The 51607-nt window shown below is 43.2% G+C and overlaps 1 protein-coding gene across 2 annotated transcripts; it reads right to left on the bottom strand.

Moving 5' to 3' along the window:
• Positions 1 to 8586: 8586 nt before the first annotated feature.
• On the bottom strand, positions 8587 to 26293 carry POU2F3 (POU class 2 homeobox 3). 2 transcript variants are annotated; one of them, XM_063310898.1, is made up of 10 exons: positions 26053 to 26293; positions 24713 to 24815; positions 17930 to 18012; positions 16282 to 16464; positions 14685 to 14826; positions 12958 to 13094; positions 12257 to 12418; positions 10910 to 10967; positions 10134 to 10266; positions 8587 to 9359 (listed from the first exon to the last, which is right to left on the bottom strand). In XM_063310898.1, exons 1-10 carry the CDS (start codon positions 26185 to 26187, stop codon positions 9320 to 9322), a joined length of 1176 nt encoding a protein of 391 aa, XP_063166968.1. In that variant the 5' UTR covers positions 26188 to 26293; the 3' UTR covers positions 8587 to 9319. The 2 variants fall into 2 exon arrangements, with proteins under 2 accessions (XP_063166968.1, XP_063166969.1); XM_063310899.1 differs by having other exon boundaries at positions 24713 to 24788.
• Positions 26294 to 51607: the final 25314 nt, after the last annotated feature.

The following is a 51607-nucleotide window of genomic DNA, read 5'->3' as shown; positions in this document are numbered from 1 at the left end:
GTCATGACAACTGGATTTCTTTCATTTTGGTAGAAACATTTCACTGCTTGTCCAACGTCACACAACTTGTCCCCCATTTTCATGCTGCTCTTTCATCAGTCCCCAGGAAGATTAAGACCACCAGGAAGGCCACTCTTAACAATCCACTTGGGGATGAACAAAGGATTTAGGAGTAGGACATCCCAAAGACAATCCACACCTCCATGGCACAATTAACAGCCATTCAGGTGTAGGGACAATTCAGCCACCCTGGAAGACATATATGGGGTCCCCTCACCAACCTTTGCCCAGACTGAAGAAGCTGCTTGGACAAGCAGTGAAACATTTCAACCAAAAAGAAAGAAATCCAGTTGCCATGACTCAACCTACAGACAATTCCACCTGGATGACTGAGAATCTTCATTGTCACAGGACTTAGTTTCTACTACCCTGGTCATCCTTCTATGAAATGGAGCCTGTTCATCTGAATCTTTCTTAAAGTCAGATGCCCAGAACTGGACACAATATTTGACCAATGAAGAAAAAAGTGGAGCTATTACTAGGAGTGTCAATAGGGTACGGTTAAAAAAAAATCAAGATGGCAGCCACCATGTGATGCACATAAAAAAACAGGTGGAGCTTCGATTACACTGTTGCAGTGGCCATTTTGACTTTGTTGCACATAACCTATGGGCACTCCTGGCTATTACTTCCCATAATTTGAAAACTGTCCCTTGATGCAGCCAGAAACTGTATTTCCTCTTGGGCAGCCCCATCACATCATCGGACTCATACTGAGTTTTGATCAACTGCTCTACCCTAACCCTATTTTCACAAATTCAGAAATTCTAGCAGGAGGGCCTTGTGTATCCTTGACCAGAGAATGATATGCTCCCATCCAGAATCCTTTTTGATTGACATGCAGCTTTGAGAAGGGGGCACACGAGCATCTTGGGAAGAAGGGAATCTAGCCAGCCCATCAGCTAGATCAACCTTGGCAATCCACAGGGTGAAGGCCATTCCAACAGACCATCCTCATACCCGCTGATGGTCCTCTTGCTCTCATAGCCCTTCCATCAAAGACTCAGTTTCCCAAAGGGTTAGCATTTCATCTATGCCTAGAAGGCCAACTTTTCTGGTTGGCGGAAAGAAGTTGCTGATTCTCATTTTAGGCCTTGCTAACCCGAAACAACAGCTTGGAATGGAAGAAGATGCACATACCATTCCAATAATGTACTAGCGTGGTTTGTCATGTCTGCTGCCCACTCCACCTAGAGATGCTGCGAGTGGATTGAGCCACTTCACTCACATGGTACAGAAGATGAGCAGAAGTGTGGAGGAGAATCGACTTCATTTCCTTCATTCCTTGTAATCCAGCATTACATTCAGGGAAGGAGGAAAAAGCACTGTTTGCTCTTGCGGTTTTCCCTCCACAAAAATTCCCCGGGAGTGGGGTGGGGAAACAACAACAAGGGAAAGAAGGGGAAGCAAGTCCCTCCTGAAAAGACTGAATCTCCCTTTTTCCATGAGAACTTGAAATTTGGTCTAGATCTAGGGAATACCTCCAGGAATTAGCACGCAAGAAGGTTTTTTCTCTTCTATTCCGAAAACAAATTGTTTTTCCCCGCCCTCCCCAATAAAACATTTTGGAAGGGAGGTAAAGGATCAGGAAGAACATTTCTGACCAAGCAAGCCATACTTTTAGGATCTCATGAAATGCTGGAGGAAACGGTGGAGAATAGTGAGATATATTTGTATATATTTGGATGCCTGCTACTCCTCACTGTTACTTTGGTGGTATCTCTGCTCCAAACTCTCCCCCCACAGGAAAGAAAGAAAAAACCCACCTTCAAGTCCTTCAAGAAGAGTTTATTTATTGCATTTATTTCCCCTTCCCTCCTGCTTATACCCAAGAGAGTCAAGGCCTGCCAACCTTCAGTGTCTTCTTCGCTCCTTCCTCCCATTCAGGGCCAAGCTGATGTTTTTGTAGGGGCTGCCATGTATTTTCTATAAAGCTATCTCCAAAATCTTCTACCCTTTGGACTACAAATCACAACCTTCCCAGCCAGGGTAGTCATGGCAAGGAGTCAATTGCTGGAGAGAGATTCATCTCCTCCCAACCAACAGAAGTGTAGCTCAATCTCACGGCTTCTCCCACACCCCACACCCTATTTTTTGGTAACCTCCACAACAGCAAAACTTAAAACAAAGAAAGCAAGCTGAGCTTCTCAAGCTGCTGGACGTCATATTGAGTATTAGATATAATCACACTTAATTATTGTTATCTTTATATTAATAATACCATACGTAATACCTGCATTTGTGTAGTGCTGATAATGAACACACATGCTGCTCAATTTGAATATACCCATGGCCTTTATATCATAATAATAATAATAAAAAAAATTTGTAAGCTTGTTGGGAAATTATGTCCTGTTGATTAACTGGGATACATTGGATTCAAATGACCAGGATTGCATCTAGCTAGAAGGCGCAATCCTTCTGGAACGGGTAAACATTCCAGTGTGACCTACATTTTTGAACAGCATGTCAATTCGTAATAATGAGAGCGCAGGAATGTTGAGAGCATAGGAATGTCCTGAATTATCTTTCTAAAAAAACATCTGATTCCACCTCAAGCATCAGGATATCCTTTGTCAGAGTGTAATGGTTAAACTAGGTCTAATCGCTGAGATTAGTTGGAGCTGTAGACCCCACGTTGTCCTGTAAATGGAGCAAGATCCTCTCTCACCCATCACCTCCTGCAGGAACATGAACTCTTCCCACTAAGTTATCACGAGTTCATGGGGTTGTTGCTGCTGGAAAGAAGGTTAATCCTATTTGAAGCTACGTTGATAAGAACCTTCATCTCCAAGACGCAAGAAATAAAAACTCCGTCTTATTCTGGACTTGTCAGAATTCCTCTAGAGCAGGATTCCTTTTCTGAGTGACAAATTTTAGGTAGGGAAAGATTTCAGACTGGTGTTAATTCATGATATAACAACCAACTACTATACTGAAGGTCAAAAGAATTGTATTTGTTTGGCCTGGAAAAGAGAAGCAACCAGATCTGGAGGTGGGGACGGTGAGACCATTCACTGGTTTCATTTTCATGCAGTGTATAACCCTGATTAATTGAATCATGGACTGGGTCGGCTAACTGGAGCTAAAATTCATGGTCTTTGATTTGTTGTGGACCCTCAACCATCATTCTTTGCATGTTGTGGAAATCAGGTCATGGGATGAAAGGGCTTACCACTTTCCCTATTGTAATAATGGTGGTTTGTTAATCCAGATTTAATGTGTTGCAGAACCCTGGCTGTGGTTTACTCAATAACCACTTTTCTGGATTTGCATGGTCCAATGAGCCTCCAATGAGTCACATGGGCTAGGTTTACACAGTACACTAGGCTCAAGTGTGGTTGGTTAACGCACACTTCAGTGTGTCATGAGAACATAGCCAGCAATCTGAGATTAAGCTTCACGCTACATACTAGACCAAAACCAGACATTTTGCATCAGAGCTGGGTAGGGCACATTGCACTGGACTCTTCTTATCCATCAGTTCTTTTACTCTTGAATGTCCAAAGTCCATTTCATCTTCTCCCTTCCCCTTCTTTGCCTGGAATCATACAATGTTTCACCAAACCTAGTGGCTACATCCCAAAATGTATTGTGTGTTAAGCTTTGTTGTTGTTTGAGGTGGGGCAGAGGGTGTTGGGCGAACTCAACCCACTTGGCTAATGTATGGACTAGCTGTCAAAACCAGACAGTGGGTGTATCTAGTGACTGGTTTAGCATGTTTGAATGAAGCCCATCTCTCTCTTTCTCCCCCCTCTAATTCAACTGGGTTTCAACCTTGGCAACTTTAAGAGGTGTGGACTTCAACCCCCAGAATTCCCCAGCCAGCCATGCAGGCTGGGAAATTCTGGGAGCTGTAGTCCACACCTCTTAAAGTTGCCAGGGTTGAGAAACACTGCTCTAAGCCATGGCTAGACTCACGTTCATTCCTGTTCCAAGCTACACATATGTATACTGCCAAAACTAGCTCAGAGACTTCCGGTGATCGAGGCAACATGATGCCATGCTAGAGGTATGTACAGCTCATGTCCTGGTTCACTTGGTACATGTCACCTGCCTCCTCCTCCTTCCTCAAGTCTTAGGCAGCTGTGTGGGAGGGAAACAGTTTGCAGAGGGTGGATTCAGTTTAGATGAATTTTAACTCCTTCTCTCCCACTTTGGGGTTTCAAAACACAGGCAAACTTCTGCACTGTGGACACCGGGAGTGAGTGCAGAGATGTGACCCCAGAAGAAACTGATTGCTCTAGGGCACCTTTGCAATTTGTTCTAAGTAAAATGGAAAACAGGTTTGGACCAGAGCAATAGTATATAAAATAGGAGGAGGAAGGAGCACTAGTACGTTTGCCACCTTGAGTTATTATAAAAATAATAAAGGCGGGATAAAAAAATAAAATAAATAAAATAAAATAAAATAAAATAAAATAAAATAAAATAAAATAAAATAAAATAAAATAAAATAAAATACAATAAAATACAATAAAATAAAATAAAATAGAAATTCAGCTAGCCCCAGCCCTTTTTCTTACCGTTGTTCCTGAGTGGTTATATTCTTTTCCCTCCTTTTTTAATCTATTGAATTCATTGTTCTGCTCACTGGAACACATAAAGAAATACTGAAATGATTCTTTGGTTTTATATTTGAATGTGATTTACTGCTTTGAATCAAAAATATTGATTCATCTGAGCAATACTTAGCAATCTGGAACCCTTTCTGCATCTGGGGCTCAAAGAAATTGCCCTCTTGTGAAGCTTGTCCTGCCTGGGCTGGGAGAATCCCCATAATTGCTTAGAAAGCAGAAAAGGTTAGAGTTTTCCAAACCTCTTCATTGCCCTCTTGTGGTTGCTGGGCTTTTTCCAGCCCAAATACGCACCCCTCTCCGTTGTCTACCCTCCTCAAAAAAAAACAAAGACTCCAGTTGGGGTGTTGAGAAAACAGTCCAAGGAATTCTTTCAATGCAAGTGCAGAAATTTATTAATCTGCTCACATTAAAATTAAACTTATTGGTAGCACTGAATTGAGATCTCTTGCAAAGCTTTCTCCTCAATCAGGAGAAGGCCACCTGTGGTTCATAGATAGCCCCCACCCATCCCAGCACCCTGAGATCATGCCACCAGATGTTGGCAGCCAAGTGGTCACATTTCAGTGGCCTAATTTTTCACGTATACCAAATAGCTCCCAAATGACATGATACGGGCCAAGTCAGTGGCTGCTGCTGATTCAACACGCCCTTAACCGCAGAAACCAGGGGCTGAATCTCAGCTCCTGACTGTGACTATGCAAAATGTTAGCAAGTTTATTTCTTTATTTATTTTTCAAATTTTGCTACCACCCATCTCCCCCAAAAGAGGGACAGAATTCTTGGAAGGACCTTTCTTGTGTAGGATGAGGTGTGATTTTCCAAGGTTTTGTTTGTGGCATAAGACTAAGAGAAATCAAGGTGTTAAACCCTGAGCCCCATAGCAGGACAGCCAGTTTGATCTAGTGATGGAGATGCTTGACTAAGACCCAGGAAATCTGGGTTCTGCTCCTCCTTATGCACAAAGGGAAGGACACACTTCTGAAAACCGGTTACTAAGCAAACTGCATGGACATGTCCCTGTATTTGTCAGCGGTCAAGTCTGACGTGAAGGCCAAAAAACGAAAAGAAAAAAAAGGTGTAACGTACTTATTTAATTTTTCCACCCCACCAATTTTCAGCCCTACCTTCTCCATGATGCCATTACGGCTGGTGTTCAAACTCTGAAAAATAAGTCTTTGAAAAGTTTTTAATCTTAGTCTCAAAGGTTACAGACAGTCCTCGCTTAACAACCATTCATAAAAATGATAGTTTGGACTTATGACGGTGCTGAAAAAACTGACTTTAGACCCATCCTCACACTTACAACCATTGCTGTGTCCCTGTGGTCATGTGATCACAATTCAGCTGTTTGGCAACCGGTTCCCATTTACGACCATCACAGCATCCCATGGTCACGTGATCGCCATTTTTGACCTTCCCAGACAGCTTCAGGCAAGCAAAATCAATGGGGAACTGCATGATTTGCTTAACAACCAGGGGGTTCACTTAACACCTGCAGTGATTCACTTAATGACCACTGCAAAAAAGGTAATAAAATCGGGTTGGATTCCTTTAATGACTGTTTTGCTTAGCAACCGAAATTCTGGTCCCAATTGTGGTCGTTAAGCAAGGACTACCTCTAATTTGCCCCAGCTAAGGTTTAGCTTCTGATTAGGAGGAACTCCTGATCACCACTGAGCTAAGCTCGGCCATGGTAACAGGTCCTAAGTTAGGTATATATATAAAAAAACAGACCTGCCCGGATGCCCTCCGCCTTGCATTTCTGCCCTAAGTAAGCTCCTGGGATTAATGAAACTGAAACAACGCACACACATACAGACATAAAATCTTCAAAATTTTCATTCCTGAGTTACATAAACCCCCAAAGAGAGAGAAATGGAGGTTAGAGGAAATGGCGTGAGGAAAGAGAAGCTATGCAAATTGACCCCCCACCCCCCCAGTGTGATTGCGATCTTAAAAACCCTTTTATGCTACTGTGCTGGGACAGGATGGGAGCGGGGAGCTGCATGGGCTAAATGATAATAGTTAATGTAACAAGCCAGAAAGTGCAGTGCATCGAATGATTTCTCATTTGGGGAGGGGGCGGGAGGCCTTTGACTTAAGGAAAAGTTTCGTCTTGTGACGCATTCACTGCCACCAAACAGATCTGCAGCTGAAAGGGCAATTTTTAAAGGGAAAAAAAAAAAACTAGTCTGGAAATCCCCTGAATATTTTCTTGTTCCTGCAGAAGGTGATTCGGGATTTCTGTTTTATTCTCAGGATTCCCAGGAATTTTTTTTACTTTTTTTCTTGGTGGGGTTTCTCAGCTTGTTGTTAGAGGTCACAGAAGGGCTTCTGCGGGCCCAGGTATTCTCTGCTGACCTCTTTCCAAGCCCATGATCCTTCCCTGGCTGAATTTCCTGGTCTGAAAAACAGCCAATGAGAGGGACCTGGACTTAAGTTCTTCCCTTGGGATTTAGTCCCAACATGAAGCCAGGGAGCAGTGGCGTCCACGTGAGAGGTCAAAGAAGTCAAGATGGCGGCTGCAGCAGCACAATTGCAGCTGTGCCTCTTTGTATGTATGTGTCCCTACAGAGGGATGGGTGGTGGTTGACTGTTCTGGCACAATGGCCATCTTCTCTATTTATCCCAGGGAGGGTGCAGAGCGCTGGTCAAAGATCTGTGTGCTGAAAGGCAGGACATTCACACACACACACACACACACAAATGCACACACTAGCAAACAAGGGTGCAAGAACACCCCACTCTGCCTAGGAGATTGTACACAAAATTCTTTTCTCCTTTGGAAGAAATCCTGAAAGCATGCTGCAAATGAAACTGAATGGCTACAGGGGTGGGGTGGGGAGAATGCAGAATTTTTCAGCCCACCCTCATTTCCCTCCCCCATAAAGAGCTAATAGGCCTCAAAGAAAAACATAGCATAAGAATTGTCCAACTCAGGTTTACTTCTTCAAAATAAGCAAAACATTCTGTGCCAGGGCTGGGTACCATCTTTCCCCCTTGCTGCCGCCTTGCAGATTGAGCCAAGACCCCTGCCAGCTTCCAACTTTCCAGAAACCGATGCCAGGATATTTCAAAGGTGTGAAGTTAGAGAAGGCTTGCCTATATAGTGTAGCAACCTCCTGCTGGGGGGTGGCACATGCATGAAGTTTTAATGAACAGCAGCTCCAGGAGACATGACGATAAGCAGCTGCTTAAGACTTTTCCTGTGGCTATTTTTAAAAAATTCATGTTCCCTCCCTCCTTCCTCTTCCCCCCACCTTCCTGCAGCTTCCCCACATCTTTTCCAGTCTTCATGATCTCACTTTGGATTCTCGAGCAGCACCTTACTCTAAAGGAAAGCAACTTGTATCCCAGGGAAATCCTCCAGATACCCCCTGGCTGGCTTCCCCATTCTTCTTCCCCACCTTCCCCTCTGCTCCATAGCACTGCACGCTTGGAAAGTGGGACAGAGAGGAGTGCCCCGAATGAAGCCAGACCCTGGAGAATAAAGCTGTTTGGTTCCTGTCCCTGATGAAGGGAGCGTGAAATTGACTGGACCAGCTGGCACATCTTTTATGGTCCAGTCAATGGCATCTCCTCCCAGAAATGTTGTACTAAAAGAAAAAAAAAAGACAGCTATGCACAGGAAGGAAGGAGGTTGTCTACATGATTAGATAAATGGATAAGCATCCATCCCTTCCCATACTTAAAACAAATATTTTTAAAGCTTTTAAAAATAGCTTCAAAAGTGCTCAGGATACGGAGCTTATGGAGAGGAAGTATGTCACTTACTCAGGGCAATTGTCCTGGTCGACCCCTGATGCCAATTCTAAGTTTTCCAGATTGAATTTGAATCCCTGTGCATGAAAAACTGCATAACCAGTTTGTTGAGAAGCAAGGTAGAAGACATCAGGTTTGTGTAAGGCATATACACACGGAGCACAGCTTATTCTACAATACCCCCCCCCCATTAGAAAAGCGAATGCTTTGAGGCTAAAATCTCCACATTTCTGCACTGCAGGAATTCGAGATGCGCCGGGTCAATCCACCATCCCTTTTGAACCATTAAATGCACATCAGTTTGACAGCCATATTACTTGTCAGCCTCACTAGGCTGCAGATTCTCACCCTGATGTGTCTGTGGAACAAAAATCTGCCATGCACCTTGAACCCCCCTCCCCTCTTCCTAAAAAATGCACTTCAAAATGTTGAGTAGGCAACGTTAGATGCACCTCTTCACTGACAAAGCGCCGTCACTTTGTTCTGGAAGAGGGCAGTTAAGAGGACCATCCACATTCAATCCTTAAATGAAATAATTTGGGCAGCCTTGGCTCAGAGTAGAAAATCCTCAAGGGCATATTTAGACCTAGACGTGGAAGCTTTTCTGCAGATGCATCCCAAGAAAGATGCTCTTGAGGCTGGCAAGCTGGTGGGCTTACAGAGAACACACATACACCACACAGCCCTCTCAGGTAGAGAGGGACCCCTTGTAGCTTAAGTCTCTTTGACAGTTCAGTTTACATCAGTCGACTGGAGGTTTGCCCTTGCCAAAAGTCGTCAGTGCCAATGTGCGAAACATTTGCTCAAGGAAACGCTTCCTGGGGAAGTGGTCCACCGAAGGATGTGAAGGCTCCCCCACTTTTTTTTTTAAACAGAGGAAAGACAGGTCATTGTGGATGCTCTTCCAAAATTATGCTTTAATGGAGGTAAGTAGGCTGGTTCCATCGGTACCATGATCTGAAACACACAAAGGCAACACATTCGATTATTTTCTCTGAACGGTGGGTGCCTTCACGGGGCAGGGCCGGGACAAGATGGGAGAGGGGCCTAGTTGGCTATGATGCCTGGTGCTGAATGGCCAGACATCTCCCTTTCAAGAAAAATGTTGTTATCACTCAACTGCAGTGGAACAAATTCAGATCGGGGGTGTACAATTCGTGCCCTCCTATTTATTTATTTATTTGCCTCAACCATTGTCTCCTACTTTTCATTTGAGGAAATATCAAAATTCTTCTCCCAGACTCTGCCAATTTCCCAAGGGGGAAAAAGCAAGAGGATGATTTTGAAGGGTAGCTAGCATTTTAGTGCTGGTCTATAGCCATCATAAGCCTTAACTAAATGAACTAATCAGTAATGGAAGATTCTTGCATTCTTACAAGGATTGTTATCAATTCGGAATAACACTGCACTGGATGTTACACTGGACCAGTGTTTCCCAACCTTGGGAACTTGACGATGGGTGGACTTCAACTCCCAGAATTCTCCAGCCAGCTATGGTCAAATGAAGTCCAGTTATGGACTATGCTGGCTGGAGAATTCTGGGAGTTGAAGTCCACCCATCGTCAAGTTCCCATAGCTGAGAAACACTGCACTGGACATAATCCCTGGGACCAACTGGCCAGTTCCTTCCTCATCCCTATTGTCCATGTGTCTCCTGGTCTTACACACAGAACTCTCTTGTCCCACAGAATAACACAAACAGCAAGGTTCATCCTCTCCCTGCAGCCTTACCCAGAGGAGTTGAAACTGGATGAATTGATGGCTACTTTAGAGGTGTTTTGAGGCATGCCAGGAGTGTTGGTGTGAAGTCCTGTGCCAGGGGATGAGGACCGGCTGGCATGGCCAGGTGAGCAAGAAGAAGACACTAGGAAATAGAGAAGAACATTATGAATAGGCAGGAAGCACAATAGAGGGAGGACTGTGTGTGCATCAGTAGGTATCCGTAACTTCAAGATCTTTTAATGATCTCTCTCTCTCTCTCTCTCACACACACACTTTTTTTGCATGTTGAAAGTACATTTGCCACATTAGTGTCCTCATAATAGCTGAAGTCCTGCTGCCAGAGACGGTTGCAAGAGGCTGTTTTAAATTCACAGAGGCATCTGTGGGCAGAGTCAAAAAAAGTCAAGGAGGAGGTTGCAACTGTGTCATTGAAGCCCTGCCTCTTTTTTACCTGTGTTGTGTGTTTAAAAAAATAGTCAAGGCTTTGACCACACAGTCACAGCTGTCATCTTGAGTTTTTGGCCTTTGCCCTGTTTGGACACCCCTGCATTTGACCCTACATCAGCGAGGACTTTCCTTGGTCAGTCTCAGGATCTGTGGCTGCCAAGGAGTTTAGGGATGCAGTTCTCCAAGCACAAAATGCTTGAAGAATCCCAGGTCCCCTTTTCTTTTGTTGAAGCAGTATACAAATGTTTTGAAAATAAAGATATAAAATGAAGCCAGGTTTACAATAATGCGAGAGAGCACAAAGAAAAAAAAATAGACCCATTCTTGGTGGAACTTACCTGCACCATGCATGGAACTGTGGGCAGAAAGGGGACCCAAAGATCCTGAAGTAGAAACCTGCAGAAGAGATGGAGTTAAATCTGGAGGGTTTGATCTACAAAGGAAAGGTTGCCAGGTCCCTCCTGCACATGTGGCGCTTGAGAAGAAGCATGACCTCCTTGTCATCTAATGCCAACCAGAAACTTGCAGCCCAGATATGACCGCTCTAGAGTAGACATTTGAACAACATGCTGTGTGTTTATTTATTTATTCATTCATTCACTGATGTGATTTGCTTCCTCAACGTTCTGTATTGCTGATACTGCAGCTGGCTTAGATGGCTAACACCCAAACTCCTAGAAGGAGGCAGGCAGGAAGCAGCAGGTATGAGTCACTGGAAGGTGCAGGTGACTCAGGACCCCAGAGTTGGGAAAAGGTTCCATTCCTTCTAGTGACTCAGAGCCAACATGGAGCCCTCCTTGCCGGCAACCCTGTTGAGGAATCTGGCTGGGGAAATTCTATTACACCTGGAGCATTGGGGTGGGGTGGGGGGCACGGACAGGGGGAACTCCCTTCCATTCTATCCAGGGATTCGCTTTGTCATAGTTTCTCTTGGGTGCCAAGCCTTTCCTTAAAAGCACCCTCTTCGCTGCTGCACAGCCTTGTAAAAAGAAATGATGCAGGCAGGAAGAGCTCCTGGTTGGCGGGCTTGCTACACGCGTACCCCTGCCCATAGATGTGGCTGAATCAAAGCCCCCAGCATTTGTCCTGAAGGCTGCTGGGAATTGTAGTGCAGCGGCATTGGTGGGGGATCCAAGCTTTCCACCTGTTCTGCAAGGAAAATTTAGAGGTGTACATTTGCTTTGTTATAGATGAGGATTGCAGGGAAGGAATTATGGAGGCCTTCTTTATTTGGGTTCACTGACCAGGACTGGAAGCAAGAACCTTCTGGTATGCAGCACACTGGGACTTTCCACCTGTATGAACCATGTCCAAGGAACACTCACTCTCCTCCTTAACCTCATGACGGGGTTCATCACCCTTCACCTCCATGTGCTAAGGGCCCTGCTTCTTGGCTGTATTGACATCCATGGTGATAATTTCACTTGGCGACCATACACACATTCATTCTGCATTGCTGTAATTGTTTTTAATTGCTTTATGTTTTTATGACTGTACACTGCCCAGAGTCACTTGTTGAGGTGGGCGGCTATAGAAAGCAAATAAGTAATAAACTCCCAGCTTCTGATGAGACAGGCTGAAGCTATCCTGAGCTGGTCTCTGGTCTTGGACTTCCTTCCTTCCTTCCTCCCTCCCTCCCTCCCCCCTCCCCCTAGAGAAAAAGGGGCCCAGCCCGCCCTACTTACCAGTCTGGAGTTGTAGAGGGGTGATTTTATGGGAGAGGGCATCGGACAGCTGATACGTTTTTCCTTCTGCCTTCGGTTGCAGAACCAGACTCGGACCACTTCCTTTTCCATGGACAACTGTTCTGCAATCAGGGCTATTTCCTCTGAGCTGGGCTTGGGGTTCTGCTGAGAGAAAGCCCACAATAAGCCCTGTTGGAAGGATCGACAGGAGCGGCCGTCCCTGCTTGGTGTGCTTCGGTGCGGGGGAGATTGGAAAAGGAAGGACGGCCTTGAGTTGAGTCCAACTCCGAGGGTCCTTTCCTGGGCAGTTTTATAGAAGCAGCTTTACCACTGCTGACTTCTGGAATGTTTTGACAACTTCCCTCTCTAGCCGAGAGCTAGAGGAGTTGAGCAATGAAAGGCAAAAGAAAAAAGGAAAGTGGGATTGTCTTTCCTACAGCTCCAAGCTTCTCCTCCAGCAACCTGTTGGTTCTTCTGGCTGGAAATAGTTCTGAATTAGGTTGGAAGAAGGAGCCAGATCTGTCCCTGCCTGGCTAATTCCCTAGCTCCTGGCCTGTCTTTCCTCTTTTATGCCTTTTTGTTTGCCCCTGCTGAAAAACAGGCTGCCAAAAGTTGTCAATTTTCATCTAGTATTCTTTGATTTTAGCATCACTACCAGGACATCTGCCTACACCACTCCAGGAGTGGACAGCCGTGCTTACGTCTTGGAACCGCTTCTCCAGTGTGGAGCGGATGTTGGTCTCAATGCTGGTTCGTTTCTTCCTCTTGCGCCCAAACATCTCGTTCACGGAGGGGTAAGAACTTGGGCTGCTCACAGAAGAGTCCAAGGGGGATGATTCTGTGGGGACGGGAGAGAAGAGGCAAGCCAAAATCACTTGCAAGAAGGGAAAGGGTTCTGGTAAAAGGTCACAGCAGCGAACAGTTGGGGTAGATATATTCAATAGGGCAGAAAGGCCAATTCTGAATCCTGCATTCTGTTCACAAACTGGTACTTCTCAGAAACCAAAAGCAAGACATGAAGGCAATTACAGGTAGTCCTCAACTTACGACCATTTGTTTAACAATGGTCCAAAGTTATGATGGTCTTGGAATGGGTGCTTTATGGCCTGTAAAACATTTCCATTGCACCACCCACTGCAGATATATGATTGCATTTCTGGCACTTGGCAACTGGCTTGCATTTACGATGGGTTGCAGTGTCCCACAGTCACATGATCTTGTTTTGTGACTTTTTTGCTGTTTTCCAGCAAAAAATGCCCATTGGGGAAGTTGGTTTTGCTTAACAATCACTGTAAAAATGGTCACAAAATCAGGTCGGGTCACGTGGTGACTTGACTTATGACCACAATGATGGAAATTCTGGTCCCAATTGTGATCGTAAGTCCAGGACTACCTGTATCTTCTTTGGCTCTCCAACCAACGTCGTGAAGAAACAGAACCATATTTAATGGAAATATCTCCCTGAATCCTTTGCAGAGTGGATGTATTTTCTGAAGGCAGAATCCAAAACAACCTAAAGTAAAGTCCCTTAATTCTTCCAATATCTATAAGGGAGCTTTCCAGATGGAATGGCTACTTCGGATGAGATGTTGTCTAAAAATAATAATAATAATAATAATAATAATAATAATAATAATAATAATAAATGCTCTTCTCTTGCCCTATTAGCTTGACTTGACAGTGTCTATCAACTTGACGTGATGGTGTCGATTGTTTCTGTAGTTCCAACATTATTTAACTTAGGCTGTGGGTAATATAAGACCCGGTTGCTTTTTCTGCCTCTGTTACAAAAAATTGGAGGGTTCTGATTTGTGCCAGAGAACAAATTTGAATATCCGCTGCCTTTTCAGAAGAAGGTAGAAATATTACCCTCCCTTCCCCTTTCATGTATGTCATGCTTCAACAACCAGAACTTTTCTGCAAATTCACTTGATTTAACTTTACTGGAAAAAAGTACCGTCATTCCATCTGAATGTTACAAATGTCAAATTTAAGTCTGTCATTGTGTTTTCCTGGATCGATCAACATGGCATTTCAACAAGGGTTCTAATGAATGCGAAAGCAGGCATATTACGTGATTTTCATCATGGTATTGGTTTATTCTGTATTTTGGGAGTTCAACACACTCTACTGACCCCTAGTGGCTAAAAGTGGTCATCACAGTAATGTGGTCCATTTGGGCTTATAAACATGTAGAAACAACTCATTGTACATCACAAAGCTTTGAGAATATTTAAGTGCATTAAATGCACATGCATTCTTAAGGTAGTTCTGGCAAATGGAAACTAAAACATTCAAAAGGAAACAACTTACGGCATTGGGAATTCCCTCCCCACTGCCAAAAAAAGAAAATCCGAAAATGTCCAATGAACGAAGAGTTACAAAAGGGAGGGGGAAGAACATTGTTGATTCTTGAATGTAATTGTACCTGCATCGCTCAGCCATTTCTCCAGGAGTGGTTTTAACTTGCACATGTTCTTGAAGCTCAGGTTGAGAGCTTCAAAGCGGGAAATGGTGGTCTGGCTGAAGTCATTCCCGTAGAGCTTCCCCATAGCCAGACCTACATCGCCCTATGGGGAGCAGAAGATGGTCAGAAAAGGGGCTAAGGCACCTGGGGGAGGGAGATCATTGAGTTATGGACTTGTTCAATCAATATCTGACTTTGCCTCTGGGAACTTGAGGTCCCCTAATAGGTCCCCTCTTTTCCCCTCTTTTTCCTCGTAGGAACCCCCTTGTGGGGTAGGATGGACTTAGGCAGGGAAGTCAACTGGATCACTTTGAGCCAGTCCCTCTCTTCCAGTCCTAGACTAAAACGTTCTATCTGCTGGACCAGTGTGATAATAGAAAGATAAAGTAGACAGACAAACAGACAGACAGATTATTGGTTGATTAGTCTTAGGACCATATCAAACAAAAGAAAACAAAGGTAAAATACAAGGTCTATTTCCAGGATAAAAGAGGTAAAAGAAAATACAATAATAAAATACTATGTGCTAAACACAAAGAATCAATGCTTAGATAAATACATTGCTTTTACATGATGCTATCTATCTACTGGACCAGTGTAGCAGATTATGGTCCATCGCCTCCAGCGAAGAGGCCTCCTTCTTGCACTGGATTGATTTGGACTGATCACAACAACAGTAACAGTGTGTGTGTGAGTGCATGTGTTTATGTTCTGGCCCGCTCTTTCTTGGAATAACATTGTGGCTGGTGTATATATGTGTGTGTGTGTGTGTGTGTGTAATCTGTATACATATGCACATACATCCATATATATGCACACACACATAGACATGTCTTTATGGAGGTGGGAAGGAATACCTAGGATCGATTCCATCTGGAATTGGCAATCTCGAATTGACCAAATGGGGCTGGACATTGCCTAGGATTTTTGTCTGTGCTTACAGTGTTCTGTCTCCTCTTCCTTTTGCAGGAGAATTGCCTTAAATTCAGGGCCATCTTCTTTTCGAGTAAATTAAACATTAGTTATACAGTAACACATAGTTGTAATGGAATTATGTAATATAATTAATTATGGCTTGCTACTTACATTAGCTATTATAATAAAACCACAGACTGGCTTTGTGAGGAGCATGCAGGTACAAATTGGAAAAATAAGTAAATAAGTGAAAAACTAATTAAAATTTACAAATTATGTATTAGTTATAACAACAGATCTTCATCTGTTAATCCCCAAGTAGTTTACAAGCAGAAAGGAAGGAAGGAAAGGAGGGAGGGAGGGAGGGAATGTGCAATGCTCAATTCAGGCAGAGTCAAAGGCTTGGGACATCTACAGAGGGGGTCCAAAAAGTCAAGATGGTGGCTGTGCCTCTGTGATTGAAGCTTTGGCCATCTTTCCCATGCCATGCACAAGCGTGTTTTACTGCTATTTCATTTCCTCCTCTTAGCATACAACTTAAAGGCTTCCCAGTGGTGCCACTGCACTGCAGCTAGGCCTAGAAGGGCCCTTCCCTGTGAGTGAAGGTCCGTGAACTGTCCAGCCGGCATGAGACCCCTCTCACCTGTGTAAACCCCAGTTTGATGCGCCTCTGCTTAAAAGTCTTGGCAAATTTTTCCAGCTCTTCCAAATCATTTGCTTCATCTGTTGCCATGGAAGATGGCAAATGTTTGGCAACTTGTAAGTGCTGAGGGGCCTCAAGGTGAGGCTCCAACAATGTCCCAGGGTGTCCAGGACGTCCCACTGCCTGTTAAAACACAAGCCATTGTGGAATTGTCATTATATTGCAGCAACAACTCATCCTTCTTCAACCCTTGCCAACCTGTTCCAGAATTCCCAGCCACATGTGCCCAGACACATCTGGGAGAGCACACCATCAGGAGAACATCATGGGATCTATAGCTGCAGGTCAAACCACAGACACATTAAGTTTCTGATGCTCCCACAAACCAGCTAATACTTTTCATGGATGGTGTCATCACAGAAGTTCAGCAAGGTTGGACCTCATTAGCACTAGGATGGGTGTCTATCAGGAAACCCCAGGCAGTAGGATAGACCGGGAAGCTGAAAAACATCCCAGCAAGTGTAACCCATTTCCATAGTATTGCCAAGAAAACTCCTTTAATGTGTCCCTGCAGTCACCAGGTACTGAACCCAAATTAAGGAGGCCTCCCTTTGAGTTCCACGATCCTAATCTTTGTGGGCATTTTAATGAGCTATTGTGCCCTGTGAAATTTCAGAAGCAGACACTGAGACAGACAGAGAGAGGGAGACAGAGACAACGCACTTAAACTGTGAATAGGAAGGTGGCTACGTCAAACTAGGCTTGGCAACAGGATTATGAACCTGCAAGGTAAAAGATTTCATCAAGTGCAATTATTGTAGCATTTGGGAAACACTTAGAGAAAACCTTCCAATAAAATTCTTGGAAGAGAAACACCCACTGATTAACCCATTGGCCTGGGATTCCCAAGCTATATAAACAAGTTAGCATTTGGTTTCCCCAAAGACTCTCAGATTTCTCCTCTGTGCATTTTCAAGTGGAATTCCCTCCAGAAATATTTTCCCCTGATACAAATGTTTGAAGCATTGCTGAATATTTTGTATTGGGAATTCATTTACCTGTTGGATGTCAACAGTTGGTCCTTCATATTTTTGAGGACTTGATGCCTGGCCTGCACTGGTCGTTGAGATAGCTTTGCTAATAATGGACATCAGTTATATGCAAGGGATTTAATATAGAATAGCCTGGATGAAGTGGCATGCAGTGATTTTCATGTTAGACAGTATTGACAATGACGTGCAGGAATGTATGGCATTTGACAGCATAAGAGGTTGTAGGCTTTCCATTTCTTAGAATGAGATAACCTTCATAACACATGAACTGTGAGCAGGGCTTCCACAGGTAAGGTTGAAAAAAGTCAAGACCAGGTTGTCTCAATCTGGGCAACTTTAAGATGTGTGGACTTCAATGCCCAGAATTCTCCAGCCAGCACAGCATAGCTGGCTGGAGAATTCTGAGAGCTGAAGTCCACACATCTTGCAGCCCTGGTGATCAAAGCCCACAAGGTCCTCCCTTGGTTGGGGTTACGTTTGAAATTCCAGGGACCAATATGGACCTCTTCAAAATATGGGCTTGAACTCCAGATTGAGTTTGGCGTAACAGAGTTTAACCAAATGACCATAACAGCAACTCTATTAATGGGAATTACCTGAGATGCTAAGCTGTGTCCAGGCTGCGGGAGCAGAAGTCCACTTTGCTGTTGAGGAAAGGAGAGAAGATTTGACTGCAGAGCTGAAAGAGAGTGAGGAAAATTCAGTCAGATCCTTCAGTTCCACCCAAAGAGCCTCATTCCACAAAGCCCAAATGCAGGCCGTTGACCAGTGTCTCAAATTTGACAGTCAGAAGAGGCACCCCAGCTCTTCCCCCATTATTCCATTTGTGTGGCAATGAGTCTCATCTTGCCCTTTCCCCAGTGCAATATTTCACATCTTTATTAGTCATCTAGGAAGAGATGCACGTGCAGATTAACCCTTCTCCCCTGAGATAACTAACATGTCATAAGTAGGAACTGCTTGAAGCAAAAAGCCGAGTGAAGCAGCCAGTTGCAATTCTCAGAGCTGGAAGTCAAAGTGCATGAACAGCGAATCACTCTTGACACCTGAGCATTCCATCTCATTTTTTAAAAAATGCAGAAGTAAAGTTCGCTGGGTCTAGTGGGCTTATTCCTAAGAAAATGACCTAGGATTGTAGCTTTATAATTAACCACCTTGATCTCAGAGATTGCTACTTTTAACCTGGCACACACACCTCCCTCTCCCAGCATGTTGCATTACAACTCCCATCACTCCCAGCCAGGTTGGGGCAAGCTAAGTCAATGCAACCATCCCTGTCTCACAGCGCATGGCTGCAACAATAAAACAAATTGCTCTAGGCAACCTGGTGACAAAGGTGACGCAACAGCTTGAATTGCCTGCCACCAAACAGACAAATTGGCTGGTGTCTTTCTTCCTTATGAGGCCTCTGTTAGTGTTGGGGATTGTTGCACAGGGTGAAAACAGGTTGGGCATTTTTATTAAAAAAGGAAATCACAGCAGAACCTTCACCTGCTGCCTGGGCCTCCTGGTTGCACAACGGGTGTGACAGCTCAAGGGGGTGGTGGCAGACCCACACTTCAGCTGTGTTTCAGCTGGCACCAGTGTTCATGGTCTTCCACCCAACTCAGCTTCTTCACTGACTATATACTGTATCTACCTATCTCTTTTACAAGTCACAATATATCTTTCATTGCCAGTTGTCATTATCATATTATTGTTGCTGTTATTAAAATAGTTCTTGCAATCTCATTGACATTATAACATTGACCTTAAATTATGTATTTGCCAGCATGTATATCCTATGATTAATCAAAGTATTTGCCTGCAAGATATGTAGGCCTGGTTCATCCTGTGATTTAACAATAGTTTATTGAATGAGCCCCAGCTGGCCGGGTTCATCCAGTTCAATAAGCCTTAAACTCTGTTTTATATACCACGATGCTTGGGTTTGCGCAAGCCAGGAGGCCTTCTGATGACTCTGCATGACTTGTAAACAGGGCTATTTTGGCAGCTTGCTTGTAGATGAGAGTTGGATTTTCACACATGTAAGCCATAAGATGGTTCACTGGTTTGTGGCTTTACCATGTAGTGTGAACTCTGCTACTGTGGTTGTAAGCCATGGTTTATGGTTCAACATATTGTGTAAATTAATTGTAGCTTATTCAATAAGCCATAGTTAAACAACCCTAGGGTAGCATATTGGTTGAATGGAGACAAGAAAGAGGCTCAGCTTTTAGAAGGTCAGAACCTGCTTTAATTTAATTTAATTTAATTTAATTTAATTTAATTTAATTTAATTTAATTTAATTTAATTTAATTTAATTTAATTTAATTTAATTAAGAATTGGGGAAAGGGGTTGGAGGACTGGAGGAAGCCATTGATTTCTGCTTCAAATATGGCTTTTTGCGGGGGGGGGGGTGTGCAATGAAAGCAATTGTCCCAGGCTCCACCCCAGATCTGATTCAGTATTTGAAATGATCAGATGGACCAATACTTTTCATTCAAGACACCACAATGAATAAACTAAAATAAACCTCTAAGAGTTTTTAAAGCGTTTTGGAGTTTATATACCAGCTCCTATCAACGAGGCCAGTGCTTCTCAACCTTGACAGTTTTAGGATGGGTGGACTTCAACTCCCAGAATTCCCCAGCCAGAAGTCCACCCATCTTAAAGTTGATAAGGTAGAGAAACACCAAACTAGATGACCGACTACGAAGGACAAAGACTAAAGGAAAATTAAATTACACTGAAATCAGACAGAGGGAGAACAAAGCCCGCAAAGACTTCAAAAGAACATTTGAGCATCCTCAGGAGAGATCAAAAAAGCCAAGAAGGTGGCCTTGACCATAAAACTGAAGCCCTGCCTCTTTTTTACCTGTGACTCAGGGCTTTAGCTGCATGGTCAAGGCCACCTTCTTGGCTTTTTTGCCCTCCCCTGCAGAAATCCCTGTCCTTAAGCCTCTTGGAGTCTTGAAAGAGTGCTGAATCCAGGAACTGCTCAGTGTCTGCCACTGAAAGCTGAGTCACCAGGAGTTACCTTTGGGTTGCAACTCAATACTTGGGTAATCCTGCTCTTGCACCTCCTCTAGTGAAACCCTTGCTTTGCTCCTGACGTCATGTCTCCAGAGGAAAGGAAGCAAAACAGAACTGTTGAAACTACCATGGGGCAGGAGCTGGTTAGAGTTTCATGTGCCTGGAAAGTTGCAAATCAGGGGCATGCTTGTCAGCACAATTAGACTCACAAGCCCTGAGTGGCTCTGGAAGGCTTGGAGACTGCTCCACTGCGTCTAATAATTTTACAACATTTGAGCCAGATAGGATCTAAATGAGCCAGACATAAAAATTAGCCTGATGGCTTTGCTTCCTAGCTGTAGGGTGGCTGGTTAGACCTATTTGGGCAAGTCTCTTCCTGTGGGGTGGGGAAGGTTTGTATAGGAAAAGACGAGTGGTGATATAATCCATCCCCAAAGAAGAAGATTGACAGGTGGCTCAAGGAACCATGACTCTGTGGCTCCAGGGATTACAGCAGACTGGCTCTGAACTTTGACTCTGAAACCATTTGCTTTTCTAAGTCATTGTAGTTACAAGAAAGCAGGAGAAGCAGAAGGGCACTGAGCTGGCCATTCCAGGGTAGGGGAAATGAGCTCTTTGATGGCTGACCCAAATCCTTGGTCCTGGTGGCTGGATTGCTGGAGATCTTGGCCTCTGAAATGCCAGATTCATTTATAATAAGATCATGTGCATCCATAACCTCAGTGGATGAGCAAGTACAGCTGTTGTGTTATCAAAATCTGGTTGGATGAGGGTACAATGTAGTCCTCATGGAAATAAGACCTCCTGGACTTGAGGTCCTTCAGTAATCTTGACATCAAGGCTGGGTAGAAGGTGGTGTACCTGTGACCAAGGACTCTGCTTCTGAGGCAATAGTATGTTCAGGATTTTCTTTTTGGGGGGGGTGGGGGGTGGGGGGGGGCTGGAACAAGCTGGAGAACCTGCTGGTATAATAGCTGTCTTGCTATCCAGGAGAGTCCCTGCCTATGTTCCTGGACTTGATCTTGGGCCTGGTTTTGGAATTATCCCATTATTTTTATGCTGAAGGCTTTTAATCTCCATGCCTTGGTGTCTACAAAGACTCAGGAGTTCATGGCCTTCATGGTCACCATTGGTTTGCTCAGATAATTTCTGGCCTCACCCATACAGTCAATTGTATTGGACCTTGTTTTCATCTTCCCATATCAGCTTGAAAGGTGCTGTTTCAAGGTAATCTGATATGGAGAATGTTACATCTAGCCCGTGGTGTGATCATTTCCTGATTCAGATGAAATTACCACCAGCTATGAACTCTGTAGAGTGAATGGACCTATTAGAGTGATCCACTCTAGGAACCTCATGGATTCAGGGGGATTTCAGAGGTTGCTGGGAAAGTCCTGAACTATTGGACAGGCAATTCTGTTGATTGCCTGGTTGCCAGACCTTCTCTGTAAGCCTAACCTGATTGTTTCTTTGGTTTCCAGAAGAGCTTGAAAAAGCATCAGCAGCCATGCTTGGAGTCTTGGTAGAGGAAAGCAAAAATTGAACCTGATCAAGCATGGGAACATGCTCAAGTTCAAACCTATATCATAGTGGTATAGGATGTAAAATACCAGTACGACTGTTCTGTTATTATGTTAATGAATTTTTGGCCAGTCACCTTGTTTAGGGTGGACCCCCTTTTGGGGAGGAACAAGCAAGTGAAACTCCTGTTGTGACCTGTTTGTCCAGAACTTTGTCAACCAAGTCACTCAGATTCCTCAGAGCTTTGACTCTTCATGGGTAAAGTGTGATGTGGCCGGAGTGACATGTTGCCATATTAGCTAGGACCCCTTTTGGTCTGCTGGTTCTGAGGAACTAGATAGGGTGCTCTCTAGCATGATCTCAGCCACTTGTGGAAGGGAGCCATGATCTTCCTGGCTCCTTTGTGGAGTTGGAGAAGCATGATGGGCTGGATTTTGGAGGTTGTCAAAGCCTCATTACAGGAAGGAGGGGTGATACCTGCAGCCTTGAAAGATGCTATACAATACCCCATCCTCCAAAGGCCCTCCCTGGAACCAGTCATATTAATCAACTAATACACCCTTCTCCTCCTCTTCTACCTCCACCACCCTGTGGTTCTTAACATCTACATGAAGCCACCAGGAGGCTTCAGTTGATTCAGGGTGATGCATCAATATGCAGATGATACTCAGTGCCACCCCAGACCAATCTGGCAATGCTGTCAAAGTCCTGTCCCAGTGCCTGGAAGCTTTTGAGGTCTGGAAGGGACAACACCGGCTAAAACTGAACCCAAGCAAGGTGAAATTAGCTTGTTCATCTTGGTTCTCTGTTAGACCCAGTGTTGTCTCTTGTGAAGAAAGCATCACCCATGAGGGACCAGGTCAATGACAGAAGGTTTTTCCCAGACTCACTGCTACTACTGGGAGAGCAAGTGGAGGCCATGGCTAGGATGGCCTTTGCTTGACTGCAGTTGGTGTGCCAGCATCAACCTTACTTAGAGATCATACAATAGTAATTCATGCCTTCATTACTGCTTGATTGAATGACAGCAATACACTCTATCTGGAGCTGCCTTGGAAGACCCCTTGGAATCTATAATTGGTATAAAATGAAGCCAGCCAGGAAGATATTACACCTGGGTTATGGCCGCCACATTGGCTGCTAATATGTTTTGGATAAATTTCAAAGTGCTGATTTCCACCTGAAAAGGTCTATATGACTTGGCACCAAGGCACTTGCATTGTGTTCTTTGATCCAAGGAGGATCCAAGGAAGATTCACATGTTCATCTTCAGCAATCCAGTGTTCAGAAATGAAGGGATGCATGCCTGAATTTTGCAAGGAGGAAAGACTGAATCTTTTGGAGAAGAGCTCTCTGATTATACATACCATCTTTGCTATATCTATTAATAAAAAAACTGGCAAGATCTATCTATCTATCTATCTATCTATCTATCTATCTACCTACCTACCTACCTACCTACCTAACTAACTAACTAACTAACTAACTAACTACCTACTCTATAGGACAGGTCAACATTACCTTCTATGTATTGCAGAAAGGTGGGGAGTCAGGAAGGTAGAATCCACATGGAGAAAAAGTAATCTACTTATGCCAATTGACAAGTTCAAAGCAAGGGTCAAATTTGTACCAGGGAATCTCTCATTCAGAGCATAGACACTTTGGAGGCTTTGAAATGTACAGTGGCATCATTTCTCCATCTCTTAAACTTTCTGCATCAAAGGCTACTGCTCTTCATTCAAATCAAAGATGGGTCCCTTGAGATTTACCTTGCTAATAAGGCAAACTTGTTTATATCTACTCAGAGTTCTGATTTAGCTTCATGGAACTTACTCCTAGGCAGCTGTTATTTCAGCCTTCTTCAACTTGGCATCTTCTAGTTGTGTTGGACTTCAGCTCCCATGAGCCCCACTCAGCATGGGGCATGAAAGTTGAAAATCAACTTAACTAGAAGGCATCCAGCTATGGAAGTATGTGTCATATGATTTCAACCTTCGGGAATTGAGCCAATGTTGGACACAATGGCTGTCTTCGCACAACACACTTCATCTGGGGTCTGAATTAACCCAATTTCTGGAATTGTAGAACACACTGATCCATAAACTAGCCAAAAAGACTGGTTCTCAACACACATGAACCAATCTTAGCATGTTGTTGGCATGCAGCTGCTAGTTTTTTAATTGATCCTCTTCAGCATGTCTTTCACCACTACGGCATTTGCTACTGAAGTTTTAAACTCAGCCACATCAGCCATGCAGGTAAGAGACAAGGACAGAGTCTGAGGAATCCATACCGATTCTCAGCTCCTGGTGATTTACTTTACAGAAGGCAAACAACCCCTTAGCAACTCAAAACTCCCCTAAAAATTCACAAAATGGGAAAAGCTACAGAATGATGGCCATGCTGAATACTTGAATGGCCAAATCAACCATCCATTTGTTGTAGTTCAAGAACATCTGGAGACCCACAGGTTCTCCAGCATTACTTATAGCAATCTTGCTGGAGAAATCCAATCCTACAATCTTAGATATTGCAAAAGATGGGATCCAGACTTGAGCCCTCACCTATTTATGAGCTCCTGATTCACAGCTGACTGAGTCCTGGAAATTTAACCTGGGTAGCAAGAACACCGAATAATCACCGTCAACAGCAAAACAGTGGTTGAAATAGGAGAAGTGGATGCCTGGAGGAAAGATTGGTCTCTTAGACCTCAGAGAAGGGAGAAGGAGCAAAAAGCAGTAGTTCCTGGCTTGGAGAACTGGTGGTCTGTCTCAGGAGAAGGGAACAACATCTACACAGACATTATAGAAACCAAACAGCCTTTAGGGATGTTCACGTTACCTTGTTGTCCTGCTGGGCCCTGAGAAAGCAGGAATAGGGGGACAGACTGCATAGGCCCTGGAACTTGCACGAGTTGCTGCAAAGTATGAAGAGAGTTCACATTCTGAAGGAGAAGAAGACAAGGTCAAATACTAGGACACCCTTCCACAGCCAGCCCATCGCTGGGCTACCTGTCCCTCTCCAGATGGCATCCTCCTGCTTTCTGATTTGTCCTCTTCCTCTTTTCTAAATAATAAGAGACCTGCAAATGCATGGCCATTGCCAGCTTTCTCTTGGCTTGAGAAGGAACATTGGAAGCCCAGGCCATACAGCCCTCATCGTACTAAACTATTGTTTGTTTAACCAAGGTCTTTATTTGGATAACCGCCCCGCGCAACCCCTGACCAGGTTCACACAACACAATAAAGCCAAAGATCAGCACTGCTTTGCCTGAACACCTGGGCTTGCGTATGCCCCCTAAAATCATTGGTGTGGCTCTCTCAAAAAGGTGTGGCCAAAACTGTAATTCTTAACGTGACATAAGGAGTGGAAGTATTAAGTTGTTATTAAGCATGACTGGAGAGTAATCACACGTACTGTTTAATTTTAATTAAATTTAAATGTAAATGAAAGCACACTAAATTTAGTTATCTGGCCCCACCCTGTTCAGGGGAACATGGTCTTTGGCCACTCAAAGGCTAAATAAGTCCTTGGCCCAGAAAAAGTTGCTCGTTCCTGGCATAAACCAGGATTCCCATAGCACAGGGGCCGGCTTTACCCATTGCTCGAAGGCTAAGGCGCAGCATGGTTTGTTTCATGTAGGTTCATGCAATGTGTGAATCCAGCCATATCACTCACTGACTCTAAATGCACTACATCTGGTCCTTCTGGATGTGCAAGAACAGTTTACAAATGTCAATACCCTTGTCTTCCATAAATGTTTGTAAGTCTGGTTGAAAGCTGTGTCTTTTGGCTGTGGACTCAAGAAATGAGGCCACAGCCTTTTTGTTCCCCTCAAATCTTTCATCAGTCAGCCTTACTGGACAGCATCAAGTTCGCATAATGAGAAAGTGAGAAATGTATTTCTATTCCTTTTTTCCATGCCATGCATACAACTCTCCTTAAGCTACAAGCCGTCGAGAAACCATCCCATCACTAGCCTTTTTCTTCTGCGGATATAACCAGAATGGCCTGCCTCTCATCTGTGTTGAGAGTACCCAAAGGATTTCTTTCAAACACTGATCAGAACTGAACCATCCTAGACTGAAGTGCTCTGAGGGCCTTCAGATCACACCTCTAGGAAACTCCTATTCTTGAATTTGCCATCAGTACTTGAATGTGTGAAGAGGACCAATTCTTACCCCAGGAATTTGTCCTCCAGGCATCATGGAAGCCCCCTGGGCTAAGTGACTTGATCTGGAGGAGAGGGACGTTTGCAAAGAGTCACTGAGGTCTTCTGTTTTAATCTGCAAGGGTGAGCAAAAGGAAACAATCATGACACCAACATCTAAGACATCTGAAAAGCACCAGGCTGGAGAAGACTATATGGTAGCTTCAGCTGACTTGCTGTGGGATTGTAGTCTATTGAAATGATTGGAATGTTCCTCAACCTTTGTCTTAAATAAAGGATGGGACAATTTCTAAAACAGAAAAAAAAAACTCTACAGAAGAGAGATTCAATGCCCACATTTTCAGGGAGATCTCTTCTTTTTTTTCCAGACTGATTTCTAAGGAAATATTTGAACATTCACCCAAGAGATTCACAACCAACTCTCCCTTCACAGGACCATTCTTCTCACAAGAGACTTCAGGTACCATGAAAGGTTATCTTTTTAAAAAATCTACCTCTAGGATTTTTGTTCGGGGATAATGAAAGAAGAACCCTATCTTGTTGCTTAGGAAGAAGTCAGTCTTCTAGTGAACCGCATGATTGATGGATAAAACAAATCACAAATTTAAAGTATTGGATTATAGATGCTGAGAAATCCTCCAGTCTTGCTGAGATCCTGAAGAAGTCTTCACAGAGCAGACCATAACCCAACTGAGGATTTTATAGATACACTCATTCAGTTAAGTGCCAAATACAAGAATATGTACAACTGCAATTAACAATATAATCCCATGTACATTTCTTTTGAAGCAACTCTTACTAAGTTTAGTAGTGCTTACTCCTAAGTATGTGTGCATAAGATTGCATGCTTAAGCACTTCCCAACATAGTCATATATCCAAGCATTTAGGCCCAGACGTTCTGACTTTCCAACATTTAGGCTTCCCAAAATTTCTGGCTGGTTGCTAATGGACTGAAAACCTTTCCATCTGAATGGGACACTGCACCCCAAAAGGAATACTCAGGGTCCAGCATATGGAGTGGAACCATCCAGAAATGTCATTCAACTAGCTCTCAGAAGCAGAAAAAGGGACCTATGACATTTATCTCAACTTTAAAGAATCTCAATATTTTGCTTCTTAAACTAAGCTTTAGTTGGAAGACCACTGGCAATCCTGAGTCCACAGGAGATGGGAAGGGGGGAAACCGACATACTGGGCATGAGGATGTCATCATACCAGTGACATAAATGGTCATTCATAATGTTTGTATAATGACATCCTGCACATGGTATCATCATGGCTTGTGCCAGACAGCTCTATATAAGCCACTTAGTATAAACACTTTGGAAACAAAGTCGAATGTTTGTCTAGTGGTGGGTGCATTGATAAACAGAGGAAGGAGAAGACAACAGGCAGCAAAAGTATCTGAAATGAGTTGGGTTCAGACTCATGAGCAAAAGGCAAATCAACTTTCTCCCCATGTCCCCAAAGCACATTTTATGGAAGATTTGCACCCAGACGTGAAAGCCCAGGCATCCAGTTGGTTTGTCCTTGGCATTTGATGATCACTATGACTAATTATCATGGAAAGAACTGGCAAGAAAACTGAGCAAAACTGAAACCACAAATCATTTATGCACAGCAAGAAGATTGATGCGTTTTCTCAAGCCACAGTTCACCGCCTACTCCCTGCACTGGTTTCTTCAACCACTCTCCTTATCTCTCACACATTTCCCTTGGAAGAATAGATGTAGCTAAGATTTTACTCCTTCCAGATTCCTTTGGAGAAGGAAAAGAACAATCCAGATTATTGTCTCTAACCCACGGGGGACAAGATGTCTCTGTCTGGTATTGCGGAAGACAAGGTGCTTCAAAGCTCTTGGATCTACCCTAGCGTGGTTGAAAGTGGATGATTCAAAGAAGGACACAGGTTAGTCTCCTGCAGCAAAACCCAGCAAAGGTGTCTGTGGCACTTTAAAGAATAAAAAGAACAAAGCCATTACAAATTGGTGAGCCTTTAAGATGCCATCAGACTATTTTCTCTTTTTGTTTGGCTTACAGCAATTTCTCCTGTCATTCTGCCTAAGCAAATGGCGCTCAAGGCAACCGGCAATGAAGTGAAAGACAGAACAAACAAGTTGAAAGCCCAATTAAACAATCATCTACTTAAAACTTAAAACAATAATTATATAATAAAACCATAATCAAAACAATCTAAAAGGGTAAATTGGAAGGATGCATGTTGATATTCTCTGAAAGTATGGCCCAATCAAGCTCTAAAAAGAACATGTTTTGCACCCATATTCCTGCATTACAATTCTTCCTATTTTTTTTTCTAATTACCCTTCATTTAGCCAGTATGGGCAACAGCCATTCATGAAACAGTTGTTTACAAAACTCTGGAACTAATGCCAAGAATAAAAATGCTATTACTTTTCAATGGCCAAATAATTATTTCATATCTGGTAAGCCTCCAAACATTTTATTATAATTTGATGAAAACGTGATGCAATAGTAATCCTAACTGAAAATATTTTGGGTTTGTTATTTCTTTAGCATATCGAATTATATTCTGGAGCAAATCTGAAAGCACTTTGATTTAGTACTTTTGACTGAAAGCTTAGACGACGCCACTTAGAATTCCATCAGTGGTTCCATAAATGCTGATTTTTAGGCTAGTGTTTAAGGAGGCTTTTTAAAATACCTATTTTCTCTCTCCCCCCAAAAATGGTGGCTTAAAAATAGCTAAAAGAATAAACACAGTCGCAAGCAAGCCTTTGCATATAAAATATTCATGTCAGAAATAAAAGACACAAGATGATGGAGCATGTTCCGCTAATAAATGGAAAACAAAATAAATAGAATTGTTAAAGCAAGCCTTCAGCTGTTCTGAACTGATTAATGAACCTGATTAGTCAAGGAGAAGAAAGACTCATTGTATGTGATTAAACTACTTAGTGATCAGATACTTCTGCTCCCAAGCTCTTTTGACTTGCCCGTGGCCACTGATCATCATTTTCTTTTTATCCTATTATTAATCTAGGATAATTTTCTTCTGTTGGTCTGAGTCAGCAGAACTCAACCAGTTCACCAATCCTTGCAAAATGGTAAAACAAGAAACATGCAGCACTTCTGCTCTTCAGCAAATTGCAAAGTCATCCATCATAGAAAAGATGGTTCATCACGTTCAGCTTCATTCTGGATCCTGCATGACTCTATTAACTTGCAATCAGCAGAAAGACCATTCTTTTTTACCCAGCAGCCTCTTGCAGAGTCCAGAGTGTAAAACAATTGGAGTCTACCACTGCCCCAAACTGTGTTTTACTGTTTTGTGTTTTTTTTTAAAGCATTTTTGTTATTATATAATTAATATTTAATCTGGGTCAGCCACCTGGGAGAAGATGCACATGACTTTTCAATAAAAAACATAATCATTTGCCAAGCACACTTTCCAATCCCTCACTTCCCCATCGTTGCATGCTAACACACATTTGGAAATAAATGACAGGCTTGTCCTTTTTCGATCAACTTTTGCAAAGTTACACAAGTGTCAGAGAAAAAGGACGTATACTTCAGGTAAGAGACCGACCGAAATTGCATCATTCAAAATAGCCCATCAGCAAAAGTATTTATTCGATTTCAAATCCACCCAGTGACACACGTTCTTTGGGTGAATGATGCAAGGAAAAAAAAAAGATTCTTTGCTCATATTCCAGTGTAGATCTGACTCCTGCAATCTCACTCCATTGCCCTGAGAAAGCGTGCTGTGGAATCTGAAGCCTTGCACTCCAGAACAGTAAAAATCTGCCCAATACAATCAGATGTGAACAGCATCTCCCAAACCATTAGTGCAATACACCCCATGACCGGCAGAGGGAGAGAAGACGTATAAAAGAGTTCTGATAGATGACTGGCAAAAGAGAGATAATAATTTCTACCAGGACTGTAGAGTGTTGAGCATGTTAAAAGATTGTAAAGTCTGGAGAGAAGTCCTTTCTTGGTGGGGAGGATACATTGCAGGAGAGAGAATGAGAAAGAGAGAGACCCACCTTCTGGATCATGTGAAGAAACTCAAGCCTATTTTGTCAAGGGGTATTTTGAGAACAGCCTTCGTTTGAAAGGAAATTACAGAGTTGCAGCTTATTGACCATCATTCCAACATCTCCTGATCAGGGCATGAATGCAAATTAAAACATCTCCAAGAAAAGACTATCCAGTGAACATCTCCAGTAAAAGGAGCACCCATCTCCCTTGCAGTTGAGCCTGCATTTATTGTTCTGATGTTCTCCTACCGGTGTCAGATCTTTTCTCATTCCCCATCAACAAGCCAGTATTTGAAAGGATGAGGAGACCCTCTCTCTGAACTACGGATAACAAGAAAAGTTATACCTCTTATCCCTTGTCCTTTCTCAGCACGTTGTTTCCAGGAATGCTCTTGCATAAAAAATAATTGGCCCTTCTCTGTAGCCACAACTCCTGAAGGTCCAAAGGAACTGGCAGAAGATGCATGTGCTCTTCTCAGGACCAACACTGCTAAACAAAGCCAAAAGGTCCAGCAGGCAAAGGGGAAAAGAGAAAAAGAGGCTGGCTACTGGAACAATACTTTCTCCTTTGCCTGTGAACAAGACAGTCCCAATCGCCTGGAGTGTGGAAGGAACGAAAGCCTTTTCCAAACTGAAATCAATTTTTATTGCTGCCAAAAGAGAAGAATTTGGAAGCGCTCCAAGCAGAAATGGGTGTGTTGAATCTCTGCTCAAAACAACATGAGAAAATCAGGTAAGGTTGGCATTAAAAGATGGTTGCCAATATGCGCACATTTATTCCTTTAAAGCTGAATCATTCCCCCTTTCCTCAACATGTCCACGGAGAACCCCCAAACAGCTGGAGAACTCTGCTTTGGCTCCACCTGGCTTCTACCTGTACGTTTCTCCCTACCGTTGCTCATCACCTTCCCTTACCAATTAGAAATGCAACCAAACCACAAAAGTTTGGACGCAGAGCCAATCTTTTTATAAAACCCAAGTTGCGTATGCAGATCCCTAAGAAAATCGGATGCAGATTAGCAAAACAAAGCCCCAAATCTTGTTAGGCTTCCTGAGTTCCAAGACTTAACTCTGTTAGTCAAATCAACTTAGGTGTAAAATAAGGTGATCCAAACTTTCCTCCGGTGTCAGTGTCAAGCCCTAGGATATTTTGCGTAAGAAAAACACATGGAGCAAGGAGATAAGATGGCTGTAAGGTGGTCTTTTGCTTTTGACATATGTAGCTCTCTGAAGACATGGAAATTACGGAGCAGGTTTTCCTAATCTTTGTAGCTGCTACAGGAGGAGAGCTACATTCACAGAATTTCTTCCTGGTGTTCAGCGAATGTATGACATTTCAGGATAAGCCCCAGGAGTGTGCAAAGGAGCACACACAGAATAACTTCTGAGCAAGACCAGTGAAAGGAACTAGGAATCACAAATGCAAAATATTAGGTACATTATGCACAGACAGTTCAGAGATATGATAGTGTAGAACACAGCTGAGTTTAGCTGATGGCACCATCTGGGTAAAGCTTTGGAGAAGAGGGGTAGAACCTTACTCAATAGAAAAAACAACCATCTCTCTGGCAGGTAGCAGAGCTGATTTAACCTATCTGAAGAAATGCATGGAACTATTGAAAGAGAGTCATCCATAGGATTATTTACTCAAGAATCTAGGTGATGGAATTGTCCCCAGTCTGAATGCAAATTCTCTAGTGTACCTCAGCTACATAACTTTGCTCTACTGACCTTGTTGAGGTGGTTCCATATTTACAAGCATCTGTTGCTCCTGCACTACAGCCCCCAAAGGTTATCAGCTGTTAAACATATCAACATCATTTTAAAAGGAATTTCATAAGTCCTTTATAAATGGAATTTCATAATTTTCATTTTACCTTGCAGGCAAGCTTCCATCTCGCTAGCTGCTGTCAGAGAGAGAGAGAGGAAGGAAGGGAGTCTATATATCGTGCTGAGCCAAATACTATGTATATTGTATGAATCCTGCCAACTGTGTATATAATGAACCACAATTAAAACAAGCCTGGCTTGGTGAATCCCCAAGGGTGGACTAGTTAGGAGTTTTCCTAAATCATGGTTTCACAACCAATGGCTATTAGCCTCGATGGTAGTATGACTGCCTTTGAAGGCCATCTGCTGGGTGACCAGTGGTCTTTCTTATGCAGTTGGTTGGCCATAGTAAGAACAGACTGCTGGACTAGATAGGCCAGGGGTCTGATCCAGCAGGGCACAGTCTATGTCCTTACATTCAAAAAATCCATGCATTGCTTAGCAAGAGTTTGAGACATATTTTACATGGTAAACTTGACCCAATAAGAGAATGGTGGTGTGTGGAAGGATTTAATTCCAAACTCATGTTGACTCTTACGTAATAAACTCATTAAAATATAACTTGTGTTGTTGCTTATTAACCAGATCATCTTTTATAGTAATTGGAATTGTTATTAACCTAATTTACATCGCCTTAAAATTCTTCTTCTAGAAAAATGTTTCATATGCTTGATGTTAGTGGCTTGAGCGTAATTCCTTTCTTGAGTGCTTACAAACCAGAATGGTTTGGTTTACACAACATGCTAAAGAAAGCATATTATGTAATTTCCATGACAGATTTTTCCTCTAGCTGTTTTCAAAAACTGTCACAGAGAAGACCATTGTCACCACATGTGATAGTGATTTCCATCAATTTATCCTATTAATGGCAGGAGGAGCCATGCTTCTTCCGCTCATCTAGAAATGATCTATTTCTTTTTATTACCTATATTTTTCTAAATCTGAAACGTATTTCCCTTCTTGTCTGTAATCTCTTCCTAAATGAAAACATTGCAGTTGAAGCTAATGAAGCTGTAATTGCAGAGTTCTTATAGTCTTACACAGGCATCTTATAGCAGACACACACAGCTGCAGATGTGTTAGTTGGGAATTATGGAAATCCAACACATCTGGAGGGTACCAAGCAGGGAAGGCTGATTTGTCAGATGCTCGCACTGATTCATCTGGTCACTCTAAAAGGCGACCAAGTTGATGGGAAGAAAACAACAACAGTCAACAGCTACTTGAACAACAGATGGAGGGTGATGGAAAACGATCAAAGCTTGACTTGCATAACCCGTTTGAGGAAGGTGTTTCATAAACATTTCACAAGAATTACGCAGGGAGAACATCTCCCAACCTGCCTGTAATTACTGCTCCAGCTCGTCCTTACCAATAGGGTGAAATCGTAAGAATACAACTAATAATAATCATAGGAAAAAAGGTCTGTTTTGTAACTGATCCATAAACTTTTGGCAACCGGCAGGGCTCATGAAGACATTTGGTAAGCCCAGCTGGGCTGAGGTTCAGCTTCACCCTGAATCAGCTACGGGAACAGTAGCGATGCATCGCCAGGCCCGAGAGGGGAGGGTGACGAGAATTACATTGATACAGGCGTAGATAGCCAGAAGTAGGCAGATGCCTCCAGACCTGTTGAACCAACCTGGGAAGTATTTACTCTTCCTCCTTGTCAACATGAAGCCAACTCCTCTTGCCTAACCTTTTTTGAAAAAGAAAGACCTGTTGATTAAAATGCTTTGGAAATGGTTACAATTCTGGCAGCTGCAACCTCCCCTGAGTTTCTCTCCTCTAGGTAAAGCTCGGGTTCCCGAAGTTTGTCAGTGCTGGACCTACACCTTATGTGGTGTACCTCTCGAAGCCCTAAGATGATTCTCCCTCCTTCCCTCCCAACCTTCACAACATCTCCTTGTTCATGGTTTGATGATTCTCCAGAGCTTTGTTTCCCTTGTCTTCATCCCTTTTTTGCACATATAGTATTGCCCATAACCTTTCCCACTGGCAAACCTACTGTCCCTCAAACCCTTTTCAATCTATGTTCTTCCAAAGCTACCCCTCATATAGACAGTGTAAAATGCAATAATCATAGCTTATAAGTACTAACAGCTTTGCTGTTGCCACTGTTACATGTGGCAACTTGCACAATGATCAAGGCTTAGCAAATGCCAAAAAAAAATGGAGGAAGAAAACCAGATCAGGAGTAAGAAATTCAACATGTCCAGAATTTGACAGATACAAGACTAAATTGTAATGGGAGGGGAATAGTCCTACAAATACATGCCTCCCCATGCATCATTTTTATTTGGATGATAACTTAGTTAACTTTAAAAAAAATGAGCTCGAGGCTTTCCATTCAGATTAAGGTCAGATGTTGTCCTTGCTCTGATTTGGCTTTGTGATTCCACATTACCAAATCAGATTGGATGTGACATCATTACACAAGTAGAATTATCCCTAATATGCTAGATGATATAGCAGAAGACAACAAGGAATGAAAACATGACAAAATTTGGGGAAAAGTGTAAGGGTTAAGCTTCCTCTACCAGCCTCCAGGAAACAGGGTACTTTCCAGAGGCCTAAAGTCTTCTCTTTGCAAAGGAATAGTCAGTCATGGAAATGTAGTTCAAGCGCAATAAAAATACCATGTCAGCATACTCTCTTAAGGCAATCTTCACCAAACAGGAGCCTTCCAGAGATGTGGGATGGAACTTCTATCATGCACCAGCTGATACTATAATATAGCACAATTGGAGTCTCCAAGTTAGATAATGTTTTATGGCAAATGTTATTTTTTTGCTTTATGTATGTTGTGCAACACTCCATGTGGACTTGTGGTGGTGACATTAATCAGTGACACATTCTCCACTTCGTTCCCTTTGAAGTCTGAAGGTTCTAACTGTGGATCTTTACCCACTTTGGACAATAGCAGAATGTGGCCCAAGATGAGAACTGAGAAGGAAGATATGGTGCAATTGAGAAGTTTCCCCTACTTTTTCTTTAGGGTACAACCAGAAGATTTGAGAAAGGGCTCCCCTCTCCATAATAAAAGCAGCTCAGGCTTTTGGTTAGCACATTCCCATATACATGCCTCTTGCCCTCAGGACATGACAGCTGGCCTCTATCAGGAGATCTTTCAAAACACAAGAACTGGGGAAGATAGAGACTGTTCTTTTCAACCCAACCCAACATCTTTGTTGTGCAGGCAATAGAAGACACTATGGTTTGTGAATATGACAAATCTGGGTTGTATTTTGGTTTTGAGATGGAGCCTCACAAGTTGTTAAAACAATGTTGGGTGGACTGTTTTTCTTCCAGGGAATAGTGGGCAACTGAGTTACCTAATCCTTCAACCCTGAATAAACTATATTTTTTACAGAGACTGAACTCACTTCAGCTGTGACACAACCCTCTTGATTACAGTTTTGGACCTTCTAACCATAGGCTTAACTCTTCCATTGGGAATCAGCAAGACTTTCAAAAATGAGTATCTTCAGAGGGAGCTTTAGTTTTGAAGATATGTTTTTTTAAAAAAATTGTGATAACATTTCTGATGCCATTGAAACATTTTCAACATCTCTTGGCATTTCTACCCTGGATTCAAGTGCTCCACATTCACTTTCAAATGAAAAGGAGGTAAGGATTCCTCTCAGCAAATTCTTCAGCTTTGCCTACTAGTTCTTCTTCTCAAAGTAACCCAAGGTGGAGATCCCTTGCTGTGGTCCAATATCTGTAATCAGTCCAACATCTGTGACACAATCTATATAATTAAGACTTCAACAAGCCACATGGAAGTTTGACAACCTGTTGATAATTTTATTTTATTGTGTTTTTAAGAGGGAGCCTCACAATTTGCTAAAGCGATAGAGGACATCAATCAGGCAAGTTTTTACAGGCCCCATCACAGATATGTTTGAACTCAACCACCATTTGGCATTCTTTATGGCAGGCCATGTATCACAGAATACATTGCCAATGGAAATGGAAGCAAACCCTCTCCTTATTACACCTTAGGTAGGGGCTCAGAACAAATCAATTTTCTCAGGTCTTTGAATGCTTGTTTTAGTATGCATGTGTTAGATCTGTAATGTTGTCATGTTCTTTTTATGAAGGTCTTTACAGTATTTTGCAAACTATCCAGACCTATCATGCAAGTGGATGGCATACAAATTTTCTGAATACATAAGATGAGCTGGCTGGTAAACATTTTAAATATTCTGTGCTCACATCTGGTTTTCCTTCCCTCTGACCTCTTTCCACGTCTTGGCACTGAGAATCTTTCTTTCTAGCCCACTAATTTCAGGTTTCTCCTCTTTCCCATCAAAGCTTGGCACAACCACGCCTCTTCCCACCTGAGCACTTATCTTTAGCCTCTTCTTCCTGATCTTACTTTTTTCCTTATCACTTTCTTTCTGTTTGTCCTTGCTGCTGCTGCTGCTGTTGTGACAGCCCTCTTGCCCCAACCCTGTTGACTTATGCTGTGGTAAAACTCAAATTGTCTGTGTCCCCACTTGGTTATTCGATTCCCTATCCAAGGAAAAGGATCAAAATCACTCCGAATGCAGTGGCATCTTGGTCAATTACTAGGACTAAAGTCACCTAGGAAGACCTTGATTATGTACCATCCAAGGACCAGCAATCAAATAGGATCGTCCAGTCCAAGGAGAATTATCTGGAGACACCTTTGCCAAGTGAACAGGTTCCATAGACCTCTGCCCCATTTTCAAACACTGAAGCTGAACTTTGGAGGTTCTCTCATGGAATGGTGCAGCCAATGTGCCCATCCAATATGTTAGACCACCATGTGATTTCTTATGGCTTAGTGCAAGATGTGGGTTGTTTATTTTGGTTATTGACCAGGTCACAACTGGCCAGGTTCTGCACATAACCAAGCAAGAAGCCACCATTTATAAAAAACAGTGAAGAAGTAGTTTGGTTCTGGTGTAACAAGTGATGTAAACCAAACTATTGAGAAGTTCCTATTAGGAACTACAAAATAGTTGTCATTCAGCCACCAACAATCTGTAGGACTCTCCTTCAGGCTGGAGTCATGTTTATTTCTAGTTTGGCATGGTAGAAAAGCCATAATTTGAGTCATTTCAGAGTGCCATTTTCCAAAGAAAGTTTTCTGCCATGAGTCATGAAATTCTAAGCATGGGATGAGATTGTGGTATGTGAGTGGGTGGGGGCTGGTGTTACAACTTTGCTCTGGGCCCCATTGAAAGAGTTTTGGGTTGTGAACCAGCTGTCTATTTCTCACACCACCAAGATCTGCCTACTTTGCCCTTTATTGTAATTGCAGGCACACAATTCCCTTTCCTGGGATCAATATTCTAACAGATTGCATAATATTACACACACTATTCTGCATTCATTTTGCACAGCAAAAGTCCTGTTTTGCTAGCCGTGCAGAGGCACTAATCACTTAAAATCTTTTCCAGTCACCCTTCTGAGATGTCAGCTGCTGTTTTTGTTGACAGCTGTTGTTTTCACACTTACAAGCCTATCTTTGTCATCAGAAGGTTTAGAAACTTGCTCTAAAAAAATGAAATAAAATAAAGATTTAAAAAAATTGGTTTTAGTCCTCACCACCCCATTTTATGTTCTGGTTTTATTCCTGTGAAATTACAGAAATTATCTTTGCTCTAGCATGGCCAAGCCAACTCTCAGAGACTCCTCTGTACAAGATACTCCACAGCTGAGCTCCTGTTGGGGAACCAAAAGGGCAATTTCTGTAAGAGCAGTAATTGTGCATGGCAGCAAAGTTCCTTTGGATGCCTGAGAAAGGTCAGCATTTAAAGGAGGCATCACTGGGTTTAAATCTCCCCAAGGAAGTTGTACATTTTTCTGCAAAGGAGATGCAGGTTCACACAAAGGAGTGCCAATGGGTCAGCAAATTTACTCTGGCCATGCCATCTTGGTTATGTGAGTTGATGCAGCTGTGTTGATAAGCCTCCTTTCTCATGGATTGCAGTGGAGCAGATGTATAAGTGGGGAGACCATCTGTGTCCCTAATTGGGACAGGGCAATTGTTAGCAATGCCATTGAAGCGATCTTGGACTATAGCTGGAAAAACTAAAATGTACAGCAGTCCTTGTATGCCGGGAAATTCCTAATGTTGATCTTCATTTCTGTAAAGAAATTCTGCCTCTCTTTTGTTGGCGTGATGTTTGAAGTATCCCTTGCTAAGATTCAGAAGCCTTTTCAGAATTTCTAGCACTTCCTTCTCCAGAAGAAGACGGCTCCCATCCTCCTCAGCCATTTGAGGTGCCTTAAATGTCCCATCTCTGGGTGGAGAATAAATGCACGCTGTCTTTTATGCACATACTTAGAAATCTGTGCACTCAGGGTGCCACACTGCATGCAGGGTTCACCTGCAATCTACAGAGGTGGCTGTTTCACACAGCACTACACCACTAGATAAGACCAATAGCCCACCTGATCTTTTTTAAACTGTAGAAGAAAAAATACAGAAGAGTTGTAGGTACAGAAGAGGAAACATGGAGAGCTTTTAGACTAACAAATGCCTTTCAATGTAATTATATCATCATCCCAAATCAATCCAACCCAAATTAATGCAGGATGGAGTCTCTTCACTGAAGGTTACAGACCATAATCTATCATACCGATGCAGTGCTGGCTGGTAGACACATGGTTTTTGACTTCCTTGTCTAGGGTTGAGAGGTAGGGGCTGGCCTAAAATCCCCCAGGGAGCTTCCACTGCTGAGGTTCTGAGGAACTGAGCCCAGCTCTCCCTGTTCCCAGGCCTGCATCTTGACCCCCACACCACGCCAGCTCTCAATTACTGTGTAGAATTACTGGGCAGCTGGTCCCACTGACTCTCCTTTTCTACAGTTGACAGCCTCAGTGGGAAAACTGGAATGTTTCAAGCACACCGTATTTTCCTGTGCATCAAAGCCCTCTGCAAATTCAGAAGTGATCACCTGCATGAGCCCATTAAGGAGCCTAACCCTCTGGCTGATCAGGGTTAAACCAGCCTCCTGCTAACCTCAGTGCTGTCTGTGGCCAGCTTGGAGATTTGTCTGCTTCAGAGTTAGTCTCAGCCATGACCCAGCCAGCCTTGAAAACCCCGGACAGCGGGCTATAAGCAGTGTCAGATGTTGTCTTTTGCACAGGGTGCTTCAGCATTTATTTTGGTGTAAGCCATACCACATAGTCCTCCCAGCTTCCAGGAAGTGAAACTAGTCAGTGGATGGGAGTTGTCATCCAGCACATCTGAAAATGCTCTTTAAGTAGCATCTCTGAGTGGAGAACAATGGGCCTTGTCTTTGGTGCACGCGCTTAGAAATGTATGCACTCAAGGTGCCATGTACAGTAGCATTTTAGGATCTATCACACGAAACCGGCCATTTGAGTACAATATTTAAAAAGAGTTGTTGCAATATGAGATGGGGGGTAAAGAAATATGATACATAAATAAATAAGTAAATAAATATAAAAATATGACACAGAGAAAGAGAGACCCTGCTCAGTGCAGTACTGGATTCTTCTCCAAATCAGCATTTCCCAAATTTTGAATAGGCAGCTAGATACCCATCAGTACCACCCTTGCTTACATCTTCTACTGTAGGTAAGGAATAATGAAAGTTATTTGATTATCCAAAGACAAACTGATGCCATGCTAAACACTCTTTTCCATTATTTCCTACTACCATATCTTTGTTTTGGCTACAAAACATGTAAATCCCTACCCCAGTTCTGGACTGTTCGGGAATAACTTTCCTTCAGAGTAACATTTCCTTGCCTTATTTGACAGGTCAATCTTTCCACAAACTGCCCAGAACAGGCGGCACAAAAGAGCAAGTTTTTCTGGCTTCTGATATGTCTATGTTTTCCATCACTCTGTTTCTAGAACAACGATCCTTTCCAGAAAATGCTACAACGGAAAGCATAATTCAAACAATAAACTGTGCTGGTTGTTTTTAACCAACTGAAGGCACAGCATGATTCTCAAGCAGTCAAATGCCTTTAGGAAGCCCATTGAAAAATGATAAAAGCAATATCACTCTGCATCTGTTGACCTCAAATAAATGGTATTCAAAAATGCACACCCTCCAAAGCTGGAGGCTTGGTATAGCCATTGTAAGAAGTCTTTACTCCCTTCTACTCATTCATCCACTTTCCTCTTAAAGCTATCTGAGTCCACGGTCTTCTCAATGTATTTTTTATAGCCAAACATTGCAGAAAGGAATTGCACATCGAGTGAGGAAGTATTTCCTTTTTGTAGCCCAGATCCCCTGAAAATCAGTTCTTAGAAAACTCTTAAAATAAAATAAAATACTAATAAAAAATAAATACATGATGTATAGGAGAGGAGAGGAAGGAAAAAAAATCTTTCCTTTTGCTTTCTTTGTATCAGTTATACATGGTGGGAACATGTCTCCAGAGCAGTATTGTGACTAAGAAAATAAATTATGAATTTGCAAGGGTTGACTTAATCCATGTTCCTCAACCATTTATTGCACACACACCCCTGCCCCCAGGATGTGTGCTTGCTTTGTCCACCATACAGTAGAAGGTAGACTAAAATCTCAAAACTGAGCTTAACTCTTGGTGACTACATAGACACATTCATGCAGTTTTTTTGGCAATACGATAGAAGGGATTTGTCCTTATCTTCTCCTGAGATTTTTTTAAAATTTATTTTTACTTCTCAGTCTAGCCTCTAGCAATTGTATCTCCTGATGGCTTCTCATCTAAGAACTACCCAGGTCCAACTTAGCTCTTAAGGATCAGCCAAGATCTGCTAGGGAAAGAAGTGGGTGTTAATATGAACCTATTTCATCTTTAACAGTAGTTTTTGCTAAGTGAGAAACAATGAAGTAATAAGAATAAAAAGAATAAAAAGAAAAGTAGCCCAGGACAAAGTAATAGGAACTCCACAATATATTAAAGAATGTGAGAAAAAAACCTTCTACTAACTCAAATCTGCCTTCTCCCCCAAATATGTAGGAAATTTTAACTTTACATCCTCCCCTTTATAACTTCGTATGTTATAACCCATCAGTAATTATATATCATTGGTGTTTCATATGATAAACAATCAGACAGTTTCATCTCTCAGTCTTATCAAGAACATCTATTCCCCACCCCCCACTGCAAACAACATCTGCCAAACAAGTCACAGCCAGTGCAGGTGTGTTTCTGAACAAACAGTGGTGTCTATCAGAGGTGTGCGTGAATCAACAAATTGATACACGTTGAGGTGGAAACACCAAAGGAAATCAAGAAAAGTTTCATTGATGATGAATCTCAGCCAGACTTCTGTCTAGGGAACTTGCTTCCTCTTGGAAGAAAAATCCAGATCGGGATCAATCAGAGTTTATTTTATTTTTCAGCAGAGAGATCTGGGTCAAGAATCTGAGTTTATGGGCAGAAAGCGTAGGATAGTGCAAATCAAAGAATGCTGAAAAGTAGGAAGGAGGTCAATTGTCCAATCTTCTAAATTATAGGAATTCAGGGAACTTTGTTTTCAACCTGAATTTTAAGGGAGGCGGTTGGAGAATAAGGTCTATGCTTTCAAAGCAAGAGGCGTGTGGGACTATGGCCCTCCCTTTGGCTTGAAACTTGAAGGCATTTTTGTACATGCTACTTTTTGATTTGAACCTTATAAGCATAATATCCATCTATATGACATATCTTGGCTGATTGTGCAAACTGAGCTCAGTCCCTTATAAACCCACAACATTCTCACACTCCAATGAAACTAACTCCAGCTGGATAGGTGTGCTTTCTTAGACAAGCATTTGCCAAATTGGAGTTGTAAGAGTAGGACAATGTCAACATTTGCCCAAAGACATTAAAAGTATCCAACTGCTTTCCCCAGTTCTGGTTTTCTGTCACAATATCTATGCATTCTTTTACCTCTTTGGGTTATGTTTAAAAGCAACCAATTTGCAATTCAAGTCAATCAAAAGCATTTGCAGTCATCTTCATAGGCTTTACCTGCCGGCTGAAATCCAAGCCATTCCGTTCATTTCCTATAAGTGAAAGAGAAAAATCAGGATTAGTACTTTAGTGAAAGAACAGATGATTATGTTCTCAGTCAAAATGCTGCTACAGAGATTCCTTCATGGTCTGAGTAATTAAAAGGCTGCTTACGGTTCAATTTTTTTATTTATTAATTCAAGAATAGTTCTAACATTTCTTGAAGCAAAGGCTTCCAAGGTATTACAATCTTGCTGTAGTGTTAAGATGAAAATAGATCAGCTTTTTGCCCCCATTGGCCAAACTTTAAACAGACAGACAGACACATTTTCAGTCACTTAGGGTCATAGGAAACATTAGTATATCACTGAGCAGAATTTTTTACATTTTTTTTCCTAGTGTGTGGGATTCTTTTTTTTAAAGTAAAAGCATGTAATAAGCTTATTGATCTTGAAAAAAAAAGACACCTTGACTTGATGGTTGACCACCAAATCTTAAGAGTTTAAGCTGCCTTCCTCAGACCTCTTGAACTTGCTGGGTATAATCACATTTAGCTCAACATTTCACCTAATAGTGAAAGTGCATTTAATGCTGATTTCGAGTTTTGATGGCATTGTTTTATGTTTTACAGATATTAGTGGACTTGTATTTATCCCACAATTTGTCTACACTTAGTAGAAGTGCCTAGAATGGAAGTCTAAACACTGCCTTTATCCTAAGTATTGGTTTATATTTGTCTGAGCCTGGGAGGAGCTGGGAAAAATGATCTATTATTATTTCAGTTAAAAGATGGGATGGAAATAACTTAATAAACTGTAGTTTCTGAGCAGGTGAATGTCGCAAATCTTGAACGTTAAAAATCAATCAATCAATGGGAATTTCCTTTGAATATACAACATTGGAAGGCGGCTAACTTTTTCATCATCTCTGAAGAAAATCTAATTCTCACAGATACAATTAGTCATCAAGAACGGGGAGATGGCAAAATAATTACTGTTTATCCCTTCTCAAACACTTTAGGGAACAAAATTCTTCACAGTCGTTATCTTCTGAACGTTTGCCGCTATAGACTTGCAAGGTAAGTTCTGGAAAAAGTTAGTGGGTTCCCCAAATCCTGACAGGGATGAGATTTTGATGGAGGAAGAATCTGAACTGTGGTCTCTATTTAACCCACAATTAACTGTTTTTGCTTCAGTGGACAAATAAATATTATATATTTATATTTCCAGCCCAACTTTACGTCCCACGCACAGGCACCCTTTGCTGTTTACAATGACTAAATTTATACAACGATCAGATTAGGAGGAAAGACAGACCAATAAGATAATTAAGGCTAGATAAGAACAAGCGCAGCCCAGGTGTGATGGAACTCCCATGTTATGTGCCCAGCACACAAGTTCCTTGGGAGATGAGCAACGTTATGCAGAGTGCAGAAACGGAGTAAGAAATAATAAGGCCAAGAAATGAAGGCATGAAGAAAGAAGACAAAATGTAGCCAAATCTCGTTGATGCCAACCCCATTCACTAGGTTACTCCAACTTTTCTGCAAGGGCTCCTTGCTTCCATCGTATCGGTAATCTCAGGTCAGGGACAGGCAAACTTTTAGCATCTGACTATTTCTGGAAATCCAAGGCAGCAAGGGTGGCATGTAAATGTAAACCCATCTCACTGTCACCAGAGGGGAATATTTTGTTCCCCCCTGCATGGGGTGTGTGTGTGTGTGCTTGGGGGATTTTGACTGAAATACACAACTCTTTAATCCCTGGACCTAAATTGTACTGCCTGGGCTGAATTCTAGTGGCATTGACTGTGACAAAATCATCGTGGTCACTCTAAAATCTAAGGCCATGATCCTTACTCTAAAGCAGTGTTTCTCAAGCTTGCCCACTTTAAGATGTCTGGAGTTCAACTCCCAGAATTCCCCAGGCAGCCAAAAAGAGGCTGACTGAAATTACGATTAAATGCGCTCACAGGGGCATTTATACCACAGTGCAAATGCTGTAAGTTGAAATTGCAGCCTCTTCATTTAAATAAAAGAATAACTCCACCAAAAACATGTGCCTTGACAAATCATGGTCTGCTAAATTAAAATTTCAGACAGATCAGACTCTTTGTCCATCCACCTTCATACTGTCTGCTCTAACTGTCAGCATCATTCCCATGAGCGCCTCTGCTCTCTAAGGTGTTTTCTAAGGTTACCAGACCCAGATTGTAAAAATCTGGATGACCTTTAGGTGGTAGCTGTGAGATACCAAAAGTCCTAGCTTTTTGCAGCCCAGATTGGCCAGTCCAGTTGTCTAACTGGGAGCTGCACAGTTGATATCAACCTTAGTGCAGTTGCCAAGAGAAGTAGTGGGTGTACCAGTGCAGTGCGGACATTCTCAAAGCAGCAGGGGTAGAATTCCTCCCTCCCTCCCTCCCTCCCTCCCTCCCTCCTTCCTTCCTCCCTCCCTCCCTCCCTCCCTCCCTCCCTCCCTCCCTCCCTCCTTCCTTCCTTCCTTCCTTCCTTCCTTCCTTCCTTCCTTCCTCATGCTCTCTTCCTCCTTCCCTCCCTCCTTTCCTTCTCATCTGAAACCCAAATTCCTATTTTTCTGCTTTTAAATCCATGAACAGAACTGAACCCTGAGCCAGGGCAATTTTGGAAGGCTCAGGTTTAAAAAAATATCAAAATAGGACTGGGGGACCAGACATGGTGAAACGGTCCTAAAACTGTCCATTCTTGCTTTCAAGAGAAGATGCCACAGCCTGAAGCAAAGACCATTTTCTGCGTGCTAAAGACATGTTCTGAAATTTAGCTACCATCTGGGAATATTTCAATGCTGCCAAACAAGCCAAGGTGGGGTACTCCTGCCTATCGAATGAGAACCCTGTGGAGGAAGGGTTTGTGGCATGTTCTTGCCTGGGTGGATCAATTCAGCTGAAGGCATAGTGGCCCCTGCTGCTCCTGAAACCTTGGCATACCTGTAAACCTTGTGAAAGGCAGAAAGACCAGTAGCATGGCAGAAGCTGCCTTCTCATTATCTTATTTGTGGGGCAAGGTCCAATCTACCATACATTCATAATTGCACAGTGTAAGTTACTACATTCACCAGACGTGTGGTGAAAGCAGGCAGCAGAGGGAATTTCTATATTCAGCACTTGGCTTATGAGTCTCTGGCCAGGTTGCCCCATCGCGCAGAGAAATGAAGGGTTGCCGGCAAAGCTGCACTTTTCTGCCGCTTCATCTCCTCTCTTGTTTTTCAATGTTCTTTTCATGTAGCGCTGTTTTATGAAGCTGTCCTGCAGATTTTTGCTTGTACGTTCATAACACTTTGCTCTGAGAACTTCCGGCTGTAGGCAACTGATAAACATTAGAAAAATTGTTAAATAAATGGCATCTCTTTCGCTGGCATGGTATTGAAAGATGCATTTGTGGTAGAAACGAGCACCATTGCTCCATCTCTTTGTGCACCATGAAGGAAGGAAGGAAGGAAGGAAGGAAGGAAGGAAGGAAGGAAGGAAGGAAGGAAGGAAGGAAGGAAGGAAGGAAGGAAGGAAGGACACACAGCCAAAACACCTACTGTAGCTCACCTCCTCATTCAAGGAGCAAGTCTAAACGTCCGTTTAATTGCAAAACATCAATGAACACGAGAGAATTCTTCCCGCTTCCCAGCAAGGCTTGTACAGAAGAATGCAGAGCGACCTCTCTAGCTTCCTCCAGTGATGTCTCTGAAGCGTCAGATGCTCTGAATTCCCATGCTAGCTTGGATGCTGGGAGTCATTGTCCCTGAACATCTGAGACCCCAACTTCCAGAAGGTGACCTCTCCTCTCCAGCTTGCTTCTCACAGAGCCAAACTGGATGTAACTAGCAGGAGGTGAAATGAATGAACTCTTGTCCACATCCTTCTTATTATCCTCTGCGGATGAAGAGATTGCGAGATACGTAGACCTCTGGGACCTAAAAGAGGTCCCTTCCCAAAATTATACAGTATGCCCACCAAGCTAGAATCTCTTATTTCTGGATTTGAGCAAAATGCTGCCTTCCCTTTGAACTAACACTGAGATTTGATTTCCCAAGAGAATTATGTGTATGATCCAGCCATGCTTCTGAATGCATTGCTTTCTTCTCCTAGTAGCAGCTGCAGACTACCCAGTAGATCTCTTTCTCACCTTCTTCATAGGATAAGCAAAGCCCAACGCCGAGTGCTACGTCTAGTCTTGCCCAGCTTCAGGCTATCAGGTGCCTATAGCAGGACTGTATACGCACTCGGGAGAGGATCTTTGTTATTCCCAGGTCTCCAGGATTCACAAAAGCCGTGCCAGAGGCAGCCTGAACAGCTTCTGGAGTTCATCGGAGGCAAACGTGGTGAATCCACTTTGATCTGAAGCAAGCCTAAAAGTAGGGCTGATAGCACATGTGTATGCGTTTTACTCAATGTGGTGGTTCACCAAAAGAGAAAGGAGAAAAGGAATCTATTCAATGCAGTGTGCCAATTCCACAGGAAGGGAAGTCGACTGTTGCAGAAATGCTTTAAAAAGCCACTTGGGATGCTATTGCTAATGTGCATGTGGGGGTTGGGGAGGGGAGGTACAGGCAGTCCTCACTTAATGACCACAACAGGGACTGGAAAACGGGTTGTTAAGTGGTGCGATCAGTAAGTGAGTCACCACATGGCCAGATCCTATTTTACAACCATTTTTATGATGGTCATTAAGCAAATTGAGCTTCCCCAATGGACTTTTTTTGCTGGAAGCTGGCAAAAAAGGTCGCAAATTGCCATCACGTGACCGCAGGACACTGCAACTGGTTGTAAATGCGAGCTGGCTGCCAAGGGCTGAATTGCGATCACATGACTGCAGGGTGGTGCAACGTTTTGTGATGGTCGTAAGTGTGAGTCCAGGTCATATAGCACTTTTCCCGAGGCTGTCGGAACTTCGGACTGTCGTTAAACTAACGGTTGTTAAGGAGGACTACCTGCATGCCTGAATATCAAGCTATGATGATCAACTGGTCAGATCTGCTTGACCTCTAGCCCTGGACACCAGCTTCTACCAAGATAATTTGCAGCTGCTGTTAAGATCCCAGCTGGACCAGATCTCCGGGGCAATTCTGGCAGCCCAACCAGCTTAATCCGATGACTCAGAAAGAAGTTCCATCGGCTTCCGTGGGCTTAATGCCTTGTCAATGCGCTTAGCGTTACAGCCTTCCTAGGGCTTGAATGCCAACAGTGAAGCCTCACCCTGCCCAGTGACAGATGCCGCATGTCTTTGGTTTCAGCCCTACTGGTACAGAGCCAGCGGTAGACGTGGCTCACTTTGGTGTTGCCCTCTTTCGAAAAGGAGAAGAAACGGGGTCGGATGGATGTCTTTGGCGAGAGCACTCCCAATATTCCAACCGAACTGGATCCACCACAAGGCCAGACGTGAGGCGAATGCGCAGAGGGCGTTGGGAGCGTGGCCGTATCCCAGCAATCTCTGGAAAGAGGCGTTCGCTTCCCTCCCTTGGAGACCTGGCAGCGGCCAGGCATGAGTCAATTTGCACAGCGTTGGCAACAGCTCTGCGACTTTGCCCAGGGAGTTTTCCCTGGAGAGGAGAAAATGTTCCCCAATTCCGGGTGGAATTGTTCATTTTGTGAGGCAATTATTTTCGTTTACCGTTCAAGAGCAAATAGCAAATAGCAAATAGCAAATAAAATCATAAATCAATCAGGGAACATCCAGAGAGAAGGCACGTACCACCTGCCACACGAAGTGGGTCATGGCACAATTCCTGTTGGACCCACCCAGCTCTCATCAGGCAACTAGGGAGTTGCAAGGGGTGTGTGGGATCACCCTCCGAGTGATCTGAAGAACAACTCCATTTTCAGTTTTTTAAAATGTACATTCCTGAGTTTGCACAATATACACCACTGAACCACGACCAAGTGATTTGCCTTCACAATAAGCTATAAACAGATGATCCAGGGTTAAAATGAACCCACTTAGCATCTTCTGCAAATGCAGCTTCTGTCTCTTTGATCTAGCTAAACATGTAGGTCTGAATGGCTAGTTTCATACATCATGCTAAGCCATAAAGCAGTTTGCTTAGCATGTTCTGTGAATCCAGCCATAATGGCTTGCAAACTGTAGTTTACGGCTTATGTACAAGCCAGGGCATTGTGGCTTATTCAGCAAACCATGGTTAGTGCAAGATGGGCCCCAAGCCAATAAGAAACAGGCACAAGAGACTTCAACTCCCAGAATTCCCCAGCCAGCATACTTTAAGATGGGTGGACTTCAACTCCCAGAATTCCCCAGCCAGCATACTTTAAGATGGGTGGACTTCAACTCCCAGAATTCCCCAGCCAGCATACTTTAAGATGGGTGGACTTCAACTCCCAGAATTCCCCAGCCAGCATGCTGGCTGGGGAATTCTGGGAGTTGAAGTCCACCCATCTTAAAGTGGCCAAGGTTGAGAAACCCTGGTTTAGAGTGACCTTTCTGTCATTTTTTCTGCCAGGTTTCCCTTTTCCTGTTTTGTCCCCTATGATTTTGAAAAATCAAATTGTTTTGTAATGCATTCAGAGAACTGTACCTAAAAGATGAATGAGCTGGATGGGATGAGAGAATGAGGAACGAAGGGAGGGAGGGTAAAAAATTAAGACTCTCTCTAACCAAACCAAATTTAGATGATGGCACCAACCAAGAAGGGATTTGCCCTTATTTTCTTACATTATTGCTAATGAGGACCACAAATGCCACCTTCAAAATAGCAGTGACTAGGTATATTCTCTCCCGCAACTCCACCCCCAAAGGACAGGCAGTCAGAGTTTCTCTGCTGGCCAACAAAAATAAGTCTACTTTAGGTAAGCTGTTGCTCATCTTTCTTCTGAAAATGGTAACACTGTACTGGCTAAAGCCATAATAAATGCGTAATGCCTCTTAATTAGATCAGCAAGGGAGGCCAGGTTTTATTAAAGCGGTTGACGAAAGCCACTAATGTTATTGCCCTTGTTCGAGAAGTCCTAACAGTGTCTGTGCGTAGGGAGTGGGCTTTTGCAACTGCCCCCTCATCGTTTCATTGCTGGCGCCACTGGGTGGATGGAGGGTTTCGGCTGAAGCTCAGAAGCCAGCTGGACCCTGCATTTCACCTCCAGAAGAAGTTCTCTTCCAGTGCCAACACAGATCTCTTCTGCTCTCCTCCATAAAAGAAACTTTAATTCCTCACCACTGATGTCTAGATCTGTGGGATCTTGGCATGTCATGTCTGCCACAGTGTGGCCTGAAGCACATGAGGTGGCCACATCCCATCATTTGGTGAGAGATGCATCTGTTGGGTGATTGTGGCTCCGTACACAGTGCTTGCAATTGAAGCCAAGGCTGCCCTCTTCCTGCTGCAGAGATTCTCCCCCAACTCCAAACCCACTGCCAGGAGATTGGGTGGCATCTCCTGCCTCTCTGCTCCCTTCCATCTGGTCCCACCAAATAGCAAGTAAGGCAAAAAAATGGAGGTGGGGAATGAAAGAAATGCACTGCATGCCCACAGGAAAGGAGCCAGATTGGGAAAGTCTAGGCTAGCATCTTCTCCTGTGCAGGAACATCTGGGGGCAGGGTCAGAAAAGTCAAGATGGTGGCCATGACCATTGTGTTGTGCAAGGGAAGAGCTTCAATCACACAGTCATGGGACCATTTTGACTTTTCTGACCCTCTGCCCATGGATACCCCTGCACCCTGAAATCCTTGCTTAGCCTCTTCTTACAGCTAATGCTTCCTTGAAGTCTTTTGGCTGCCCCCCTCCTCAACTGGGCTAGCAGAGGGTGAGGTAACTCAGTCCAACTTTAGCGGGGCAATCCCTAATCCACTAGTCTGGATTGTCTGTTGTTCTGTTTTCTTAGGAAAACAAAGAAGGGAACTCCTTGGGCAGAGGATGGGGTGGGGGGACGACAGAGTCCGCAGAAGTCCATTTGGTGCAACGCAGGCACATTGTCCTTGGTTTATTTGCAGTTCTTTTGTATATTGCTCCAACCACTATATGCAGTCTGAGCAGTCATGATATGCAAAAACCCTTTAAAAAGTCTTTAGTGCCTGCATGGGAAAAGACAGGATGAAGGGTTGGGCCTGAATGAAGGCTGGGCCTTCATTGAACCTCCACCAGTACCTGTATGGTCCATCTTTTTCACTTCCTCCTCCTCCTCTTCCTCATGCCCAATCCCACTACCCATTGTCCTGTTTCCATCCCAGGATGTTTCTTCATTTGACATTCAAATCTTCACCCTCCCTTTATCCTCCACCTCAACGGACTTCCAGAGGAGCTGGCCCTGTATGGAAATTTTACCCCTGCCTTGCTCAGAGCTCCAGTATGGAAATCAGCCCCCTTAAGCAAATGTTCTGCAGCCCCAGAAATGCCATAGCAACCAGCTGCTCCATGGGTGGCAGAAGGATCCAGGCTACTCCAAGCATTGTTGGTTGGTTTGTTTTGGGTATATGTTCATTTGGAAGAACATGCACGATGGATGTGTATCTGGTGGCACTTTGGGTTATGCACAGAGATCATGGTTTGTCCAAAAATCATAGTTAAATAAACCCTGCCTTAATGTCAGCATGCACCTGGCCACTGTGACTTGTTCAATAGATTTCAACAAGGTTTAAAAATCCCAGTTTAGATTATATACGAGCTGATTTATACGAAGACAGAGTCTCAGTTCATCTTGAGCGTAGCTGATTGCAGTGGGCAGCAGATTTAGAGCAGTGCATGGATTTTCCAGAGATAATGGAAGCTAAAGCTTAAATAGAGAGCCAGTTTGGTTAAGGCACCAGGCTAGAAACCAGGAGACTGGGAGTTCTAGTCCCGTCTTAGGCACAAAGCCAGCTGGGTGTCCCTGGGCCAGTCACTTTCTCTCAGCCCTAGGAAGGAGGCAACGGCAAACCACTTCTGAAAATCCTTGCCAAGAAAACTGCAGGGACTTGTCCAGGGAGTTTCTGAGCATTGGACACGAATGAATAGATTTAAAAAAAAAGCTTAAATATTGGTGGCGAGAACAGCCACGCGCCTGGACCTGGAGGCCAGCAGCCCCATGGTAGACCCAAGAAACGGTGGATGGACCGCATTAAGGAGGACATGGAATGCGTGAACGCCACCCCTGAAGATGCCTTGGACTGAGCCAAATGGAGATGGATATGCCAACAAGCGGACCCTGCCCTAGCGCGGGAAAAACGCCAAGAAGAAGATGTGGAGGCAAGAGTGACTGGAAAAGGCTGTGACACTTGGAAAAATCAAAGGCAGTTGAAACAGAGGGTGTCCACCAGGTGTGATAGCAAAAATCAAGATGACAGCCATGATGAGCCACTCTGCCTGGTTTTTATGTGTGTTGGGCACCCTGGTCCTCTAGTGTGATCTGCCTGTGATCCCAACCTGGTCTAATTTTACACAGAAAGATGGTTGGACACCCATCATGCTAAACCTCTACTAAATGAGATAAACCGACAGAAAATGACTCATGCTGGTTTAGGACAGCACACAATTACCATGTTTAAAAAAATCTGTTAAATGCAGAAGGCATTTTATGACTACGCTTGCATCATCATCTTCCATTTGTAGTCCCCCCCCCCCGCTACTTTTCTTCACAGTTCTGTCCTTTTCCTTTGAAGAGGAAAATCCGTTAAAAAGGAAATAATGGGAGAGTCACAGGCTCGCATCCTTTCTTAAGCCAGGGTTTATTCACGTACAAAAGCTGTGCATGTCCAAATGAGAAAGGGAACATAAGATATATATGTTTTAAAAAAAAGATTCCAAAATCGCAGCCCATACAAA

This window comes from Candoia aspera, chromosome 9 (genome assembly GCF_035149785.1).
Source record: "Candoia aspera isolate rCanAsp1 chromosome 9, rCanAsp1.hap2, whole genome shotgun sequence".
NCBI lineage: Eukaryota > Metazoa > Chordata > Lepidosauria > Squamata > Boidae > Candoia > Candoia aspera.
Note: the sequence above shows the minus strand (reverse complement) of the source record. Positions and strands in the feature narration are given on the sequence as shown.

Bases quoted from the DNA above. Each gene is read 5' to 3' on its own strand.
- POU2F3 (XM_063310898.1), bottom strand. From the start codon at position 26,187: ATGATTGTTTCCTTTTGCTCACCCTTGCAGATTAAAACAGAAGACCTC. The intron at 16,465-17,929 runs GTAATTCCCATT...GTGTTTTAACAG, and splicing joins GACACAGCTTAGCATCTCAG to GCAGTGGGACGTCCTGGACA. The intron at 10,267-10,909 runs GTAAGTTCCACC...TCTATTTCCTAG, and splicing joins CAGTTCCATGCATGGTGCAG to TGTCTTCTTCTTGCTCACCT.